Below are 72,089 nucleotides of genomic sequence, written 5' to 3' on the forward strand. Positions count from 1 at the left end.
TGAATTGCTTCTCATGGTGCTTCTTGGGTGTGATTTGTGCTGCTGGCCTCTATCAATAGGAAAGATCTGTACACTTGAGACCTAAGGATTCTAGGCTGGAGGGTTTCCAAGCAGCACAGAGCATAGAGAAGCAGAGTTGTACTGCTCGTGAATAAGTGTAGGAGCTGGGCAAGTGCCCCTGGGGCCTTGGGCCTGAGCCTTGGGCTTATTCCCTCTTCCCCACTGAGATATGGATGTGTCACTTGAATCAAGTGTCTATAGGAAGAAAGAACATCCTGGAGTGGCTGAATCTGTGAGAGCTCTGCTGTCTCATTGTGCTCACTGTGCCACTGCCCTGCTCAGTTCAGCCTAAATTCACAACAGCCAGCATTTATTGAACCTTTGCTGGATGGCAGACCCTAAAATTTCAGAGCAGGCCTGATGCAAATATAGAATATGTAAACATAGAATGTCATGAAGGGTTAAGAGAAGAGAAACTGAGCACAAAGGGAAAAAGAAATTCCTAAGGAGGTGGCCTTTGGCTGAGATGTATAGAGCCTATTTTGCCTGAATAGAAAGCAAAGTCGGTTTACACCTTTTCACAAACGACAACAGCAACAAAACAAGTAGAATCCCACTTGGGCCAAACCAAATGCTTTCTTTGATGTACCCAGAGATTTTAGAGGGCTGCAAAGAAAACACTAGGAAATGCATCTTAGTCATCTTGGAAGAAAAATGAGCAGCTAAGGCTTTAAAATAGAGGTTTTACTTGTTTACCGGCTTTGTGATAAACTATCTCCCCTCTATGCCCGTTTCCTAGTCTATAAAATAAGGACTCTCATACCTAACTCACAGCATTGTTGTGGGGATTGGATGAGATGATGAAGGTAATGTATCTACTATGATATCAAGGATGTGATAAACTCTGGAGAAATGGTAGCTTCTTTCTCCATCCCTGCCAGATGGAAGGTCAGAGCACAACAGGGCTGAGCTCATTCTTTTGTATTACCTCACAGCCCCTTTTAAAATTATAGGCCCAAAAAAGATTTTAGCACATCCTCCTAGACTCAGAAATGTCTGCTTTCTTCCTTCTTATCCATAGAAAAACTTGTGCAAGTGTTGACCCCTTGGGGAAAAAAGCAACTCTGTTAATTAAGCATAACCCTATTCTGTCTGAAGACTTTAATTACCTTCTGTGTAGATGTCTTGCCTTGAGAATTCTCCCGCTCCCCTGGGTAACCTGTCAGAGCCCAGTCTCCTTAGGGTGAAGATGCAGAAGGGCTGGGATCTTAAAATCCTTCCACAGAGGACAAACTCTGATCCCCACAGAAGGTTGTAAATAATAGCCTCATTTCTTTGCCGAGCTTTATGGCAATTCAAAGGGTAACAACCCAGAGGAAAGCCAAGTCTCTGAGGCATTTCCTGAAAAATCCAAATGCTCAAGTGTCGAGGAATTTTCCCACACAGCATCCAAGTCTAACCCGTTCTGCTCTTTGTCCTACCTCACACTTGAATACACTATAGTAGATACACAGAAAAATTTAATTCCCATAGATGTTTTATTTTCTTCCAGAGTTAATTGTCACTGGGAAAAACTGTCAAAAAGAAACAAAAAGTTTGAATTCAAGCTAACCCCATCTCAACGGTTCTTTTTGGGAAACTGGTAGTCAGTCATTTGGAGAGCTTAGAAGGGGAATCAGGTGACTGGGGTCCTAAATCTTGTTTCTACCTCTAGCATGACATATAGCCTTAATTAAATCATCTCCCTTCTCTGAGCCTCAGTTTCCACACATTGTAAACTCAGAGTTCTGGATTAGTCAACCTTTAGGTTTCTTCCTAATTACTAATCATCTCTCATGTACATTTGTAGTTTTGCTACCTGCCACCAAAGCAGGGAGAGTTTTGAAACTAGAAACCAATATTTCAAAAACCTTAGGAAAAAAGACCTGTAAAACACTGACATTTGTTGAAATTCAAGCACAAACACCAATCGTAATCAAATAACAAAGTCCAATTCAGGAAATATGTACTTGAGAACAATGAAAATATTATTTAGTTCTTTGACAAAAGTTAAACTAAATTTAACTCTTTTTTGCTAAATTTATTTTATTTATTTTACTATGTGTTGAGTATATTTTTTAAAGGAAGCAAGCACATTTTATTAAAAGACATTACTGTGCCAACTTATGAGTTAGGGGAAACAATGAATTTGTTCACTTACCTTTCTCTGTGTGTGTATATGTGTGTGCTAGATAAGGAATACGGATCTTTGGGGTCAATAGTTAGCAATGAGTATATTTATGACTTAATTTTTTTTAATGAATAAAAACTAGGAAATGTTTGAGTTGGTGTAGTGGACACTGTTGGTGCCCTATTGATATCTGTCTATCCACCAGCTGCTATGAGTGTTCACTGCTAATGGCTCATAGAAATTGCCCTCTGCAGAATGGGAGCTGGCTCTCCCAGGAGGTTATGCTCTCCTCACCCTCAGCCTGCAGCCCAAAATTGATTGATATGGGGTTAAAATATCTGGCACCTCACCTCAGGATGGGACCAACTCTGTAGTGTAATTTATGCTCCAGGCTCCTCTTAGCTCAGGCCAAGGCTAGACTTGACCAGAATCAACATCTTTACTTGATTCCTTGTCCTTCCCATCCTGCTTCCTCATCCCTTACATGCTTCTTTGGTGAGTACTCCATCAGGAAATCACTCACACCCAAATCCCTGTCTCAGGCTCTGTGTCTAAGGCACTTGATATATAAGACAAGAACGTGCTGTTATTATGAGTGACCAGTAATGAAAACTACATTTGAAGTCCTTCCATTCATTCATTTATTTCATCAGTACTTAGTGAATTACCTACTGTGAGTCAGACACTGTTTCAGATATTGGAGATACTTGCAATGAACCAGATAGATATTGCCTCCACAGTAAATAATAAATGCTACTTATTTGATAGTGAGGAGACATGTCATAATAAACAAAACAGAATAATCATATTAAACAAAAAATGACCAAGATATTTAGGATTATTATATTTAGGGTTTTTTAAACTGTGTTTCTGGGTCATGTGCCATGGTCATTAAATAAACATTTAAAATTGGAGTACATATTTTTTCTGTTGTATAAGCCTTTGACTCAATGACTCTATGTCAAGGAATTCACTGTGCAGATATACCTGTCCCTGTTCTTAAAGACATATAAAAGGCTGTTTATTATAACATTGTTTATAACAACAAAAGACAGGAAACAACTTAAACGTCCATCAATAGAAGATTGATTAAATCAATTCTGTTCCATCCATGCTAGGAAATACTATGCAGCCATTAAAAATAATGAGGTAGCAACCACTTTGCTGTACACCTGAAACTAACGTAAAATAATATAGATGTCAATTGTAATTAAAATAAACTTTTAAAATTATTTATTATTATTTATGCCTATAGCACCCGGTGTTCCTAGGTGTCTCCCATCCAAGTATTAACTGGGCCCAACCCTGCTTACCTTCTGAGATCAGACATCGGGCTTATTCAGAGTGGCATGGCCATAGACCGTGGACTATGGCTCCACTGGGGAACAAACCCAGGACTTTCTGAATGTAAAGCAGACGTGCTAACTGCCACACTGTGGAACCACGTCCAAAATTCTTTTAATTTTAAAGTGAGGGCGAATTTGGCAGAAATGAAAAAAAATGAGGTAGCTATATATTTGCTAATATAGAATGATTTCTAAGATGTATTTCTAAGTGAAAAAAGTAAAAGTATAAATGTTTGTAGTATTCTTCCATTTGTGAAGAAATGAATGCGAATACACAAAAACATGTACACATACACACATAACTTCTATACCATAGAATCTCTGGAAAGGCACACAAGAAACTGTTAATAGGGTTGTTTCGGTGAAGAAGTACTAGGTATCTGAATTTCCTTTTCATTCCAGATTTAATTTTATAAATATGTGCATGTATTATTTAATAAAACCACTTAGTTAAAAAGTATTATATATTTAGTATGGAAATTATGTAATATACAGAAAAATAAAAATCACTTATAATCTCACCTCTAAAATATACCATTGTTTATACTTTGGTGTATTTCCTTTCTGTTTTCTATTTGAAGACATAAAATTTTTCTTATAAATGAGATCATAATATATAGATTTTACATCTATTTATAGCATGTATAGATTTGTATTTTGATTTTTTGACTCAGTTTTATATCCTACGTATTTTCCCACATTAATGAATTTTATTCTAAAATATCATTTGTAATGGCTGTTTAGTTTTCCACTGTATAAACATACAATAATTTTTAAATCAGTTTCCTATTGATGGACATTGGGATTGCTTCATATATTTTGCTATTGTATAATGCTGCCAGACAGCTGTGAATATCTCTCTGTCCATGTGTCTCTAATCATTCTCTTAAAAAAGATTTCTAGATGTAGACTTACCAGTCAAAGAAAATGGATATTCTAAACATATAATAAGGAAATATTAAATTGCCCTCCCCATAGTTCGTATTCGGAACTGTAATTCGTATTTACAGTTCCGCCAACAGTACATATAAGTATTTATAAGCCCTTACCAGCACTGAGTAAGGTAGACCCTTGGCATTCTTGGGTTTATTATTCTTAAATGTCCACTCCCTTGGAGCTTCCCAGAAGGCTCATGACATATTTCCATGACAGGACTGGGAAACTTTGAGTATTGGCTGAGCAAGTCACTTAGAACCCAGTAAGTCTAGCTAAGGGCCCAGAGTCTGCGGTCAGTGAAGGAGCTCTGCAGCAGAGCCTTGCTGATTTCATCCTGAAGTGTGACCACTTCTCATCACTGCATTTATCCATCAGCACATTACTGGACAGCAGTGGTCATTGGCACCCATCATCATCACTAAATTTTTGCACATCCAGGCAAGCAGGCTAATGGTTTCCTTTGCCTCAGTAATGATGTAGTATCATAATATAGTATCAAGTTGATTTCTGTGGTAGCTTTATTTTCAGAGCTTTAACAGTTACTTTTGTCTAATATTTATAGATTTTATTAGGGGTTTTATGGGGTTACTTCAATGTCTAAATTCTTATTTACTGCATTTTCTAGAGGAAGTTATGCACTTCTGTAATATCTGGCAATCTAGAATCTTCAAATTCTGCAGATGTCAAGGGTCTTCTGTTATTTCAAATGAAATGGAATTTCAATACTTGATTGCTTTCAGTGTGCACAGAACCCATGACAGTAAGTGGTTCTAATGTCCTCATCTTATGTATGCTTCACACCACATGGTACACCAGTGACTTTATGAACAAGGTTCTAATTAGCCTGATAAGTGTACAATTCTACTATATGGGAGTTCCAAGTGCTAGTGCTGGCTCTTGTCCTAACTATATGGGAGTTCTCAGACAACTCACTTCTCTGGGTTTCAAGTTCCTCATCTTTAAAAGAAAAGATTATTCTCAAATAGCAATTCCCAACCTGGAATCCTAGAACCTCATTTAGAGTCTTGAAAGGTAGTAATGAGTATTCACAAGCTAATGTATTTTGAATATTTTATTGGAAACCTAATATTATATAGAAATCTACTAAGTTTGACAGGATAACATGGTTGTGATAATGCAGGAATCCTCACAACTCTTTGAGGTATATACTACAGTTACCATGAATTTACACATGAGAAAATAAAGGCACAGAGAGTTAAGGAATATGCTCAAGGTTGCACAGCGAGTTATGGTGAAGGAAAGATTCAAACCCAGGTAATCTGATTCCAGAATCAATAGCTACACTGCCTACTGCTAATGCTAATTACCTCATACTAACTAGAAGCTCTGGTTGGCAGTAATATGTCTTTAATGAGAATGAGAAAATGAAATATTAGTAATTAATAATTAAATACAATTTGTTTGGTATGTAAAATTTTTCTAGAACATCAGGTCTTCGGAAAAGAAGTACTTTCAAATGTTATCAAAAGAATAGAAATGTTTGACCAGCATTTGAATAGATAATACCCAAGTTCTCTTCTAGTTCTAATATTTTATGAGATTGAGGAGGAAATATGAATATTAAAGAAAAACACAATAGAGTATACAGATATATTTATAATCATATATGACATAATCAAATTATAATGTTGTACACCTGAAATTTATATAATGTTATTAACCAAAGTTACCTAAGTAAAAAAATAAAAAGAAACAACTTCATGAAACATCATTCAGAGTGGTGCATTTATTAGTAATCAAAACATTATTTCTTTGTTAAATGGGGCGAACAAGTTTAATTTAAAAAAATCGATAATCAGATGAGAGTCAGTGGACCTGACTATTAAGAAATCTTAAAGTCAAATGCAAAAGGGCCTTAGAAATTCAATTTCATGGTTGATTTTTAACACATTAATATTGTGCTTAAGAAAAATCACATAGAGTTTTTACATAGTGCCTGTTAAAACATCTGAACTACTTTATAAACATTCTCTTCATTCCCCATAGCAATTCTGCAAGTTTGGTGACCGAGGCAAATACAGTCAACTTGGATTATTTAATAGCAAGGAAGAAAAGAAAATGAGAAGAGGGCAGGGTTTGTCTTATTTACCTATATATCAGCCATTTCTAGCATAGAGCTGGTAAAATCTCAGTAAATATTCATTCAATGGATGAAAAATTCACCAAGGTGCTGCTGGACTCTGGCAAAATCTCTTTTCAGCTGCCTTTATCCACAGTGTAAGTTTAATATAATGTAATGCCAACCAATGCAATTAATCTTAAATAGCCATGTGTAGTAGTGCAATGTAATTGCTGTATGGTCAAACAACTTTTTAAAAACTCTGTTTTCATTCCTATTTTACTTTATCTTCTCTTCAGTTCTAATAATCCTTGCCCTGCTCAGAGTTTGCATTATATTTTGCACCACCTATAATGATTCAGATTCTTATCCCGACATTTTTGATAAAATGGAGAAACCTGATTTGAAGTCAAGTTGTGAATTAATGTTTTATTCAGAGGTAAGTGAATGACTTCTGGTAACCCTGACTGATTTTAATATTGGGAACGGCCCCACCCTCCAATTCATTGTGCAATAGGGAAGTGGTTTGCTGAGCAGGCCTATATACAAAAAGGCAAAAACTGTATTATCAAATGTGTGAGTCATATCCCTTGCTCCCCGCTCAAAAAGAATTGTATTTTCAACAAATGATGGAATACATAGGCCAGACACTGCTGGGGTTTCAGAGATGAATAAGATGCAGTTCCAGCAATCATATGACTGGGGCATGGCATGAGGGAGTGGGAGGGTAAAATAAAAAGAAAAAAAAAACACTCACAAATAACTATGATTCAAGGCAGAATGTGATCAGAGCACTCAGTTCCCACCAGAGAAAAAATTATTTCTAGAGGATCAAAAGATTTTATGAGAGAAATGTTGTTAGAATTGGAATTCCCCACTTTCTGTAAGCATTTATTGAGCTCTGTTCTTCATCAGACTCTGTGCCAGGCACTGGGGATTCGGAGATAAAAGTGGTACATCGGTGCTCATGGGAAAGCTCTCAGCCTAGCCACAGAAGAGAAACTTATAAAAAGAAAATTCTCAACCATCTTGGCAAATGTTCTTTCAGAAAAAAAAGAAGAAGAAAAAGCCTCTTGAGCACAAAGGATTAAGCAGCTAGTTCTGTCTGGGGACCAGTATGACGATATAACAAAAAAAGGAGTAAATGAGAGTTTGTAAGAGAACCAACATTTGACCATCAAGGCACTTACTATTTTCTCCACATTACGGCTGGAAAAACTACAGCTTAGCGTTTCAGGAAATTGAAAGTTGCCTAAAGTTGTACAGCTAGTAAGAAAAGAAACAGAGGGAATTGAACTCTGGATTCTGTTGGCTATCTCCAATTGCCCAAAAGAAAAGGGAAGACAGCTAAAAGAAAGGAATTTGTTCTAATAGCTTGATCACAAGCCAAAAAACAGGATAGCCAAGCTCTTTTGGGAGAAATAGCACACAGTACAGATTTTCCAGAGTATAGACTGCCTAATGGTTCAGAATAGAGCTGTATCAAAATATAAATATATAATCATTCCTTGAGATTGGATGTTTGATTGTTTCCAAAGTTTTTCCCTTGAAAGGAGCTAAAACAGCTAATACAGAAAAGGGGTATAGAAAGTGATGAGGAAGAGGAGGGTGGTTATTTAAATGTAGTGATCAACAAGACCTCCCTCTAAAGAGGTTGATGGGCATTTAAAATCAATGGGCTTTATTCTGAGTGTGGTAGGAAGCCAGAACATTTTGAAAATATAAATAAGAAAATTTATAATAACCCCCAAAACTTAAATGGGGCCATAACCATTGATAATATTTTGTTGTATTTCTTTCCAGTTTTCTCCTTTGTATATAAATAAGGTAAATAAATATAGTATTAATTTTTACTCTTTCAAACTTATGATCATATGGTACAGGGATTTGTACTTTATTTTTATAATTTTTTATTTTCATATAATTTCAAATGTTTCCTACAGAAAAGTTATAAGGATAGTACAAAGAACCCTCATATACCCTTTATCCAGATTCACCAATACATTTTGCCCCATCTATTTTATTCTTCTATGTATGTATATTTATATTTATGCATGTCATTTGGTATAAACCATTTGAGGGTAAATCAGATACATTAATGTGTATTTCCTAAAAATAAAGACATCAATTCTTTCATATAACCACAGTACAACTACCAAAATCAGGAAATTTAACATTGATTCAATTAACAGTCTATACTCTATATTCAAATTTCATCAGTTTTCCCATTAATGTCCTTTATAGATTGTTTTTCCTCAGTCTAAGATTAAATCTTAGGTGCATTTAATTCTCACGAAAATTAATCTCCTTTAATTTGAGACAATTCCTCACCTTTTTTGTGTGTGGTTTTTGACCTTGACAGTTTTGAAGAGTACAAGCCAGTTATTTTCTAACAATGTCTTTTGATTTGTCTGACAAGATTGAGGTTTTGCCTTTTTTGGCAGCATCGGCATCACAGTAATGTTATATCCTTCTTAGTGCATTTCACCATGAGATAAATGATATCAGCTTTTAACTTTGATTACTTTGTTAAAGTGGAGTTTGCCAGTTTTCTCCACTCTAAAGTCATGATTTTGCCCCTTAAAATTAAAAAGTAATTTATAAGGAGCTACTTTGAGACTATATAAATATTCCATCCCTCATTAAACCTTCACCCACTAGTTTTAGCATTCATCAATGATTTTTCTATCATCATTCCTTCCATATTTGTTAAGCATTCTACTGAAAGAACTTTCTTCCTTTCTCATTATTTATTTACACATTTATTGATACAAGCATGACCTCATAGATTTTAATTTTACTTAATGGGTTATAAGCCATTACAATCATTATTTATTTTGATGTACACATTGTCCCATATCTGGTCAGTGGGAGCTCTTCAAGTTGGCTTCCATGTTCTTTTACATTTCTGCTGTTGTTTAAGAAATATCTTACTTTCCAGTACAAGATGATCCAGATTCATCTTGTGCTTCTCTGACACAATCTTAGAATCTACTATTTCTCCAAGGAGTCTTAGTTCTTTATATTGGGAAGTGGCATTTAGAAACCAAGTTCTGGATGCTAGATATTCTCATTATACTACACAGTCATTTCTTCTAGACCCTCTCAGCAAACAGAGCTAGAAAATCTATCTATCTATAATTAGTTCTATATATATTTTATGTTTTTCTACATCCATCTATCTATACATAATATATGTTAAATATATATTTTTTAAAAAGCATGAATGCAAACTAATGCCTCTAATTCCAATCTAACACTTCAAAGTACACTCTCAACTTCCATATTCATATTTGTAACTCCCTTCTTTAACACTGAGAAGAAAAACTGGCTTTCATTATTTTCAACATATCTATTCACTTGCTTCGGCACAGAATACATAGAAACTAGTTTCAGAATTTCTAACTCATATGACCACGAAAAGCAAATCTATTGACTAGAGTTCAGTATTTGTTTATACTGCTGTTCTTTTTTTTTTTTAAGATACATTCAGTATGTGACATAAACAGTTAAATGCATAAATCTTGCATGCATAATGTGATGAGTTCTGACTCCTGTATCCTATTTTCAACCCAATATGAGCAATTTCTCATGTCATTAAAGGCTTTTTCAAAAACGTAATTTTTAAAAGCTGGTTATTATTCTATAGTATGGATGTACTATAATTGATTTTACCATTCCTTATAATTAGATAATTAGTTTTCAATGTTTTCTAGTAAAAGCGGTGCTGTCATGAAAATCTTATTAACACTATTTAAAAGAGAATGTAATATCACTATGTAAGCTATAGCTATGCTCTGTTCCTTTACTGAAAGAGAATTCTGTTGAATGGATTAAACTTTCAAGATTTTTAAGATATTCCAATTGTTATTCCTACAACTGAATTGGTTCTGGCCCAATATATTAATTTCCTAGGACTGCTGTATCAAATTACCGCAAACTAGGTAGCTAAAAACACTAGAAATTTATTCTTTTATAGTTCAGGAGGTCAGAAGTCCAAAAAGCAAGGTGTCAGCAAGGCTGGTTCCCTCTGGAGGCTCTGAGGAAGAAACCACCCCAAGCCTCTCTCCTAGTATCTTTATTATTCCTTGGTTTGTAGCTACATCACTCCAGTTTCTGACTCCATCATCCTTGACTAAACTGATCATTGACTAAATGATTTTAGATTTATATTTAAATTTTAGAAAGGAAATATCAAGTAATATATATAATATAATGCCCCAGTAAGGTCTGCAGAAGCACTCCATAATTAAATATGTTACTATTTCTTCAGTGAAGTGTATGCATATTCATACCAAGTGAGATAAATAAAGGTAACAGTTTCATGTCATTTCATGTCTAAACTTGATGCCAAATAAAAATAATTTTAAAATATTTTTCAGAGCTTTGGGGATTTCACAATTGCAGATTCTGTGGTCCCGAATGTGAGCCCATTTTCTGGTGCTAATGTTAAAAGTACAGGTCAAAAAGCCACCCAAGGTAGTAGTATAAAGCAAATGGTCCAATTACATCAACCTATGAATACAAGTTTGGTTACATCATTCATATCTGATAATCACCAGCTCCAAAGCCATTTCTGCTCCAGTAGGATTTTCAATACATTGGAAATCTCTCTATTCCTCAGCTACTTCTGGAAACTCCCAGGGTAGGCTGGGTCTTATATGTACCCACAGTGTCATTCTAGACACTTACTAGTGTAGCATCTGAGTCAGAAATTTTCAGCTGAGAATCGGCATGTAGAACCATCTCCTGTGAGATGACCTCCTGCTGTCCTAACCTGTGGCCATTCTGTGTTCCTGGAACCAAAGCCCATTCCCATTACCTTTATCTCCCATTTCCTTAGTGCCAGTCCCTGGCAACCAACAGTGCTTTTGTGAAATGAGAAGGAAAATATGACTCTTTCTTGTAATAAGCTCAGTTAGAGGTTGTGCCACAAATAGCTTCTAAAGCATCACAGAGTTTAATGAAAGAACTCTTCCAGTTTGTCCTCACAATCCTTTTTCTCTATAAGTTGTACTCATGGTTCACAGCAGATTGTTCAGTGTATTAGTTTCTGTTTGTTGCTATATCAAATAACCACAAACTTACTGGCTTAAAACAACACAAACTTATTATCTTACAGTTCGAGAAGTCAGAAGTTTGAAATGGGCCTTAGGAGCTAAAACCAAGGTGTCTACAGGGCTGTGTTCCTTCCTAGAGGCTCTAGGAAAGAATGTACCTTTGCCTTTTCACCTTCGAGTGTCTCCCCTCATTCCTTGGCCCATGGTTCTTTCCTCCATTTTCAAGGAACATCACTCCTATCTCTTCTTTCATCACATCTCCTCTCTGATTCTGACCTTCATGCCTCCTTTGATAAGAACCACTGTGATTTCATTGCCGCCGCGCCGCACAACCCCCCACCGCCCCGCCCCGCAATAATCTTCCCATATCAAGAGCCTTAACTTAGTCATATCTGCAAAGTACCTTTTGCCACACAAGGCAACATATTTGCAGGTGCTGAGAACTGACATGTGGACATCTTCAAGGTTATTAGTCTGCTGACTACATCTGCGCTTAGAACCATACTTCACGACCCATGCTAGCCCACTTTGCTTCCATAAACTATTCCTCAGCAGCTCATCATGTACCCTGCAATCAATCTCACCTTCAGTTAGTTTACCTCTCCACCCCTTACTATCTCCAGTTTATCAAAAATATGTAGTTGAATGTAGAAAGGAGAACAGCATAATTTCCCAGTCAAATCTATCCAAATTTTATTCAGATCATCTTAAAATTTCCTTTAATTCAGGTATGTTATCAGATTTAATGGAATGGAAGAAGACCCTTGGCTCTCTCAAACAACATAGAAAAAACACTTGTCAAACAATTTCAAATTTACAATCGACCCTCACAAAAACCTAATTAAATATATAGGGCAAGAGTTTTGTTCCCATTTTACAGTTAAGTAAACTGAGGCTCTGAAACATTAAGTCCTTTAATCGAAGTTATATGACTGGAAAGAAGTATCAATTTTATGAAATCGGAAAGAAGCCAAAGAAGGGGAAAAAGATAAATCAAAAAAGCCAAATTATGGAATTAATTATAAAATATAATAAAATGTGCATATAAGTGTGCTTATGTTTGTATTGTACATATAGCACAATCAGGACAGCCTTAGACAAATGAAAAATTAGAGAAGTGTAACCTCAGGGCCCTCTTGCTTCCTCTAATTTGTCTTTCTTCCTCCTCCTTGTCCCTCAGCCTTTTCCTAGCCCTAGTACATTGCCCTCATGCTGACCTTTGATTATTGAGAATCCTCCTAGAATAGCTCTGTCCAATAATAATATGATGCAAGCCTGCGCATATAATCTTAATTTCCCTGCCCTACATTTTAATAAGTAAAAAGAACTAGGTAAAAATAATTTTAATAATATATTTTATTTAACCCAATATACTCAAAATATTATCAATTCAATAAGTAATCAATATTAAATATTGTTAGTGAATATAACCATTTTCTTTTTGTTCTGTCTTCATTCAAAATCCAGTGTATATTTTATATTTACAGCGCATGACAGTTTGAACTAGTTGCATTTCATATGCTCAGTAGCCACATGTGGCTAACAGCTGCCATAGTGGAAATTGCAGTTCTAGGACTTAACATGTTCCAATTGTATCTCTTTTCTCTGTTTCAATCTGACTTTTGGTCTCATCTTCCCAGTTAAAACTCTAGTTCCCTTTTGACAAAGACATCTATTAGTAGCTCTAACAAAAGTAATTCAATACATGTGTGTCTGTAATCTTCTCTTTGGATAAAGGAATCTGTAACGTTTTCCATTTAGTGTTTTTGTCTCTCCTGGCTGGGCCCATTCCTGTGTTATGAGAAGCAGAATCTATAGAATGGGTAGAGATATCTGACTAAGAAGCTTAAAAAGAACTTAACAAGATATCATGTTGAATTACAGAAAATCTGGGATACAGTGGGATGAGGAGACATAGAATACTGTAGACATCGAAGACTTTATGCTAAATGAAACAAGCCAGTCACAGAAGAACAAATACTGCATGATTCCACTAATGTGAGTTATCTGAAGTACTCAAATTCACAGAAATAAAGAGTAGAATGGTGATTGGCAGGGCCAGGGGGAGGGGGAGATAAGGAGTTGCTGTTCAATGTGTATAAAATTTGAGTTATACAAGCTGCCAAAGTTCTAGAGATCTGCTGTACAACATCATGCTTACAGTTAACAATTATGTAGCGTACACTTAGCAATTGTTAAGAAGGTAGATCTCATATTATATGTATGAGTGTTTTTATCATAAGTAGGAGGAGAAGGAAGAGGAGAAAATGGAGCTAGGGCTAAAGGGGGAATATGGGAGTTTGGCATATGAAGGACTCCAAGTATAACAGAATTGGGGTGGAAGAGTTTTTTGAGAATGTAGCACAGGCTTAGGAACTGGAAACCCTTCAATATTCCATAACAGACTTAAATAAAAAATATTATGGTCTATTCAAGACTTAACATGGTATAATGGGGGGAAAAGTGCAGGCTATAAGCCAAGTTGTACAGGCTCTAAGTTCCTCTGCCTCTTACTAGCTGTGTGAATGTGGGCAAGTATTTGGGCCTCTGTTTCTTCAAATGAAACCTGGCGGTCATAACATCTACCACATAAGGATGTAAGAAGTATTTAATATGAATGACTTTACATATGTGAAAGCACCTATAAAAGATCTGACACATAATAGCTATTCAATATTTATAATTCCCTTTAAAATTAACCCACAGGAAACATGTTAGGGTTGCAAGATTCTAAATTTCAGAGATCATTCTAAAGCTTAAGAAAAAAGACTATATTAACTGCCTCTCAAAAATGGAAGCCAGAGATAGCTCAAGTGCTCTAAATTTCACAGTCTCACTCTATAATCCAATTCCCTAAAGCTTTTTAAAAGTTCCTTTGTGCAAATTAAAATTTGAGTACACCTGAAACTAATATAATATTATATGTCAACTGTACTTTAATAAAAATTTTAAAATAATAAAATTCTAATGAGTTACTATTTTTTCACCTATCGGATTTGCAGAAAGATCAAAGGGTTAATAACACGTGTAGCCAAGAGTGCAGAAAAATATGCACCTTCACATACACTGCTGTAGGTAGTACAAAACAGCATACCCTCTGGGTAGGATAATTTGACAAGATCTATCAAAATTTTAAGTGTACATATCTTCTTAACAAGCTTATTTCTAGTAATTTAGCTTACAGATATACTCCTACATGAAGAAATGGTATATATACTGTATAAGAATATTTATTGAAGCATTGTTTGTAATATCAAAAGCTTCTAAACAACATGTATGTCAGTCAAACTGAAACTACTCAAATATATGACACATCCAGACAATGAGTAATCTGCAACATTTAATAAGAATGAGACAACTTTGTGCATACCAAGGTGAAAAGATCTTCAAAATATATTGTTTAAAAATATAAAGTTGCTATGCATGAAAACTAAGCTACCATTTACAGGGTGGGGTGAGGAAATATATATGTATACATTTCAAAAGGCATGGACAATTTCTGAAAGCACATACTAGAAACAGGTCACCATGATATCTCTGTAGAGAAAAACTGGAAAGATAGCAAATGAGCAGGGTGTGGGGGACTTACTTTTTACTTACTGTACCTTTTGAATTTTTACCACGTGTGTGATTTTCCTATTCAAAAAAAATTACAAGAAAACATTTTTAGAAAAAGAAAACATAATATGGAACAATATATAATTTGGAGTGAGAGGGCTGGGTTCAAGCTGCTCTTTATTGCCAGGATGATCTCAAACAAGTAATTTTCCCTCTCTGAATGTTTGTTTCTTTGGGGAAATGAAGTTACAGTACAATATTGTTCAGAGGACACTTGAGGTATTAGATATAAGATTGCTTATAAGTAATAAAATGTTTCCATGTGTCTCTCTAGGTATAAAGCATGGAAAAAACCCAGTTGTCTCCACCTCAGGGCATTATTCAGACTGGAACTGAGTCTCATACTTTGGGTTGATGTCACAAAGGGTCTTAGAAGTTTAAAAGCAAAATATAGAGTATTGCAGTGGTTCCAAACATTGCAGCATATTGAAATCAAATAGAGAGCTTTGTGAGAAATTCTGTTCCCCACCCATTCAGATCAACAGGTCTGCAGTATGGCTGCTCCTGAAGGATGTGAGTGTGTATCCAGGTCTTGAAACCACTAGTAGGGTGGAAGAAGCCTTACACAGTCATGGAATGTAGGTTCACACCCAGTTCTTGCCCAGGCTGTGTGAATCTTGGGAAGATTAATTCACTTTTCTGGACTTAGGACTCTCATCAGTATAAGTAGTGAGTTAAATGTCCATATTCTTTTACCTGCTATAATCTCTAAAGAGCTTTATGGTACGAATGTCCTGGGATTCTTATTCCTCTCAGTTGATGCCACTTATGAAGATATCTCTCTCCAAGACAACTGGGGGACTGTCCTAGGAAGGGACAGAGACTGTGTGCTGGTGATGTAAACAGAACTCCTGAGATTCAGTCCTGAGAATGAGGGCAGCGTCAGGTGTCTGGAAATGCTGCTTTGCTGCACGATAGAGGCAACCATGAGCCATTTTGGCATTCACTAGATGGAACTTTGTATTTCAATTCGCCTTAATCTGATGCTGTTTAGAACTCTTAATAGCTGAGCAATCTTATTAAATGTTATGAATCAACCTTCCCTCTACATTTTTGGTTAATGATCTAATCTTTAAAACTCTGGCTCTGAAACCTAATTAGTTAGGGATACTATGCCATTGACTCATTCATTCATTCATTCACTTAATATATAAGTATTTGTTGAGCTCTTACAAATTTTCAGCTACCTGTGTTCATGCCCACACGAAATTATAAGTGTAAATACCATTCCCTACTCATCAAGTTAAATAATGCAGATATACAGATGGCCAACAGGTACATGAAAAGATGCTCAACATCACTAATCATCAAGGAAGTGCAAATCAAAACTGCAACAAGATATCACCTTATAGCTGTTAGAATGGCAATTATCAAAATGACAAGAAATAACAAGTGTTGTTGAGGTTGTAGAGAAAAGGGAACCCTTGTACACAGTTGGTGGGAATATAAATTGGTGCAGCCACTATGGAAAACAATATGGAGGTTCTTCAAAAAATTAAAAAATCGAACTACCATATAATCCAGCAATTCCACTTCTGTATATTTATCAAAAAATACCCTAAAACTCAAAAAGATACATCCTTCCTCATGTTCATTACAGCATTATTTACAATAGCCAAGATACAGAAACAACCTAAGCATCCATCGACAGATGAATGAAGAAAATGTGAGATACACACACACACACACACTGAAATACTATTCAGCCATAAAAAATGAAATCTTGCCATTTCTGACAATATGGATGGAGCTTTATGGTCATACGCTAAGTGAAATAATTCAGACAGAGAAAGACAAACGCTATATGATCTTATACATGAAATCTGAAAACCGAAATAACAAACCAAGCCCATGAATACAGAGAACAGATTGATGGTTGCCAGAGGTGGAGGAGGGGAGGGGCAGTGAAGGATGGGAAAAATGGGTGAAGGGGGTCAAAAGGTACAAACTTCCAGTTATAAAATAAATAAATCATAAAGATGTAATGTACTACATGGCAACTATAATTAATAATATTGTATTGCATATTTAAAAGTTGCTAAGAGAGGAGATCTTAAAAGTTCTTATTATAAGAAAAAATTGTAACTATGTATGGTGATAGATGTTAACTAGATGATTATTGTCATAATCATTTTGCAATTTATACATATGTCAAATCATTATGTTGTATACCTGAAACTAACATAATATTATATGTCAATTATACCTCAGTTAAAAAAATGTTTAAAGAAGTAAAGTAATGCTGATATTTATTTGGCCTCTTTGGGACAACTATTGCTTTTGACTGTAAAAAAAAAAAAAAGGATAGGGGGAGAATTAAAAAGAAGCCTACAGCTTCTGCAACTAAAATCAGGAGCTCAAATAATGTCCCTAAGCTCCCATCTCTCCTTCCACATCTCAGCTATGCTTCTCTTTGAATTTTACCTCCTTCCCCACTATAGCAGAAAGCTTCACAATGGCCTCCAGCACCTAGCACTTACATCATTTGTACAGCTTGTACCTTAGAGGAAGACTCTTCTGTCTTTCCTCATAGTTCCAAGAAAAAAAAAAGCTCCAGTTAGGTCACGTGCCTACCTCTGAAGCAATCATTGTGGCTAAGGAGATGGGATAGCCTGAGCCAGATATGGGGCTGGAGTAAGCTAAGCCTCACCTCAACGACATGGAGAGGAGGATCTAAAAAGCTGTGTGCCATCAATAGTCAGGCTGGGTGAGGAAGAGGAGGCAGATGAGGAATAGCAGCTTTGATAAAGAAAAAGTAGCTACACTGAGTCCACCAGGCTGGGTGTGTAGGAATTAAAAGGGAGCAGCACAGGACCTAAACATTGATCTCAGAGCTGAATAAAAAGATTGATATGGTTCCATAGCAGCCTTAAGCAACATACACTTTAAATTCAGCAATAGTCTCCCAGGACATCCCAGAGCAAAGCGGTGGGCCACTACGGGCAGCCGCAGGATTGCACCAAGCAGTCTTTCTTGAAGTTGACAGATAAAATTTCCTCTTTTGCTTCAGACCCAGAGTCCTAACGACTATTTACTTTCACCTAAACCATTGATTGCTGCTCGTAATTTTCCCCTTTTCAACGCACCTAAAGGAAATGATATACTTCTAACTGTAAAGTGGTTATTATATCAATGATTTCAGAGGGAGAAGATGGTGAGATTCTTCAGAAGAAAAAACCATGCCCCAGGCTGCCATGGCAAGGATAAAAGAATGCTAAGGGCAGAAAAGAAAGCCCCCTGCTACATCCAGTTAGGAAGGCATTCCTCCCTCTCCCCTACAGTGCAATAGGGAATCAATATTATTCTAAATATAGAATATTAACCCCGTGTGTCATCTCCTATGACACTACCTACCTACTCATGGCAATTGCCAACAAGGCAGCCACTCAAATATCTCAAATCTCAATATGACCAACGTATCCTGTGAGAACATTTGCAAACACAATGTTAAATTTCTTAACATTATGCCCACTCTCTGACCCAGTAAGTCCACTTCTAAAAAAATGAGAATAATCCATACAGAAAGAGCTTTATACACAAAGATTTTTATTAAGGATTTATATATAATGAAAAAATGACATAGACTAAATTCATTGGAAGGAAATGATAGCTGCTAATACCGACAGAACACGAGTCATACATCAGGCTCTGTTCTCATCACCTCATTTAATTTGTTTAATTCTCACAACAATCCAGTGAGATTGGTATTATACATATATAGTTTTATGATTAGGTATTATATATATATATAGTTTTATGATTATGATAGTTTTATGATTATTGGTATTATATATATAGTTTTATGATTAGGAATTCAAGGCACATTGTAGCAAATAAAAATTGCAGTTTTATGTCATGATTAAATGTAATAATTATGAACAGCTTGTAATAACAGAAAAATTATTAGATAACAATATTAAATGTAAAAATAAATAGATGGTATGATATCAATTACATAAAATATGCACTAAAAAGGACTTGAAAACATTAAAATGCTACCAACACTGTCTTTGGATGGTGAATTACCTGCTTCTTTGTAACTTTCTATATTCCCTAAACTGTCCATAATGATATGATCAATTTTTAATATTAGTAAAAAGAAAACAAATTGTATAAAAGTTAACTTTATGTACACTAAAGCATGACAGTAGATATCCCTGGGTGAGTGAAATTGTGAGTTTTATTCTTTGTTCATAGTTTGTTATTTTCTAGTAATAAATATTTATTGTTTTTTAGAAAAGAAAATAATAAAGGAAACATTTTAAAAATAAAAAGAAGAGAAAAATGTCACTTTAGACTCTATAATAACATATTCAAAGCATTTACCGTTTCCTTCCCCACCCCTTTTGCCACCCAATTCTTTATAACTTAAAATAATAGGCTATTATCAGTTTTTATCTCATAGAAAGTCATCCTTTGACACACTCTAAGCCGCAAACAGCAGGAAGTCACATTTACTGAACTGTGCATTTGCAAAATGTATGAAGTCAGGAGTCAGTGTGAGCAACAGTCTTGGTTTGCAGAAATGTTTTAACAGTGCATCATAAACGTGGGTGGAGTAACTGAAGATAAAGTCATTTTCAAGACTTGAAAGAGAAGACTTTCAATTTTCAGAAGCCAACAGTTGAACATTTAAAGGATTCCAAAAATAAGAATATTCCATAAACTCCCCCCATTCCCAGTGAGTGAGGTGCAGTTTCTGTTGCATATAAAAGGGCTGATCCTGGGGTCACACAATCCTGTTATTTATACCACCAAGAAATAGGTAGATTTTCCTCCTTCCTGCCCTCCTCAATATGACCACCTTAGTCTGAATCATGGTTAACTTGCTCCTGGATAATGGCTATGTCCTCCTAAATTGTCTCAACACTTCTACTCTTTCCTCTTTCCAACCTCTTCACAGAAAAGCCAAAGTGATTACTTAAAAACATAAATAAGACAATTTCACTTCCTGCTTAAGCTTTTGATGACTGTCCCAATCCATGGCAAATAAAATACATATTTCTGTCCTTAGTCTAGGAAATCCCATAGAATCAGAGCTGCCTTCTCTTTACCCTCATGCTGAACTACTCTGACCTCACCAGCTTCCCTGCAGCCACACTGTAGTCCTTTTAGTTCCTTGAGCATGCCAGGCTTTTTCCCACTACAGAGCCTTCAAATCAGCTGTGGCCTCTGCTGGAAGAACTCTGCCTTCTCTCTTCATGGTTTCAACTAAATGTCAGCTCCTTTGAAAGGCCTTTCTGATCATCCAATCTAAGCAGCAATCCTCCTCCTGACCCTGCCCCCATATTCTCTACCACTGCATACAATAATTTCCTTCATAACACTTGTCACAATTTGTAATTACAATCGTGTGCCACCTAATGACAGGAATACATTTTGAGAAATGCAACATTAGGTGATTTCATCATTGTGTGAACAACATAGCGTGTACTGACACAAACCTAGGTGGTGTGACCTATGACACACCTAGACTATATGGTATAGCCTATTGCTCCTAGGATAGAAATCTGTATAACATGTTACTGTCTAAAACAATACAAGATTAAATAAAGCACAAGAGAAAATGATGCAATCAAGAGATGTGGTAAACATGAGATGTATGAGGCTGCTGCCAGCATAACATGGCATATTACAGTAAACTTTTTTTAATAAGTAGAAAGAGTACACTCTAAAATAACAATAAAAAGTATAGTACAATACATAGATAAACCAGTGGCATAGTTGTTTATCATCAAGTATTATGTACTGTATATAATTGTATGTGCCATACTTTTATATGACTGGCAGTGCAGGTTTGTTTACACCAGCAGCACCACAAACACATGAGTAATGCATTGTGCTATGATGTTATGGTTGTTACCATGTCACTAGGCAATAAGAATGTTTTAGCTCCATTATAATCTTATGGGACCACCATCATATATGCGGTCCATTATTGACTGAAATGTTACACGGCACATGACTATATGCATTTCTATCTTTGTTTACTTGTTTACTGTCTGCCATTCAGAGTATAAGCACCATATCTGGTTTACTTACCATTGTACTAATTCCCAATGTGACTCAGAAAGAATGCTTGGCACTTGGTAGGTCCTCCTGGAAAACAAACAAACAAAACTTGTTGAATGAATGAACTCAGTTCTATCGCTTATTCATTATGTGTCCTTGCACAGTTTACCTAACCTCTCTAGGACTTGGTTTCTTCATCTGTACAATGAGAATACTAGTTACCTATCTACGGATAAACGCTTGTAAAATGTCTAACATAGTAACTGCATAGAGCAGGCTCTCCTGAAATTATAGCTCTATGATGAAGGTTATTTTGGACTGGGCAGTTAATAGAAAAATCCCATTTTCATCTTGGAAGCTGATAGGCAAAGTTTGTTCTTCTTATTGGCGATGTCATTAAAAAAAAACAAAACAAAAAACCCATAGCGCCAGGCACAGAACGGATGCTTGATAAATATCTGATCGGTAAATCAATTGTAAGCTAAAAACTTTAAAATGCCAATCTTTAAAAAGTTCGCCATATGCATTGTTTACAATTTTAAAAATCGAATACAATTTAAGTGTCAATCAATAGGAGAGTAGGTAAATAAGTATGGTACATCCACGCAATGAAATTGTGTCCCTACATAAATTAGGGTATAAGAACCATCGGTTTTAGATGGCTATAGATGAAATCACCCAAGCATAAGGAAAAGAGGAACCTTGACAATAAACAAGTGAATTTACTTTAAGAAAACAAGTATACTTTTGTACTGATGTGTCCAGATTGGCTGTGAACTACCTTCACATTCACAAAGGGAGCTTAGGTAAAATGAGCATTGTTCTAAGAATCAAGGGCTGGCTTCTCTCCTGCTGGCTTTGGCATTGAGTAGCTACTTGACTTTGCCTCTCTCGGCCTTATTTTGTAGATTATCACTAAGGCTCTGCTGATTCTAGCATCCTGAGAGTTTAACACTTCCTTTGCTATTCACGGCCTTTCTTGTCAACCATCATTTCCTAATTACAATAGTCCATTTAGCTTTCTGCCATTTCAGTTACCTGCAGTCAAAAGTGGTCCAAAAATATTAAGTGTAAAATTCCAGAAATAAACAATTCATAAGTTTTAAATTGTGTGCCATTCTGAGCAGCATAATGAAATCTTGAGAAGTCCCATTTCACCCTACCTGGGATGTGAATCATCCCTTTGTCCAGTATATCCACGCTGTATCTGCTCCCTACCCATCAGTCACTTAGCTGTCTCAGTTATCAGATCGACTGCATGGTATTGCAGTGCTTGTGTTCAAGTAACTCTTATTTTATTTAATAAAGGCCCCAAAGTGGAAGAGCAGTGATGCTGGCAATTCAAATCTTCCAAAGAGAAGCCATATCTGATGGTGGAGGAACCACTGGGGTCTATAAACGAGGCAAATGAGGCATTACTCTACCACCCTCACTCTTTCTAATCCAAAATTCATGTTTGCAATCTAGAGTATGAGCTCAAATAATGGTTTGTGTAATTTAGATACCCCAATTCAGAACTCTTAAACTTTCCAGGTTGAAACGCTACAGAATAGTAATTCACCAAATAACTGCCAATTTTTACCGGGGACATTACATGATAACCTATCAGCCCCAATGTAGTAACAATTATCAAGTATTAAAACCATGACCTGTAACTTGTAGTAGTATAGAATGGCGCAAAGAATGCAGCTTCAATGTCAACCAGGTTTGGGTTTAAAATCCAGCTCAAGTTTACAGCCACGCCACCCTGGACACACCTGATCTCGGAAGCTAAGCAGGGTCGAGCCTGGTTAGTACTTGGATGGGAGACCACCTAGGAAAGGAATACTTGGTGCTGTAGGCATAAAAATAAAATAAAATAAAATAAATAAATAAATAAACAGCTCAAGCCTTAGTTGCTATGAGATCTTAGAATAGTCCTTTAATACCATGAGCTTGTTTCCTGTACAATGAGAATTAGAAAGTCTCCCTCAAAGGGCTGTTGGGATTGTATTAAATGACATTTATAAGGCACCAGCTTTATTGCTTTTTGTGCAATTTCTTTTTCCTAATGAAAACTGGGCTCTGCTATGGTTACCATTTGTGGGAGTGCTGATGAAAGTTCAGAGTAATGGTGGCCGCACCCCTGCCACGAGCCAACTCCAGAGTCCAGTGCCTGAGAAGTCAGCATTTCCTGGTTCTAAATCTTAGTGTAGAACCATGTTTGGATCAAACTCTTGCTTCCCGAAGAGCCATTCCTCTTTTTAACATTTCTGAGCATTTACTCTATTCCAATCCCTAATCTGGTGGCTGGGATTAAAATAGGAGTAAGATACATTCCTTTAACGAAGTTATAGGCCAGTGAGGAACACTAAAACAACAACAAAAACAAGAAACAATACATACATACATACATGCACACACACAAACCCTCCAAAATGCAGCATGATAGATAGTATAAATGGGAGTATTAGGAGTACTCTGGGAGCATTAAATCTCACCTGAGTATTTGAGAAAGACCTCATGGAAGAAGGGACATTAAACTGCCTCTTTAAGGGTAAATAAGAATTCACTATAAAGAGAAGAGAATTCTAGGCATTGAAATAGTATTCTTCAGGCCACAAAAGTTCTCATGACTAAATTGGGTGGGGGGTAGCATAGATAGTGACATGTGGAATTCTGGGAAGTAAAACTGGAAAGGTGTGTGCCTTTTAAATGCTTATTCTGGGATTAGGGTATTTCCAGAACAGGAACAGAAAGAAGGAATTATGCCAGATGACTTCCGTAATCCGGGACAAATAAAAGGTCTGAATTTAAGCGCTGGCAGTGGGAATGAATTCAAGAATCATTTTAAGAGACAAAACAAAAAGGATTTATATTTGACTGTATTGTGTTTGCCTATTTGCTTCTTTTGCTGAACTAAGCTGTTTATTACATTCAGGGCCACATCTTAATCATCTTCGTCTCTCCTGCTATGGTACAATATCTAGCAGGGATATATAGTAAATAGTGAGTAAATGTCTACTAAATGAATGGTACAGGGTGAAGGAGAAAAAATTGTTGAGGATGGCTGCAGATTTTTAAGCTTGCATATTTGGATGGTTGTTTGAACAAAAAGAGTAAAATACAAGAAGAAGAATAGCTTGGGGTAGAGAAAAGACTTAAATTCAGTTTGGGATGTGCGTTGAGATAACTGTGGGGCAACTCACAGTTGAATATCTATGGTTGGGGCTCTGGATCTTTCTATGATACAGAAAATAGGTTTGAGAATTATAGATGAGGGAGATGCTCAGAGGAATGGGGCAGAGATCAGATCTCCTATGCATAGATGGAAATTTGAGTCTCTCTTAATAAACTTTCTAAGCTCTTCTCTTTTGTTACTACCCACTTGTGTTTTACCCCCTCCCCTCATCTGAGTACCAGCTTAACACTCCTTGGATGTCAACAGACTCAAATTCCTCATGTGGTCTCAGGGAAAACACCCCAGGTGGTTCTTCAAGGTTTCTATAAGTCCCTTTTCTTGCTCACGATCCAGTCATTATAAAGTCTAGATATAATAGAAAACATTCATCCCCTCCACCAGGCCTCTCTATCCTTTGATCTCCCAAAGTTTTCTAGCTTGATTTAAAAACTTACAACAGGTAACATAATAAAGAGAACAGAGAAACCCAGTTTCTCTGGAGTAGAAGATACAACTTGTCCAAAAGAATAAAATACAACTCTATATTCCTATATAAAGAGTCAGAAAAACTGATGTTTAATGGCAACAACAATAAAAGGGTAAAAGATCACCAACGGTCCACTACTCCACTCTCCCTAGAAAATCCACCTCCCACTTGAAGCTCTCTCAGAGATCGCCATTTTGATATAAAAATGAGATGCTTTAATCTTGTCAATTATAGGTTCCCATGTAAGTCTCTAGCTCGTAAAAATGATATGACCTTACATTTATTAGAGGCCATTTTATTTCAGCAAAAATCAAATTGCTTTAATAAATTTTTCCACTGCATCTCAAACCATCCCTTGCTGGCAAAGAGAAGGCATAGGTGGTTATCTCTAATTTTGTTGGACAAACCTAGCCAGAGTTATCAAACAGTGGTCTAAGGTCCCATATAAACAGCACAAAATTAATACTCAAACCCTAAGTCAGAGGCTGAACACCTGCTTCAGTACTTTGCCCACTAGGGCAGGCTGCCTTTTATTCTTGCAGTGTTCCTAAACAACTACCATCCCATAAAGGTCATCTTAAAAGAGTTCTTGATAAAAAGTTAGAAAGAAAAAAAAGAATCTTAAAGAAAGAGCATCTAAACACACCCATGATCAGGAAACCAAGGTCCAAAGAGTTTAAGTAATTTGCACAGTCATACCGATTTTGAGAAGCACAACATAGAACTTTTAATTCATTTTGCAAAAATTGTGGCTCTTAATACTTTTATAAAAATCATACTTAACTTTTATTAAGTATGTATGAAATTGCCAAACACTTATTCTAATCATTTCCATTTATTAATTTATTTAATTCCACGATTATACTCATTTTACTGATGAAGATACTGAATGTTAGAATAGGTTAAGTCTACAGCCATGCCACCCACCCTGAACAAGCCCGATCCCATCTGATCTCAGAGACTAAGCTGGGTCGGGCCTGGTTAGTACTTGGATGAGAGACCACCTAGGAAGACCAGGTGCTGTAGGTGTAAAAAAATAAAAAATAAAGGATTGTAAGCTGATAAGGTCCTTGTAATCTGTGAGGTCAACCAAGGGTTGCCTCGCAAAAGAAAAAAAAAAATAGGTTAAATAATTTGCTCAAAGCTACATATCAGGTTAAGTAAAAAGTCAGAATTTGAATCCAGGTCTGTATGATTAAGTTTGAGTTCTTTACCACTATGCAATGCTGCCCACAATGTCACAGAATTTCAGAATTCGAAAGAAACTTATTATCCGTCTCAATCCCCTACTGCATCCATGAATAATCCTTCCTTGTATCTCTGATACTTAATGATCCAACCTTCGCTTGAACACCCAGTGGTAGGAAATTTACCGTCCAAGAAGTACCTCATGTTATTTTAGGGCAGCTGAAACTCTCTGATCCTTCTACCTACTGGTGCAATTTCTGAGTAATAATGGCACACTGTCGCCAAAGGACTTTAGGAAAAAAAAGGAAGGAAAAAGATGGCAACTCCAAGGACAGCGAGTTTAATTTACCTGGTCAATATGCAAACAGATGAAACTTTTCTACTAATCTTATTTCTCTCTGATCTTATGGACATATTAATCCAACAACAATTCAAAGAAGGTATCCAATGGGTAAGGATATCTGAAATCCTCAGGACCAGGAAATAAATAACCAGTTTCTGTGCCAAGAACAAGTCACAAACCCTGAAGGAATATCTAGGAACACGTGGAGCTTTTCTCAGCAATGAATGCCTGTAACAACTTTTCTGTCACTTCCTGGGGAGAATTGGTGGCTAGTGCCTCCAAAAGCTCCCAAATTCACCAACTGTAGTGAATATTTTTTGAAAGCCATCTGGCTTAATTTGAAAGTTAACTGAAACCTGCCGATGGGAGTATGAAGGCTCTCTAGTGGCTCATAATTACAAGGTCCAACTAAAACCTCATATTTCATTTACCCCTTTTGCTCTGACTTTCTTTAGAGCCATTAATGTGCCCACGATGGGGCTTAGAACAACACTCAGAGTGTGTATAAATGTGTAATAGCACATAACAGACCTATAACACTGGGACTGGGAATTAAAATTAGTCTTTGAAAAGTTTTGTCTAGAATAGTAATTGCTAGTATGTTAAAGCTAAATGGATTGCTTAATGGTTGCAGAGTTTCTGTTTGGGGATAACAAAAAAAAATTAGAAATAGTTGGGATGGTTGTACAACATTGTGAATATAATTAATGTCATTGAATTTTATACTTAAATAGTTAAAAGTGGTTAAAATGACAAATTTTGTTTTTTTTAATATATATATTACCCCAACTAAAAAACATAACAATGGAATATACCAAAAACAATCGAATTGTACCCTTTAAGAGGCTGAATTAAATAGTATGTGAATTATATCTCTTCATTTTCTACAGAGACTTCTAGAAGTCCACTGCATCTTAATAAATCTTAGTGAATAAAATTGTAAAATATGACTAAGATTTTCTTGATCCCCAGACTGCTGGAAGATGTCTTAAACAGGAAATAGCTGAATAACTTCTCCTTAATAAGCTGGAAAAGCACTTGAACACCAAAACAAAGGAGAGAAACCGCAGTTCAAGAGAGGAAAACATGCCCACTTACACCATAAGTGACACTCTCCTTTGGGGGCCTTCACAAAAAAACCTTGAGGTGTTTGGTCTTCAAGCCTTTGTCAGATGTGTATCACTAGTCCCTAAATGGTGTTGACCAAAAAGAGGCCAAACACACCCCGTGAATAACTTGCACATCAATGGTTAGTCAGAAAAATAGCTTATGAGTCAAGTGAAGAGCTGAGAAAAACTCCCCAATACTTCAAGATTTAAAAAAAAAAAAATGATATAGTCACATAGGAAAATAAAATGGAAAGTTTAGCAAAAATTCCAATAATTCTCAACAGTAGTGTCCCAGTATACTTAGGTGTAGAAGTTGGCTGGAGATGCCTTATCGTTATGAAAAACTAAGATACCAGTGTTCGAAAATCATTTCTTTTTTAAAAAACATATTGTATGTAACCTACATAAAGCTAAATCACCTCATGACCCAGTCTCTACATAAAGTTGCATTCAACAATCTAGTACAAATATGACAGAATAAAAGTGTAGATTTAGTGGGGGTGAGGTAGATAAGGATAAAGGGAGTCAAATATATGGTGATGGAAAGAAATTTAACTTTGGTCAACATACTATGCAATATAGAAATGATGTGTTGTAGAATTGTACACTCAAAAATCTATATAATTTTATTAAACAATGTCGTCTCAATAAATTTAATTTAAAAGTGTATATTTATACCCATTTCCTCCTCAAACCGATATAAATTGATATTAAACTAATAAAAAGGTTTTTTAAAAAACTCCCAGGAATAAAGACAGTGGGAAAGATAAGGATGAATGAGACCACTGAATTTTTGGAAGATAAAAAGTAAATAGAAATGCTTTTCCTTAGTGACTTAGCAAAACAGGGAAAGTTGCAAACAAAGTTGCTGAGGAGGAGGATATTGATAACATGTGAACTGATTTTTCTAATAATTTTTTTCCCTCAAAAGCTTCAGTAGTAGGAAGCACCAGGCATTGCAGACAGGATTGGTTCTAACTCTGCTTTAAAAGGTTTTCTCACTACCACCCCTTTTTTTTAAGCCAGATAATTTTTTTTTTTAAAGATAACATATTTGAGTACATCAAAGAACACAGATCACAAGGCAACTGAGTAATACGAACAGCAAACAAACTCCTCCAGAAGAAATAAGACACCTAAACCACTTGCTTTTGGCAGAAAATGGAAAAAGTGGTAGTCTCACATAAGCAGGTAAACAGAAATCAATTAAAATGTAAATTAAGTGTTAAAGGGCAAGTGGGGGATAACATGCCTGCTCAGGATAGCTGGAAGTCCCAGACACAAAGGGAGTTAGTAATCACTCACAATCTCTTCATCGGCCTCTATCAGGTTGTATTGCTAATGGGCTCTTTCAATATGAAAACTTGTTCCTCAATTCTATAAATTTTTCTTCTATATTTTCCTTCTACCCATTTTGTCTGTTTGCTCACCCTGGATATCAGACTTTCTAGACTGATTCCCTAATTTTATCATTTTTCTATTTTCCATTTCTTTTCCTTCTTTGCCATCCGATACTCAAAAGACTTTTTTTTCTTTCAATTTTGTCTTTCGTGTTTTCTGTTGAATTTTCAATTTCAGCCTGCAGGAAATAGTTAACACAGCCTGATGTTTCTATCTCTAAGATAGCTCTTAAGACTTGGCCTCTGGTGTGTGACTCCATGCTACTAAGTGATAAGGCTGTTTTGTGTGCCTGGGGCACTGAATTCTGTTCTATCAGCCTGGCTAGATTGTTAGTGCAAACAATATGATTTAGGATGAACACCTGCTTTCTTTCTGCGAGTCTGGAACTTTAGTAATTGTGGCTGGTTGCATTGGCAGAGCGCTTAAAAGATCAGCAATACAAACTCTGAGTATTAAGAGGGCTTATCTGGGCAAAAACACTGCAGAGTTCCTACATTTTGCAGCTGAAGGCCAGAGTATGTTCTGTGCAACAACCCACGCTATCAAGAGGGAAAACTTTGGAAGCCTGCATAGGACTCCTCTAGACTTTGTCTAAAGTATCTTTTTCTTGCTGATCTTGCTGTGATCCTTTTGCTGTAATAAACAGTAGCCACGATTCGATTACGACTACCTCTGAGTCTGAGTCCTTCCAGAGAATCACTGAACGTGTAGGCAGTCATAGGAACCCACAAAACTTTCAGCTACCATATTCTTTTATCTCTGTGTGTTTTGTTTCATTCTTTGATTGTACCTCTTTTTTAAAAACACAGGACTCTTGCTCTTGTTTAAGGGATACAATATTTTCTCTTTCCTCTTGGAAAATTTTAATTCTCAACTTTCTAAGTATTGCTCCATAGATTGTCTTCTTTTTCTCTCTACTTGGTTTGGTTTCTTTTCTTTTTTTTTAATGTTGGAGGCTTTCCTTAAATATTTCATGATACTTGATTGTCCATTCATGGCTAATGATGGGGAACTAAAAAGCTGATGGAAGCTGTGTTTGCATGGCAAAGGCTTGTTAAATGTATGCTTGACTATTGGGCAAGCTGGCTTTCTTCACAGGGGGTGTCAGTATATATACTCCTTTCCCTGGAAACAGTTTCTCCAGAGGACCCCTTTAATTTTCTCCTTATGAAATACCTGCAGAGCTGCTGGATTTTTGTGAATAGATTAGGCAGTGGTTTTCAAACTTTAGTGCACATCTGGAGATATATACATGGGTCTCTGGCTCTGGGCCAGCAAGTATTTGGGGTTGGCCCAACCCATAGGTGTCTGCCTGCAAACTCCCAGCTCTGAAGTGTAGACCTCTGCTGCTTCCTCCAGGGTGGCCATTTCACCTCATTTTGGCACAGCCCCTCATCTCCTTCTCGTGGTCCTCGGGATTGTCTACTTTCGACTCTCTTCAAAGGATGTATGCCTCCTCTCTAGGGCTGCCTCTCATTAGTTATGGAACAGGATGCAGTTTCCTTTGCTTCCCTCATTCTCTGCTTCCCCAAAATAAGGCCAATTTTTCATAAGTATACTGCTAATCAAGTCAGGGAAACAGAAGAATGGCAAGTGTGAGACTAGGACAGAGGTTTCTGAACTCTTACAAATTGTGGAAATTGTTGCCCCTCATTTTTGGTTCTTAATTCTACTGGCCCCCCACTCCTACCTCCCTACCTCCTCCACTCCATACATGCTATACTGTAAAAATAAATAAAAATTTAAAAAAACCATTTTTTTATTATTATATAAGTAATGTAAGGTTTTAGTAGAAAAATTACATATAACATTCTCCATTCCCACCATATAAACACACTCAAATGGAAATTTAAGTCACCAAAAACCTTCCACTCACTATTATTAACATTTTGGTATATTTCTTTCCAGACTTTCTTTTATTCAAGAATGCTGACTTATCTACATATGTAATACGTATTTTCAAAACTGAGATTGTACTATACATGTTTTATAACTCCCCTTTTTATTAATAAATAATGGGCATCTGCCTAGGTAAATAAATACAATTCACAAGTCCATTTTAAATTACTTTAATTACATGGATTTACCATAATTCATTGAACTATTACCGCATTGATAGACACTTAGGTTGCTTTCAGTTATGTGCTGGTATATTGCAGGGGTTAGCATACTTCTATAAATGTGTACACATCTGTCTGAAGCTAATCTTAGGCATGGAAATCTAAGGAACTCTAAGACAAGGTTAACTTATTTATTCCCATCTCTTTTACTACATTATTGCTAGCACTACATATGAATATCCTTTTAAGTTTTTAATCACTTAATTGGCCAAAATTACATTTTATTTGTCTTTACATTTCTTTGATATTAAGTGCTTCCACATGTTTATTTGTCACTTGTTTTTCTTCTGTGACTTGTTCGTTCTTGCTCATTTTTCTATCAAGATGGTCAGCTTACTTTATTCCTTTGTAACAGTTCTTTGTAAACAAAATGCATCAACTTTTGGTCTGACACATATATTTTTAATTTTCCCCAGTTTATCATTTGCCTTTTTATATGCTTATGGTACTTCTGGACAGTTAGAAGATACAGACCTCCCAGTCAAATCTGTCCATATTTTCTGTTTTTGGTTTCTATCTATAGTGTGCATTTTTCAAAAAGGCCTTCACTCCCTCCCACGCCTGCCAAAAAATTTGCCAATATTCCCTTCTAGTACTTTTATCCTTTTGTTTGTTTACATTTAATTCTTTACTCCAACTGAATTTATTTTAGTATATAGTGTGTGTTCTCCAGAGAAACAGAATCAATAGGCTCCGTGTGCGTGTGTGTGTGTGTGTGTGTGTGTGTGAGAGAGAGAGAGCGGGGGGGTGGGGATGAGAGAGAAACAGAAACAGAGAAAGAGTTTAAGGAATTAACTCATGTGATTGTGGGGGCTGGCAGGTCAGAAATCTGCAGAGCAGGCTGGAATCTGGAGACCCAGGGAAGAGTTGATGTTGTAGCTGGTGTCCCAAGGCTGTCTGCTACCTTAATTCTCTCTTTCTTGGGAGACCTCAGTCTTTTTTCTCTTCAGGTCTTCAAGTGATTAAGTGAGGTCCACCCACATTACAAAGAATAATCTGCTTTACTCCAACTTTATTGATTTAAATCTTACTCTCATCTAAAAAATATCTTCACAGAGACGGCTAGACTGGTGGTTCATCAACTTGGCCCAGCCAAGTTGACACATAAAATTAACCATCATAGTGTGAGTCAGGGATCTAACTTTATCTTTGCCCTAACCTTTCTTAAAGTAGGGCCCATGAAGCCCTGATTCCTTCATATTCTCTTCCATTATTCTGAGGAGTCTAAAATCAGGTGTTCAACAAATTTCCCTCTCTCTTTGACCCAGCCTTCCTAGCTCTAGATCCTGCAGATATCTTTTTAGGCCCCAAGACTTCAGAAGATAAATAGAGAAGAGCAGTGGGTATGATCCACTGTCCTCTGGTCTCCAAAAGTGGGGAGCTTGAACCATAGCAGATAAAAGGCATGCCCCTTCCTGATACCTATGGGGATCTTTGCCCGTGATGCTTCCTCTTTAGAAATAGTCACAAACAGGTTAAGTTTCTACTTACCTTCATATTCTATAGAGCTCTCGAGTTCTTGTTTCTTGACTACAAAGCAGAATCCAGGAATTCCAAAGCTCCCTAGCCAGAGCATTGTGAGAACATGGAGGCCACAGTGAAAAGTTCTGCCTAATCATATAACATTATTATTATTAATAAGCACTAGCCATCAAGTATTTTGAGAGTTTCAGATGAAAGTTTTGCCAACAGGCCAGAGTGTCATATAATAAAGATTACAAACTTCTAAGTGTTTCACACTTGTTTGTGATTAAAACTGAAAAGTCTTTGTATGTACACTATTAATAAATTCAGATGCCTCTTGAAAGGAGACCAATTAGGTCCTTCCTTGTGACTCCGTGATTAATTGAAGATTACACCCTACTCTGTTGGCTCCAGAACCCCAGGTTTTTGCCCCCTGGCTTGGCAGGAATTTGTATATGAGGCCAGTCCTAGCTCTGAATGTGAAGTATCACCAGTGGAGCATCATCCCTTGCACTTTGGCGGGTCCCGAATGCCAACTCCCATTACATGGGGACCAAAATGGACTCAGAAACACTGGTAGCATGCCAGACTGCCCATCTTCCAGCCAGGCAACTCAGCCAACCTGAAACAAATGCTGCCTGGTCTAGCTATTTAGAACTGAATAATTGGCATAGACATAAATGCCTGCTGACTTGCATTTGGTGCCCCCATTTGAATTTTAATTATTTCATTATACCACAGTGCATCCTTTATAGAGGCTTAGATCTTCCCATAATCGTTAGACTCTTCCTAGAGCACCAGAAAGGTTGAATTATTCTTTGTGCCCCCTGATCTGGTGGTATTTAAATAAGGTGGTACTTACTTTCTGAGTCAACTGGAAGAAAAGAGATGAGTGAGGCTCAACTCCCTTTTCAAAAGTGCAGCCAACAGTTCTAAAAATGCCTCCTCCTTTCTAGGTGGTATAGATATGCCTTCTTGGGTCCCACAAGAGGGGAGCTTTGAAAAATTGGACTTTTGGTGTGTGCATCCAAGTGAATCAAGGCACTAATAATAGCCCTGGGAGGCTCTGTGAAATTGTGGCAATATGGTTTGTGCGTACTATGATAAAGGGTTCTGTTGCTGCTTCAGTGCATTTATAACCCCTTGTTGAGACAGCAGGTGACCAGAAGGTAAAGGAATCCTGTTTGGTGTATTTCTTTTTTTAATCTTTGGGAAAGCTGAGTCTAAGGAGCCAGGCTGCCTAGAAATGTTAATTGTGATCCTTAGCAGGCTGAGACTCGGTAACAGAGAGACAGAATAATAGGTTTTATACAAGCCATTTATTCATTCATTCATTTTTTCTTTTAACGACTATTGCACCTAGCATTCCAAGGTGGTCTCCATCCAAGTACTAACCAGGCCCGACCTTTTTAACGACTATTGCACCTAGCATTCCAAGGTGGCTCCATCCAAGTACTAACCAGGCCCGACCCTGCTTAGCTTCTGAGATCAGACGAGATCGAGCATGTTCAGGGTAGCATGGCCATAGACTCATTCATTCATTTTTATTCATTAATTCCTTTACTGAGTGCCTCTGATATGTACCAGGCTCTGGGTAGGATCCAGTCCCTGTTCTCAAGGAGCTGAAAGTGTTTGTATGAGGAGTGGCTGGTCGGGGTAGAGAACTGAGGGCAGAGGAGACAGACAAGTAAACAGGTTGTTAATACAGTGTGATAATTACTCAAACAGTGATGGGTACAAGAACCAAAATTCAGATGGGCAAGAATTTACTTGCCATGGGGGCAAAAGAGGGTGGGAAGAAAGGAACGGCTTTACAGAGGACAGAAAGGTTTATCTGAGTCTTGAATATCAGTAGGAACTTGTTAAAGAGGTGAAGTAGGCAGAAGAAAAAGGGGGTACTCAAGTCAGATACAGGAAAAGGTACAAAACAAAGGGGATGTAAAACAACATGGTGTATACAAGGCACTGTAGTTTGGTATGGCTAAAGATTGGAGGCATGGCGAAGTGGGCAGCAAAAATGAGAGTGGAGAGGTAGTCAGGGGCCAGATCTACAAGGACCTCCAGTATTATGGATATATTCCCGAGGCAATGTGTACAATAAGCTGTACCCTGAAACCTGGAGTCACTTGGCTGTCTACACTTATTCCTTCTTTAAGGCCTGTGGGCCAAGCAGATCCCAAAAGAGCCAAGACTATAGCACATTCATTGCTTGATATGATAAATATTCTAATAAAGTGTGGACAGGCACATGCCTAGGGCTAAAGCCCTGCAGCAGCCACTGGGGATCTGCTTCTTTATCACTAACCATCCACTGACCGGTACCCACTGTATACAGTTATGCAGCCATCACATGATAGCTACATCCAGCCCATCTTTCCATATCTTGCATTTAATGGTGTCACAAGTGACATGCCTTGCTGTCATCTGGATATTCTGTGCTCATTCCACTCCTGTTTAGCCATTCTAATGGCCTTAATCAGAAAAGGAAATTAGATTACTCTGGTATGATCAATTTTACTGCAACGCTACTGGCTTAATGGGACTGCTGCTTAATTTGTAAGCTCACATAAGCCATTAGTAGAATAATTTTTTATGGAATTTTGCCTAAGACTGGTGCCAAACTCATGAAGTCATAGTTGGTAGAGGTGGGGGAGAGGAAAAGTTAACTGTATTTCCTAAAAATTAGAACATTTGCCCATCATTAGTCCTCTAGTATAATTCCTATTTTCTTCAAGACTCTCAGATAATCAGCAGTGGTGCTGTGGTCTCCCCAGCAAATCTTCCAATAGCTTGTACAGAGATTTGTTCAGTCCAGTAGACAAGGACTCTTCTAGGACAGCTCTTACCCCACTTCACCCATCTCAGAGGCTTTGATATCTTTTATCAGTTAGTCTCAGTCTTTTTAGTAGGAATAGCCTTGTCCTTGACAGAGAATAAACAGCAGAATTGGAGTCACCCATTAATCTTTCTGGTTCTTGAACAGCCATTATATGTTCTTGGTGAATGTAAATTTCTTAAAAACTTTGGCTGGCTCAGAGCATTAACTCTCATATTCTACACATTTTGTTTCAGTGTTTAACATTCCCCAACATCCAAAGTGCACAGGACAACGGCTTCCAAAGAGATAACTGATGGTCTCTAAAACCAAACATTTGAACTCAGTCTGAGTCACACAAGGGATTTAGTGCTTCAGGAATTCTCTCAGAGGTAATATATCATGAGGAAATACACAGGAGCAAGAGTCTTGTAAATCAGCCTTGACAGGAATGAGCCTTTAAACTCATCCACTTCTGTACAATTCCATTTCAATATGTCTCTTTTGCATTACTTCAGTATAAAGATGGATTTAGGGTTGAGAAGACAGATTATCACTATGAACCTCAGTCTCTTAATTTATAAAATAAAGAATCTGATAAGGTGGCTTCTAAGTTCCTTACTAATTGGAAAGTTTTATAGCCCTAGAAAATTGAAGAAGAACTAAAATTCATAGAAAGCCTATTACAGGCTACGCATTGTGCTGGACTCTTAACACCTGTGACCTCATTTAATGTAGACAACAATCCTATGAGCTGGCCCTATTTGGCAGATAAGGAAGCTGAAGCTCACAGATATTAGATACTTTGCCCAAGGTAACACAATCATTAATCCTAAGTAAGGGACAGAGTAAGAATTCAAATACTAATCATCTACATCATTGATTCTCAGTTGAGGTGCTTTTGCCCCTCAGGGGACATTTGGCAGTATCTGAAGACTTTTTTTGATGGTCACACCTAGAAAATTGTTACTGGCACCTAATGGGTAAAGGCCAGAGATGCTTCTAAAATTTCATACAATGCACAGATAGCCCCCTACAAAGAATTATTTGGCCCAAAATGTCAATGTGCTAAGGGTGAGCAATCCTAATATAGATAAAGCCCAAGTGGTATGTAAATAATCTAAGTCATTTTTTGAATTCAGAAAATATTAGTCACTGCCACACACAAAGTTTTCTATCTAAAGACCCCCAGGAACAGAGGAGAATAAATATGTCCTTGAAAAGGATGTGGCCATTGTCCAAGTCTATTTTGTACTATATAGTCCATAATATGCCTACAATTATGTAACAGAATACAAAAATGTCAAAGGCTTTTCTCCCAAATCTTTGGGAGAAGACACATCATGCTTATCTTATGGTTTTACATATCCACTGACTCACGACTCATATGCCATGAGTGTGGAAATCCCATGTTGAAAAGCATGGTTTTAAGTGGTAAGAGGGAATAAATTATCTATTGGCCCTAACTAGCTACTTCTGAAGGTCTTTGACAGAAAAAATTATAGCTCTGAATGTAAAAGTGTGGCAAAAGAGAAAAGAAGTAAATGAGTGAAATATGAGGAAAGACCTCAAAATCATCTACTTTGGCCATTTCATTTTAGAAATAAGGAAGCCAACCCGAGAGAGATCAAGCGATTTGCCAAAAACACATAGCAAGAAATGGGCAGGCCCAAAGGTCACACAGCACTCAACACTAATTAAAAAATATATATTTCTTAAACAAATAAACGAATAAGCTCAGACCAGAAGCCGGGTCTCCTGATGCACAGTCCGCTGTGGCAGATTGTCTATTTCCTACTCAGCAGCCACTTCCATGCACTCCCTTCCTTGATACATAAGCCAGATTTTGTTCAGGTATTAGGCAGATAGCCAAGAGCTCAGGGAAGATCGGACTCACCCTTTCCAGGTGATAAATCATCTAAGCCAGTCACAGTAATCTCATTCCTATTTGTCGATGACTGGTTTAGGGGAGAACCATAACCTAGTTATGGCCAGTGACAAATGAAAACTAGACTTTTGGTGCTGAGCACGCTATAGTGTATATAGATATTGAATTACAGTGTTGTACATCTGAAACTTTTATATTGTTTGTAACCAATGTTACTTCAATACAAAAATTATTATTTTTCTAAAGTGAGTGATTTTATGTAAAGGAGGCCCCTTTTTGTTGTCATACCCAGCTTCCCCACTTTGAAAGCAGTCTTGTGAGGCCATGCTGCCTGCAGCTATCTAGAGCAGCCATTTTGTCAGCCTGAGGCCAAAAATTGAATACTCTCAGGACGCAGAATAAAGATATAAAACCTGGCTCTATGGTAATGTGCAGCTACTTATCCAGACTTGAAACAGTCTACCTGTCTTCTTGATAAATGACAGAACAAATATCTGTACATTTAAGACTCTGCTATTTGGAGTTTCTGTTGTTTGTAGCTGAAACCATCCTAACCAGTACAGCCTGATGCCTGGTTTCTTGTTCCTGGAGTGAGTTCAAGGATGTCTCCTTGCGTCATCTAGTCTTTAAATTTTCATTGTGGAGGTTGACCCCACTTTCCCTAGTGAGAGTTCATTATTTTCTACTCATTGGGGGTACAGTAGAGGAAATCGGGTACAGGATACAGTTTGGACTGGATGAACTATAATGCTGTACAAACAATGAGCTTCTCTAACACCAAGATAGTTTAGGGTAGTTATTAAAAGTATTAGATTTGGAGTCAAACTGCCAGGGTTCAAACAGCTGTTCTAAACCTTACTAGCTGTCTGATTTTGGGACATTTAAGCTTCCATTTCCTCACTGGTAAAATTGGGATAATTTATACAAGAACTAAACAAAGTATCTATGTAAAGCACTTAGGAGAGTGCCTGGTACAAAGTAAGGCTTACCGTATTTTGTAATAATGATTGCGCTGCCATTATGTAACCTCTGCTTTGAGGTAACTAGTTACCTACTTAACATGGAAGAAGATTTCTGTCATTTGCAGGGAGAAGTAGTATATCAGTCAGGGATTTTAGTTGCAAACAAAACCATTTGACCTAGTTTAAGCAGAAAAGAGATTTAGTAAAGGCTATTAGGAAATTCACAGAATGCCTGGGAGGGCTAAAGGTTATGTATCCAGGAATAACCCCCAAATGATGCCACAGAGCTGTCCCAGAGAGACATAACTGCTACACCACTGGGCAGAGACACCCAGCTCACCTCATCAACACACGCAGGGTCTGTAGGTCATCCCTAACACCTCTGCCTCTGACTCCTCCAGGAACTGCATCCAACTTGTGATCACCATCACCAAAGTGGATTTCATGGCACCCCTTCTTCATGTCACTAGCCTCCAAAAAAATCCTAGTATCTCTAATTAGTGAAGCCAGATCCTGACTGCAAAGGAGGCTAGGAAGGCAAGTTTCTGGCCTTTCACATGGGTTGGCATGGACCTAAAAGGTGAAGAACTCTCCAAAGTGTGTAGGTATGTAAATTAAGGATGTCTAGACTTTTAAAGAATAAAAGTTCATCCTGATGTTGTCAGGAAGAAAGGACAGGGAGATGTAAATTGAGAACTCCACCCTTTACTCAGTTACCCAAACAAGAAAATTAATTGCCACCTGGTCTCTTCTTCCCTCCCATATTAAGTTCTGCCAGTTGTTACTCTTGAACTCTGTCTAGTGTCTGATCCCTCTCTCCATCCCCTCTGCCCTGATTTAGGCCCTTGGAGTTTTCACCTGGAGTGCTGAAAAGCCACCTAAATGGTCTCCCCATCTATAGTCTGATTCCTCACATTGCTCCAAGAATGTTTGTAAAACACAAGTCTGATCATGTCTCTCTCCTACTTAAAAGGATTTAATAGTTCCCATTGCTCAGAGGATAGTATGCAAAGCTGTGTTACCATATCCTACCCACCTTTCTTCTCCTGCCACATCCCATATACCTTCTAGTATAGAAGGCACGCACCCTAGTCATAGGCAACTTAGCAGAACCATTGTGATGTTTTTTGTTCACATGGCTCACCTTTTGTTTCCTTTGCCTGGAGTTCTGCCCTGTACCTACCTATGAAATTCTCCTTTTCAGTTATGGCCAGGTTTAGCATCATCTCCTCTGTTCCCAGAGAGCATTGGGAACTCCTTTCTCTGTGCATTTGTAGCATTTTTGCATATAAGCTTCCTGGAACATCCATCTTGCAGTGTGCTTCTGGCTTGATTCCATGGATGTTCCTTCTCTAGATCATAAGCATCCTAGTTAAGGGCATGGGTGCTGTTTCAGCATTGACTGAGCTCTTACTGCCTGGCTGAATGGATGATGGTTGGAGTGCACAACCACACAGGTAGCAACTTAGATTTGATCTGGTTTCCTTCATAGAATATTCTAGGTTTTTGTAGGGTTTTTTTTTTATGGGGGGAGGGGTTAATTGTAATAAATTAATTTAATTAGCTAGGTTTGATGTTACTTGAATCAAATGGCTCATTAGAGATAGATGACTGATAGATCAATAGATAAATAAAATGATACCTTTCAGAATATTATAGTTTTAAGACAGTCTTCAAATTTGACTTCTCAAACTACTCCTTTTATATAAGCACAAAATCCATAACCTCAACATTTTAGAAAAACTATTGTGTTGATTGATACTTTTAATACTTCGCTTTGTCAGCAGCTGGACAAATGCCCATTACCAGGAAGCAACCTACCTAAAAAGCCCTGTAAACCATTTGATTAAGACTGTGTTCGCCTTAATGCTCAGGACTCACAGGAGCAGTGATTTTTGCCTGTTTTGTTCACAGCTATATCCCAAGTGCTTAGAATAGTGTCTGATATATAGTAGGCCCTCAATAAATATTTGCTGAATGAGTGAATGGATAAAGGCCTAGCATTCAAGATCAAGACTTTCTCCAAATTCACTGAACTTAACTTTATATCCACTGAAATTCAGAAATAGAATTTTCAGGTTTAGAAGGATCTAAAGAAAGGTTGCTTTAGTAATTCTACTGGTCAGGGGAAGTCTCTCTGAGGAGGGTACATATGAGCAGAGACCTGAATGATATGAGGGAGGGAACTATGAGTATCTGGAAGAGTGTCCAGCTCCTCACCCCATTCAATCTCAACTGCTGCTCTACTATCTAAATTATTAAGACATGAAAGTACTATTCTCACCTCCATAGCTCCCTTTGGAGATTAGCTTTAATTTCTAATATAATTCAAATATCAGAGGGAAATTGGTTCTGCTCCAATTAACTTGGTTTCAAAATCCTCACTCAAGTCTTCTCTGGGATTCCATAGCTCCTGCAAAGGCTCCCAACATTCCAAGGGTCTCGCCTGGATCTTACTTCCACACCTGTGGTCTCCAATTTGACCTTGATGTTTAACAAAGTCCTTTCTCCAATACTGCCCTTCACACACCACACACACACACACACACGCACGCACGCACGCACGCACGCACGCATTCACAAAATTAATCAACCTTACTGAAGATTGAAAGATTGCAGGAAAGGAAGTTGAAGTGGTTTGCCTCGCTTAGAAACAAGAAAACTTGACATTAAACATGTGGCCTCTCTATTTAAAATGATTTGGGATATTCCACTGTAGGGGGCTCTCTATTGGCCCTTCCCCCACGAAGTCCTTTATATCATCTTCCCAGCTTCTCTCAATCCTCTTCACCCCTCCTGACTCTGCTCTTAGGAGTAAAAGAACGCATTCTTCTCCCTGTCTCATGCAGAGCAGTTTGGTCAGCATCTTGTACTGCCTTGGTTCCTGCTCTCTGTACTTCACATTCCAGCCAGGCAGATTCTCAAGGCATTTCTGAAGACAGTGTCATCCAGGAAAAACTCATAGTACCAGCCATTTGATACATTTTTCACTTCATTATACTAGGTAATCAGAGTATCAGTTCCACTGTGGGAATAAACACAGAAGAGTCTGAGGCGGGGTACCCAAGCCATTCTTGGAGGAGGTGCTGAGAGGATGGCTTTGCAGAAGAGGTGATAACTAAAGGAAAATCAAGATTAAAAGTAAAGGGAGATGGCACATCCCATGGAGGTTGGCAAATTTAGCAATAGCATTTGTAGAACAGTATTTGCATATGGGGAGGTAAGCCTAGAGAAGTAAGCAGGGGCCAACCTAAGATGTTTAATTCCTCAGCTAAAGAGTTTTAATTGCATTCAGAAAGCAATGTGGAGCCAGTGAAATATTTTGAAGGATAACACAAATCGAGTTGAACTTCTTTCTTTTGTCCCTTTCCAGAATGAGTTGACTCTGGTTTCCTTTCCCCTAAAACTCCTCCCCATTCCCAAACACGCACACGCGCACGCGCGCACACACACACACACACACACACACACACTACTGCCACCACCACCTTTACCATAACACCAATTTCCAGCCCAATAACTGGAAGTGGAAGTGGACTTCCCACAAGAAACATGGCTATACCAACCACCATCACCTGGCCCTGGCCCTGTACTGGCTCAGGGAAGGGGTGACCCTGAGCTGCCCCTACTCAGAGAAGCTCTCAATGTGATGATGAGATAGTCTCATTCTGGAATCTGGAACCCTTCCACAAATATCCAACAGTATTCCCCACTCCATCCTGGAAAGCAGGCATCTGGAAAGACAGATGTTCCCAGGTGGCAGAGGGGGCTTCAGGGGAGCTCTGATGGGGAGAGGGAGCAAAGAGAGTCTCCCTGATGCTCTGATTATCTCCATTCCACTAGGAGCCTCAAGCCCTCTTCCCTCTGCCTTGCAATTAAGGCTCAGCCACTGGAGACAGTCGATGTGGTTGAACAAGCCCACAGGGTGACCGCTAGTAACCCGGTTGCATGTGATAGTGGCCTGCTGCCAGTTGGCTTCCTCCTGAAGGCTTCCAGCTGGTAGCAGCTCTGAAGTCAAACAAGCAGTGGCTCCAAGGCTGTCTCGAGAGGCTGGTAAGTCTAAGGTCTATGCACCAAACTGCTTTCTAAAACACACCTAGATAACAAACTAAGTCCAAGCAGGAGTTTCTAAAGGCTCCAGGGTTTCAGGCCAGCTGGTGTGTCTAGACTATAAAAAGCAGAACGTGTAAAGCTTACTCACCCCCAGCTGAAGCAAACAAAACAACACTTCACAAAGCAGTTTTCATTCCATCATGTCATTTTACCTGCCTAACAACCCAGAGAGTATTCTGCCAACTCTGCCCCTGGACATGCCATTCAGCCTCTTCATGCCTCTGTTACCATCTTTGTAAAGCGAGGAGAATAAAAACACATATGTCATTTTCTAGCTATGTGTCCTTGGCAATGTATTTAACTTAATTGTGCTTCAATTTTTCTCATTTGTTAAATGGGGTTAAAAACAGAACAAACCTCATGGGATAGTTGGGAAAATTAAATAAGTTAATTCATTTAACAAATTAAATAAGTTAAAACAATGGCTGACTACATAGATAGTACTCAGTAAATGCTAGCAACTATTATTTTTGTTAGTATTAATCATAGGATTGTATGAGGATTGATAAAATAATAGCAGCTGGTATTTGTTGCATATTAACCATGTTTCTGGCACGGGGCTCAGTCTTTTATAAACATTACCTTGCAGATAATGTTGAGTTAGTACCTAACATGTAGAGAGCCCTCAATAAATGGTAGCCACTATCATAATTCATCCTCTCCCCCATTCTACAGAGGAAGAAACTGCTCAGAATTTTAATGACTTTCCCGGGGCTACAAAGCCAAAAAAATAAGAGCACTTTGACTTGAATCCAGGTCTTCTGGGAAACAGATCTCCATAATCCTACAACCCTCACCTCCTCCTAGTCTGGTCCTCAACATTTGCTCTGTAGCTAAAACTGGTTTCACTTCAAGAAAGCTGCCAGAGGACACATCTGCTGCTCAGTTGGAAGGGACTGGGCTGTTCTGCATACAGTTGCCATCAGCACCTGCATTGGGAAGGCTGAGCTTGCCTCCTGGTGGCTTTTCCCTTTCAGCAGCCAGGAGCCAGGCTCCAGCAGGCAGACATGTGCAAGTGAATGAGATGGAGTCATGGACATTCTCAGGAAGCAGACTTGACCCCAGCACCAGCTCTGCCCTTCTACTCAAATGTCCCTCTGCTGAGATCCTGTGGTAGTGTTCACCAGAAAAGAGCACTGAGTCCTCCCTAAATTGAGCAAAATCAGTCCATAACCAGCAGCAGCCAAGTGAAGGATGACAAGTGTTTGCCTCTGTGTTACATCTGAAAGGCAATGTTTCACTGAAGACATGACTTCTGGATTGTGGGCAAGTCACTTCCCCTCTCTAGGCCACAGTTTCCTCATCTGAATTATTGAAATACTAAGATCCATCTAGTAGGGTTGCTCTAAGGACCAAATGAGAAAATGAGTGTAAGAGCACAGGGCCCGGCAACCGGTAACACAATCAGGAGAGTCAGCACACAGTACGCACTGGACAAATGCTCACTGAACAGCTGAAATATGACAGTCCAGAGCATCGAAGGGGCACACAGTAAAGGGAGCATGAGCACTGTGGGTGAAGAATATGGGGATGTGAGACCTTGACCTCCACTGAAGAATAAAAGCATGTGCTCAATGCAGGTGGCACTTTCCTCGTGTTTTACAAAACCCCGCTTACCACACGCTACGTGGCAGAAGACACAAAATGGCAGTCATGGGGAGATGTCAAGTCAGGTGACAAGGAAGCTCTTTACATTTGATTATTCATGTCATGAACTGTTTCATGGCAGGAACGGGCATGCACTGAGAAGGACCTAGAAGCAGTAGTATGCTGGGGCTGCCATGAATCTATTCACAAGAGCCAACTGTTAAGTTTTCAGAACTTTTGTAAACTAGTTGCTAAACATAATTGGTTGTTACATTATTAAAATTATACAAACTCACACTAAGTAAAATACATTAAAAGCAATGATAATAAATATTCAAAATTCGCCACTTCTTAATTATTTTACTATATTTTACTACCATCTATGCTCTTGAGGTTATTTACATGAGTGATACCTGCATAAAGGAAATAACTAATCATAGTGTGCTACTGCACATAGCTCTTCCCGAGTCCATGTTCAGTTATACTACACTTTAACTTGAAATCAGCCATAGAGTATTTACACCACAGAAATGGACAAACCTACAAATCATGATCCCTTCCCTGCCCTGAAGAGCCAGTTGTTAGACATTTACCAGCATATCACTACACAGAGCCTCCCCATTGCTCCAATGCTTGCAAGTCATACTGTATTTAAAGCTTAGGTTGTGTTTTCTCTGTTAACTAAATCTCTTTCCACAACTTTGTATTAAGAGTGCTTACAAAGCATTTCATGAGGCTAATAGTCCCAGGAGTACTGAAAGAGACCATTTCTGCAATGACTCTTATGATATAGGGGACTTCATGAAGTATGCTGCTGGAATGGGTTTGCAGGAAGACATCAGAAAAAGAAGATAAACTTAGAGCTTTTTCTTGTTCTCCTTAACCTTCTTCAGAATATTCTTGCAAGTGTTCAGTTCAATAAAGTTATCTCATACTCACCACAGTCAAGGTATTAGGCTGGGGGAGAAGAAGGAGTATGCATAGTCCATCCTCTCCTCAGGAAACTCACAGCATCGTAAAGGGAGCATTCCCTCTCACCATCACATTGAGGCCTATGCTGACCTCCTTATTTTAAATTACAGCTCCTTCCCAGCCCTGCTACCAGCACTCCTAATCCTCCTTACTCTTCCCCTCTGCTGCCCCCAACACTGTCACCTCCTGATTTACTATATGATTTACTTATTTTTTATGACCCGATTTAGAGTCTTTCTTCTCCCTCCACAATGTATGCCCACAAGGGCAAGGATTTCTGTTTGGTTTGTTTTAGTGCCTCACACATAGTAGGCCATCGGGAAATATGTGTTTTTAATATTTATACCTAATATACTAAAAACACACTGAGTCAAATTCTAATTTCTGCTCTACCACTTACTATGTGACCCTGGGCAAGTCACTGTACCTCTCTGAGTTTCAGGTCCTCATATGTAAACTACAGGGTTTGCACAAGGCTACCTCTAAATTGGACAATGAAAACTCAAAATTCAATGAGTCTCTATTAGACATGCAAGTCAAGGCACATCTGCCACATCCATACCCACCTTCATAGAAAACTGTTTTTCTGCAACCCCCAGCTCCAGGCAGCCATGCTCTGAATTCCACCATGCAACCATCTGGCTTCCTTCAGATGCTTAACTACTCCCTCCTGCCATAACAGCATTAGTACCTGACCCTAAGGCAGACAGAGGCTTATTATCTGGCACAGGGGAGAGATAATCCCAGATAGGGAAAACTGGACCTACCTAATTCTATTCTTAAGAATTTAAATTGAGAAATATAGAGAGAACCAGGCAGAATATCGAAACTTAAATGTCACAAGTTCGAGGGAAGCTGAAGAGGCCACAATATGCCATAAATGAGCCAAGTTAGAAGTCGGCAAAAACCATGAAGTAGAGGAAAGACAGAGTATACAGAAAGGAAGTCCGTTTTCATCAAGAATAGAAGTTGGCAGACATAGAGAAGGAGACCCAGGGAGCACTATGTGTGTCATTTCTTGGGAAGCACTTTAGAGAAGATGCTTAAAGTCTGCTGCTGAGTTCCTTAGAGGTACTGGTCTACTCTCCTCCTCCAATGCCTGCCAGTTTGGCCCTATTTAGCCTGCTGTACTTGAATTTCCATTAGATTGTCTCCCTGTTGTCCTACAGACCTTTCTTGAACTAGCCTGACTGAGTCTCTGTGTGTTGCAACCAAAAGAACCCAATTCAGAGATTGAGGCAAGCTCCACAGATAAGCCATGCGTGACTGAGTCATATGTTCTAGGGACTCATGTCAGTGGCTTATATGATTCTATACTTGTTGACCTCTCAACGGGGTGTTGCTCACAAATGAGGTGGCCTTATTTAATACAATTTCCTTACAAGATCAGAACAAAAATAAGATGGTTTGGGAATGCACAAGGAGGAAAAAAATGAATGTTTATTTAACTCTCACTGCCTGCCAGGTACTGTACAAAGTGTAGTCATTTAATCTTTGCTGTAACTCTATAAGTTAGATACCATGCTCATTTTGAAGTAAAAAGAATGGAGCTTTCAAGAAAGCGATTTTTTTGTTCATTTCTTCTTTTCCTTTGGAGAAATGTTGCAATTTCACTGTGATACTTTGAGTTACAGTTTTGATCTCAAGCTCCAATATGAAATAAAAAATATGGGGAACTCCTCAACAATATTCTTCCCTTTTCTAGTCTCTGGGAGTCCAGGAGAGACCAAAAGCTGTCAATTAAATTGGCCTGATGAATCCAAGCAGAGCTGAAAAGTTCCACAGACATTGGCGAGTACAGAGACCTATTACCCAGGGCCCATTTGAAGCCTAGACCCAAGGAGAATTATTAGATGCTGAGGCTGTAAGACATACAAAGTGACTTAATCAAACAGAATGCTAATTCTCAATGAACTGTCACTCTATTCTGCATCAGATGAATAACTCTTCGACATTAAAATGCCTGTGACTTCTTTATGCCTTGCCTGCCCACATACCACCAATATAAGCCAGGATAGCAGTTTGAGGAAAAAATTAAATGAATGTTCATTGTCATTCTGGAGACGAGATGACTTGATTTTCAGTGGTAACGTCACCAGTTCTCATCCACCTCTCATTTTTCTCTCTATGCCTACTCAGCGACCTAACACTGAATCTATTGATGTCTCTGCCTGTGGGGTCAGCCTCCCAAATCAATTCTTACTTCTGACAGGAGCAGGAGGGATTATCAGTATGTGTTCCATCCCTCGATCCTATGAGTTTAGGAATTAATCAAACTCCTAGATGCAAGATCTGATGTCCTAGCCTCAAAACTACTACTAGGTTCCCAAGATCCCATCAACCAGAGATCTGTGTGATTTAGGAATAATAACGTAGGCTTTGAAGTTAGAGAGACTTAGAGTTAAATTCCAGCGCTGCTGCTTGACCTTGTACAACGACAGTGTATTAGTCAGGATAGAATAGGCAACAGTGCTAGGAGCTCAGCAACCTAAAATAAGAAAATTTATTTCTCATTACATTACATGTCTAACATAGGTTAGTGGAAAGCAGTACTCCATGGAGTCACTCAAGGACCCAAGTGGAAGGAAGTTCTATCTTGTAATGTCACCAACACAACACATGGTCTTCAAGATACTAAGACAATGGATGGAAAGTTAAAGGGTTTAAGTTTTTCACCATCTCATCCTTGAAATGATACAATGACACTCTGTTTGTGGTCCTTTGGCTAGAACTAGTCACATGGTCCTGACTACCTGCAAGGGATCAGAAAGCAAACCCTTCTACATGCCCAGGAAGTGGAGAGAACTGGATATGTCTGAATAATTCTACAACAGTATCACAGTATGTGGCACTACTGTGAGATTACTTTATTCAAGGTTCCTGTAGGTCCAACAGACCAAGGATCCATTAAGCTAAGAGAAGACCCCATAGGTTGTATAACCAAACATCAGAGGACTCCTCTGCTTCTCCCTCACCCTCAATGCCATCCACAGTGGACTGACTCAGTTCATCAGCCTGAGCTTATTTCCAAGGCCCTTCTTCCAGGTTGGTCTTGCCGTACAGTTCTATCTGATTTTGTGGCCCCTACCTTTAAACTTGAACCCTGACCTGAGAAGAAACCTTTAGGGCTGGAGGCTTTATGTCTCATCCAGCTCTTGCCAGGTCTCCTTAGACCAGTCAATCAATTTTTTTAGCAGTGGAGTCATCTTGGATCTTCAAGTTTCTTGGGAGGGCCAAGGAATCAAATAATCCACAGTCACAATAAATTTACTACTAAATATACAATCATTTAACTGTTCTAAGGAAGTGGTCAGATATGCAGAAAAGGATTACATAGAAAGATGCTTATGTAAGCATTGTTTTATAATAACAAAACTTTGGGAATAACCTAAATATCCAGCAAACGGGAATGTTTACAAATATGATTCATCCACTGATGGATGGACTGGTTCTGCCTGTTGAGTTCATGAGGGTAAAAAGAGAAAACAAACTCAGATTATTTATTTTGATGGAGTTAACTAGGAGCTTCTCTGTCACTGTGGGTCACAATGTGACCTGCTCCCCTTTTATTTACTCTGTAATTATACTTTTCCAAGTGGATTTTATTGGCTTATTTTGGATCCATTCTATACGGAGGATCTCTATTGGGCAGCCTATACATAGTTGGGTAGCCTTTGCCAGTGCATTAGTTCTCAGTCCAATCATCTGTGTTTAGGGGAGCAGCTAGCTCTCCTCCCAAGTAGAGAAGGTTGTTCTGGCTTCTAATTATCCCACTTAAGTGGACTATTATATAGTCTTTTAAAATGACATTTACCAAAGGTTTTTTAAAATATGGGGGAAATATGCAGGAAATACTATAAAGTTTAAAAATATTACAAAACTGATTCTATAGTTTAACATGTTATAATATGGGTGAACCTTAAAGACATTAATGCTAAGTGAAAGAAGTCAGTCACAAAAAGACTAACAATGTACCATTTTACTCATATGAGGGGCCTAGAATAGTCAAAATCAGAGACAGAAAGTAGAATCGTGTTTGCCAAGGGCTGGGGGAGCAGGTAATGAGGATTTATTGTTTAATGGGTCAGGAGTTTTAATTTTACAAGATGATAAAAGTTCTGGAGATGGATGGTGGTAATGGATGCACAACGCAAATGTACATAATGCCACTAAACTGCACACTTAAAGTGGTTAAAATGATAAATTTCATTTTATATACATATATATTTTTTTTTTACCAGAATTTTAAAAATTGAACCTATAATATCATCTCAAACGTATGAGTGTGTATGTGTGTGTGTAGGCCTAGTGTTCTGCTTTTGGTAATGGGGAAAAGTACTACTGTTTCTTCCTAGATGTTCTTCCTTTAGCTTAGTGCAAGGATCAGCAAACTATGCCCCTCCAGCTAAATCCAGCCTCCCATATGTTTTTGTGAATAAATTTTTATCAGAACACAATCTTGACCATCAATTACATATTATCTATGGCTGCCTTTGTGTTACAATACCAGACTTGAGTAGTTGTAACAGAGACAATATTGTCCAGAAAACCTAAAATATTTACTGTCTGACTCTATATAAAAAGTTTGGTGACTCCTGCTTTAGTGCTTTGAGAGCACACTTGGAGGCCAAAAGAATGATCAAAACCTTAGTGTGGGTTCTAAGTCCTATATTTTGAACCAGAGTCTACAGGCCTACAGATTCCAGAATTGGCACCTCTTCTCTATTTAATTGTTCTCTAACTTCTCAACAGGGTCAGAGCCTTCATTCTAGACTCTCGGGTTGCCTCATGAGGCTACCCCATACCTTACAGGTAAAGGAGACAAAGGGAAAAGAGGCTCTCGTGGTGAATTTGATTCATTCCCTTCCTGGAGCTACATTGCCTGAGATGGTCCTTAGTCACCCAAAACTAGGAAGCGGGAGAAAGGACATCATGTTATATTTGCAAACACAGATATAGTTTAGAAATCAGGAAGGATGTGTACCAATAAATTCACTGTGATGTCTCTGAGTTATGAGATTATAGATAATTGTAAAATTTTGCTATAAATTTTTATATTTTATGATTTGTTATGATGAACATGCATGACTTTTATAATCAGAAAAAAATGTTATTTTCATATTTTAAAAATTATTAGAAGAAATAATCAGGAGCATAGCAGGTTGAAACCCAGGGAGAATCACATGGGAGACATTTCAGCAGGGTCAGAAATCTGGGTAACAATTAGCCAATCTCAGTTTTTGTTTTCTTGAACTAAGCTCTTCTGAGAAAGAGCTGAAATCTGTCAAGCCAAATATTTTCATGGCATGGTCAGCCACATGGGCTATAAATTTCATTTGTCCTGGCATTCTCTGGTCCTCTGAGAACTTCTGTGCTCGCCAGGTCTTTAAAGGCAGCTTCTAAGCTGCCACATATTTTTTTTCTCCATTTGGCCACAGGTTTTCTTTTCAAAAGCCACAGACACCAGTTCTGCGGAGCCAAAAAAGTCAGACAGACCTGGGTTGGACATGGCCTCTGCTACTTAACTGAATTTGGACAGTTACTAAACCTCTCATGTATAAAACGCATGTAATCCTACCTTTTGGGGAAGAAGAAATTACCCACTCTTCTGCCCACTTACCTCCATCCTTTCTCAAGAGGACCGAACATTAATATGAATTGTAGGCAGTGACTGGGTGGGTTCAAAAATCATGTCGACTGGTGGCTTTCCTCTCCTGCTCCTCCTTCTCTGGGGTAAGAGTTGTCAGAATTCAGTCATTCCTCACCACCTTCACTGCTCCCATTGCTGCCAGCCCAACATTTCCCTAGCATCCATTTTCAATACAACAGCTAGAGTGATCCTTTAAAAATATTGGTCAGGTCAGGTTACTCCCCTGCTCAAAATGTTTCAGTGGTTCCCTACTTCACACAGAAGATAAACCAAAGTCCAGTTCCAGAGTTTTAACTTTCCAGAGTTTTAACTCCATTTCCAGAGAACCAGCTGTCTAGGGTCACTCCTGATACCAATTGTCTTAGTCTGGGTTCCCTGTGGCAAGCGCTGTCAGAGAGCGAGAGTGAGGAACTGGAGGGAAAGAAACAGAGAAAGGAATAGCCAAAGTGTTATTGAGTTGGTCACCACTTTGAGCAACAAGAGCTTAATCCTACCTGAACCTTCTAAGGAGGCATAGAGAATGTGACACAAAAGAGAAAAGTTTCCCAAGAGAGAAATGGGGGACAATGGGGCATTTATCTATCAGCCTCCATTCGCCATTGTCTAGGACTGACCTACAAGGTGTTAAGGACTTTATACCTCCAGGCTACACATGTGTGAGTTCCGCCAGGCAGATTTCCAAGTGGAATGGGGAGGTGGAGGAGGGGCAGGGAGAGGCAGAAAGTAAGGGATACTCAGCGCAGTTGAGGTCAGATGCTGTAAGGTTACACATGTGAAAAGCTGGTTGCTGTAACGATAGACTAAAAAAGTGGTCCAAGTCTGCAAACTTTTTCTGTAAAGGGCCAGATTGTAAGTATTTTAAGTTTTTCGTGGTCTCTGCCACATATTCTTTTTCATCATTTTACAATCCTTTAAAAAATGTAAAAAACAAAAACAAAAACAAAAACAAAAATATTCTTAGTTTTTGTGCCTTATGAAGACAGGCCATAGGCAGATTTGACCAGCAGGCTGCATTTTGCCACCCCTGGACAAGAGGATATGAGGCTTCTCCTGATAGAGGCCTTCCCTAACTACCTTATTTATGAGTGCACCTACTCCTTACCCACTCCCAATCTCCCTTTTTGCCTGATTTTTTTCTTTAGTATTTATCACTTTCTAAAATGTTATATAACTTACATATTTATTTAGCATATCGTCTGTATGCATTAATAGAAAGTAACCTACATGCCTTCTGGGTTTTTCATATGGTTTATTCACTGCGGTATTCCAGCATGAGTGCCTGACCCACAGTAAATTCTCAATACATTTTTGTTAAATAAATTAAAATAACACAATAGCGTGCTTTGTTTAGCACTTTACAAATGATAAGAGTCTTTGACATGCATTTTTATTTCCATTTTTGTTTAATTTTCACAATCGTCCTTTTAGGTAGGCAAAGCAGCTACTATTATCCTTATTTCACAAATAAGAGAGGTCAAGCAATGAAGTCAACATTGGAAGAGGAAAAAAAATCAGGGACTCTAGATCACATAGACCTAGCTTTGAATCCTGGCTCTAACAATGTGTGAACTTGAGTAAGTTGTGTAACCTCCCTGCAGTCAGTTCCTTATTAGTGAAATGGAGGTAGTAATACTTGTCTTACAAGTCTGTGTGAAGATTAAATAAAATAACGTATTTGGGGAAATAGTAGTATAATTTAGTACAGAGGTTTAAAAATGACAGCACTTGGTCAAGATTGTTGAGAAGGGCTTTGAGCACAGTACTTACATCTTTATGTGCCATTCCACAAGAAGGCGAGGAAAACCACTAGTCTCTAAATTCTAGCTCTATTCATAGAAAGAAAAGGTACGAACACATCTCGACTGTCCACAAGCACCGTTTACACCACCTATACTACTGCCCTCAGGCTGAGTTTTGTTTGGTTAGTTTGATTTTGTTTACAACTATGTTAAAAGGCAGTTTCTTTAGGCAGGAGTTCAGCTTGGTTGCAATGTAAGCTGTTTCTTGCCAGTTGTCTTACTCTAGCTTGATGCATGTATTAAACCTGCCTGGCCCCTGCAGAAATTTGGAGTTCTATACCCTAGGCTTAGTGTTAAAGAGTTTCTGGCAGCAGCCAGACCAAGACTTGAATCTTGATACCACCACTTATTTAATCCTTCTGAGCTTCAGTTGCTTCATTTATACGAAACAGGGGTATTTCTGCCTCCTTAATGCCATGTGCCCTAAAATAGAACTTAAGCCTACAGTTCGCCGTACTCCCAGTCTAGTCCCTTTCCTATTTTTTCAAAGGGCCCCCAGCCTGCAGATATGTGAAAGAAATGAAGAGCCACTTTTGTTTGTTCTCAAGGCTGTAGCCTGGTCTAAAACAGAAACCTCAGCATTCCGAAGAGCTGCCTCCAATTCTTGCTGCTGCCGCCACTGGTACTTGAATAACCACCTCTGCAGTTTACTGTAATTAGTCCCCAGAGATGGCCGCCCAGTGATCCATCACTCTAGATATTCACTCTCTTCCCTTATATCTGGGCAGGCCTAGAACTTTTGACTAATAGATGTGGCCAAAGTGATGCTGAATGTCTTCCAAGGCTAAGTTATAAGAAATCATGCGGTTTCCATCTGGCCCCCTTGGAAAACACATTCTGGGAGAAGTCAATCTTCATATTAAAATTCTAACTACTCTGAGACAACCATACTGTGAGGAAGTCCAACCTACTCATGTGAATATGCCCTGTGGAAGAAAATCAAGCCTCTGATAGCTCCAGATTTGCTCCTATTCAATAGTCAGAACCAACTTCCCAGACAGAGAATGAGAAGCTATTTTGATGTCCAACTTACTCAAGCCCTCAGATGACTTAGCTCCAACCGCCAACTGACTGCCACTGCATGACAAACTACAAGTGAGAACTTTCCTACTGAGCCCAGAACAATGAGCGGTAATAAAATGGCTATTATTTTAAGCTACTCTGTTTTGAGGAGATTTGATATGCAACAATAGATAATGAGTATAAGATTGTACATACTATTGTTTGTTGGCTGACACATCTGAAGCCACATGGCTGGGACCAAGCTTCTGCTTCCAGTTGCTTCTTTCATCACCGATGGAAAATCCTGCTCAGATGACAAGAGAGGATGACTCTTTTCTCTGAATTATACTTGGACAAGGTTGCCCCTCGACAAAATTGCCTTGTGCTTCCAGGGTTATAAATCCTTTGAACCATTCCTCCAGCCATTTCCCCAGGACATAGGCTTGTTAACAGGATGGCTAGATTGGAACAGGTTCTGGAATCCACTGCCAAACTGTATCGAGCAGGGTCAAAACAGAAAATATATGGTGCTTTCAAATTAGAAAAATTTGACATCGTAATAAAGGACTTTTTACAAGGATTGGGTATAGAGGGCCCAGGAGGAATATTTGAGTAACCCTAGACTAGTAAACCCAGTAGACTGTTACTACCTCTATGCACATAAGAATGAGAGGAAGGGGCAGTTAATGAATAGAGTCATGCAGAGAGAGAAGGCCACTTTGAGAGGAACTGCGTCCTCCAGTCTAGAAATGTAGCCAGCCCTAGGTAACATTTCAAGGATTGAGCCAGAGGAATAAATATAAAGACCTCCTCCCCATCCCCTCCCTCTTATTTCCTGCTGGAGCTTCTCCTTGGCCAAAATCAAGCAGAAACTAGAAGGCAACTAAGTCCATTGATGTATTTATTAGTCCATAATAAATACAGGTCAGCATCTTGGGCTGAGATAAGGGTGGAAAGGGGCAAATGGAAGATATCTGGTGCACAGACCTGGAATTATCATCAACTACCATCCTCAGTTCAACAGGCCAACTCTTTCTCTCCTGATGAAGATTTTACCCTAGGAGTCGTCAATGTTTCTCCCAGCCAATCAGAGGCAACATAACGGCTTTCGATAATTTTGGCTCTTAGATAAGAAGGATTCTAAATCCTTTCCCACCCCAAAGGGCCCTGGGTTTCTTATACAGTTTGTCCACCCCCTTCTCCAGAAATTTTAAACCTTCTATCATTTCTCTCTCCCCGATATCCTCTCCAAAAAACTTTAAGCACAGAACATATCTGGAAGGCTATCCAAGAAACTAATTACCGTAGTTATAATAGGTTTGGGGTAGAAAAGGACATCTAATTGTCACTTCTGTTCTGTTTAAAAGAAAAACGTTTTTGCCATGACCATGAATTACTTACAATTAAAGTAAAATGAGAATAATAATACCCATCTTATAGAAGAGAATTAAATGGGATAATATTCACTGCTGAGCACATAGTAAGTACATAGTAAATAACATTTTCTTCTCCTCCTCATCTTTAAATGACTTGCCCAAAGTCACAGTAAGGGTTCAGATTTGACTTCAGCATTATAGATTGAAATTCGGTGTGCTTGCCACTATGTCACATTCTCTTTAATCATGTAAACAAAAATAATTTCTTCCAACAAATTCAGGAAAAAAATGTAACAGCCAAAACCTGCTACTAACCTTTGTGTACCTACAGACTGCAGGTCCCCCGAGCCAGACAAGAAACAAATTCACTAAAATCATATTGCTTCTACAATTTAAAAAATCAAAGAAACCTTTCCTGTGTACTTCAAAGTCATAAGCTTTTCACTTTATCATTCTGAGTCTCAATTCACTTCTTATTTCACAAGGCTAGAGTGAAGTCCAAAAACAGGATGTACAGGAAAGCACATTAAAACCTGCAACCTCTTATTTAAGCTCTTCGATTGAGAATCTATCCTGTGTTACAGGGGTAATGTTGGAAATTATATTTTTAGCTTTAAACAAGCCAGATATAAGAAAAGCTAAAATTATAAGACACCTAAATCAGGGCATACTTCTTTACAAGTAGGTTTCACTTTGCAGAAAGATAGGTTTTTCTGATTGCTTTTCAAAAATTTGAATTATCCACAAATTTTCAGGAGTACACATTTTGCTCAAAGTGAGGTTATAGTTCTAGCACAGAGGCCATGGAAATGGGCTTAGCTCTGGAAACTTCAAGAATAGGTTCAAGGGAAAGCAGATCACTACTGAAATTCCTATGGTCCTAAGGGACAGAGCAAGCAGGCAAGACCAGATGGTCAAAGAGAAATGCCAGGGTCAGGGAAGTGCCACCTCCTCTAGAAGTAGTACAAGAGTGACGCCTTGTTCAGCAAACCTGATATTCCAAGCCTTCTTACCCCTTTTCTCAAAAAACTCCCTCTTGGTCTTCTGGAAGTTCTTTCTAATAGAATGTCTTTCAATTTAAAGAAAAAAGCTAATGAACATAAATAATTTAGTTTATGGATAAGCAAATTTCCTTTGCTTATTACTTTACTAGAAACCATTCATTCTGCATAGATCTACTTTCGTGGCCATTGACACTTTCCTGATCAATGCTGTTGCTGGAGGTTTGTTCAGTGTCCCACCACCCTCACAGATGCTGCTCTCAAGATTCTCAAAGGTTGTTATAGAGTAGGGAGACAGGGAGCCCAGCTCTTTCAGCATTGAAGAGACAATGTATTAGTTTTCTTAAAGGTAGTCCTTTATAGTATGACGACCCCTCTATTCATATTTCCTGAAGCAGCTGAGTCATTGGAGAGGAACCACCTGATATTATACACAGAAATACCTCTCCCCAGTGACGCCAAGCCAGGCTCCAGCTTGGGGCTCAGATCCCCCTTCTTTCTCTCAGCTTAATTGCAATATCTTATCCAAAGGAGTGGGGTGGCCTTAGTTTCCATTCCCTGTTTAGAAGCTTTTATTAATTTATTCATTAACTAAATACACACACACACACACACACACACACAAAGAGAGAGAGAGAAAGAACGTGAGAGCCCCTGTGCTTCAATCTAACAGGGAAGATAGACTATTAATTAACTATAATATAAAATGATAATAGTTATAAATGGGAAATATAGGAAATGAATGACAGAAGCTCATAGAAGGGCCATCAACTCTAAAGCGTGGGAAAAAGCTTCCTACAGGAAATGTCTTTTAAGCTGAGTGCCAAAGAATAAGAGGGTTATTTAGGCGAGAGAGAGAGACGTGTGTGTGTGTGTGTGTGTGTGTGTGTGTGTGTGTGTGTGTGTGTGTGTGTGTGTGTGTGTGTGTTTTGAAGGTTAGGAAACAAGACTGTCGCAAGAACAGAAAGTCTCCATGTGTGAGGACAAAGTCAAGAAAGTACAGATTTTTAAAAATCAGAAGGGTTGAGTATGTCTGGAATATAGCAGGTAGAGGTAGAGATGGACAAGATGAGAGATGAACTAACTGGACAGGTAAGCAAAAACCAGACAAAAATATGGAGACAGTAAAAAGATCAGTGGTTACCAGGGGTTGAGGGTTAACAGGAAGGATGAAAAGGTAGAACATCGAAGATTTTTAGGGCAATGAAAATACCCTGTATAATACCATAACTTGGATACATGTGATTACACATTTTTCCAAACCCATACATGAAGAGAAAACTGTAATGTAAACTGTGTACTTTGGGTGATTATGATGTGTCGATGTAGATTCATCAATTGTAACAAATGTATCCCTCTGCTGAGGGATGTTGATAATGGGGGAGGCTGTGAATGTGCAGAGTCCAGGAGTAGGTGAGAAGTCTCTGAACCTTTCCCTCAAATTTACTGCAAACCTAAAACTGCTCTAAAAAAGTAAAGCCCTAATTAAATAAATAAAGTTGTCCCACAGCTCAATGATGCTTGGTTTGTTTTGCAGTTTTCTTTTCTCTGAGCATTTTATTTTGGATAGTTTGCTATGTCGTCACGTTCACTTGGGGTTATGTAATGTCTAATCTATTTAATCTATAATCAAGGGTTATGTAGTGTCTAACCTATTTCCATCCACTTAATTATATTTTTTTATTTCAACTATTAACGTTTTCATCTCAAAAGTTCCATTTGGTGTTTTTTATATCTTCAATATCTCTACTTAATATCATAAATTTTTACTCTAGCTTCTTTAACATATGGAATACAGTTATAATAACTGTTTCAATATTCTTGTCTACTAATTCTATCATCTATGTCATTTCTGGGTCAGCTTTTTTTGGTTGATTTTTCTTTCCATTATGGGTAATATTTTCCTGCTTCTTTGCATGTTTGGCATATTTTGATTGCATTCCAGACCATTGTGAATTTTACTTTGTTGAACAATGGATATCTTTACAGTCCTATAAGCATCCTTGAGCTTTGTTCTGGGGTGTCATTAAATTACTTGGGAGCAGTTTGATCCTCTTGGGTTTTCCTTCTAATCTTTGTTGAGCTGGACTAATGAAATGTTTATCCTAGGGCTAATTTTTCTCCATTACTGTGGCAAACCATTCTTAATATTCTATTTGAAGCCTATAAATTATGGTGTTTTCTATTCTGGCGGATAGGAACAAAAACTAGTACAGTCAATCAGTCCCAGTCAAAATTTTGGCTCTACAACTGGCTAACTATAAAATTTTAAACAAATCACTTAATATATTTGAGTCTCAGTTTCTTAGTCTATAATGTCAGGGAGCAAAATAAATTACAGATTAAACCTCTTATCAAGGGCTATTAGTAAAGTCCATTTTTTTCCTCTTTATTAATTTCCTTCCTAAAAGTTACATTGTTAACCTAGTTGTGAAGGTCTCTCCTTTTTATGGACATATCTTAAATATTTCTTCTTCACCCTTAACCTACTCTTCTAGCATTATGTTTTACTATCTCTTTCATTTATTCATGCACAGTGAGTATTTATATTACTCACACTGGGTTGATAGCTTAGGGTACTCAAAGAGCAATAAGACATAGTTCTACCCTCAGAAAGCCTACAGTTCAGAAAGTATCTCCAGTAGTCTGGCCATTCTGAAGTCCTTTCTCTCTGTCAAGCTCTCAGGAAGGTAAGATCAGGTGCTTGAAGCATTTTGAGAAGTGGAAAAGACTGGCAGATGAACTAGAGTTCAGAGCTGCCTGAGTAATTAACTGCATAATGTCGATAAAGTAAACAATGAATGGTGTCCAACAGTGAGGTTAGGAAACATCATCCATGTGTACGTTCATGGAACAGCAAGGTCACAGGATTTATACTAAGGAGCAGGCAGCCTAATGGGTGGTCAATAAACCAGAACAGGAGAAACCAAAGCTCCAGGGCCATGGCTTTAGAGTATCGGGGGAGCCCAAGGATCACCATGGAAACTTTCACATATTAAATGGGTGAAGTAAGCTACCTGCTTCTTATTCAGACTGGCTTGGACAGTCTGAGTCTTTAAATACAGTGATGAATGAGCCAGCTGTCAGGAACTGAGAATAAGACAGAAGCTTATACGCTACGTTTCTATTCATGCTCCCCCTGGAATTCCTGTCCGTATCTTCCCCATATTTGTAACCCAGCTCATAGCACTCTGTAACAGAAGTCTCACAGAACATGATTTACTTTTCCTCTGAACCTTTAATCATTATGCCCCGTACCTCTCAGAGAACATATCACATTCTGCTTTTCATTTGTAGACATGATTTTGCTTCAGTCTATATTATAAGCATCTTAGGAACAGTAATTACTTTTTATGGGTTCCAACCCCATATTTGCATAGAGCTTCATAATGCTGAACAATTCCTTTAGCCTCTCTGAGCCTGGTTCCTCATCTGTAAAATAAGCACAACAAAACTTGCCCACCCAGTACCTCCTGGGGTTATTGTGAAGTGCCATCAAAGTCAAGCTTACTAATGTACGTTATAAAAGGTGATGTGTTAGGCAAATGTGACTATAGATGGGGACATTGAGGTACTAAATACTTAAAAATTTCTTTAGTAGGTCTCTGAACAAATAATGGCAGAATTAAAGTGAGGCTTCCCATCCCACTTTCATCTCTATTCCCAAAAGAAAGTTAAGAGCATGGTCTCTGGAGCCAGATGGCTTGGGTTCTATGTTGGCCCTACTCCTTGTGAGCTTTGGAAAAGTTACTGAACTTTTCTGCAGGCATGATTTCTTATTCACTTTTATATCTCCCAGGTACACAACTAGCATCCAGTGTCAAAGGAGCAGGGCAGTGTCTAAGGAAATGTCTAACTGGCCATGACATGAGCATATCACATAATCTTTCTGGATAACTAGTTCTTCATCTACACCTTAAGGTCTTGGATTACATAAGCTCTTTCTAAATTCTCTTATATAATACTTTAAAGTCATCTAATAAATTAATCTTAAAGTTCTATTTTATACTTTATAGTAGAGAGCACTATTTTGGTTAAAAATAAAATCATTAACGAGTACAAGTATATTTGAAGAGTAAAAATCTTCTAGTCCTCTTACTAGTTTATAGCTACTGTGGCAAAGCATTTAAGCTTCCTGAGGCTCAATTTCCTCCTCAGTAGCTACATCATAGAATTGTTGTAAGGATTAAATATTTAAAGCAACTAGCACAATGGAGCGCAATGGTAGCTAGCAATGCCAAACAATAATTACAACTTAGCTTTAAAAATTAAATTTTTTAAATGGATTTTTAAAAGCTTGAAATCAGTCCTCATGGACCAATATGTTGAAATACCAGTCATTCATGTTTACATTATCGGCCACTAAGATTTTACCACCCAATGGGAATCTACTCTTCAATTTGTCACTCTTTCTTCTGGAATAACTTTCCCTCCTTCTCCACCTTATGAACTCCTCATCATCCTCTAATACCAAAATCAAATGTCACTTCCTCCAGGGTCTTCTCTACCTCTTCCAGGCAAATACAAGCTCCCCAGTGCCTCACACTTCTGTGACAACAGTCATCATGTGTCATTTCAAATACCACATATCTTTGTGGGTATATATCCAATATTCGATCATGAATGCCTTTTCAAGGACAAGGATGAACACAGGATCTGGCACATGGTAAGTGCTCAATATACTTTTTATTGTTTGAATAAATGAATGAAAACAGAAATAATTCTGCTTTTAGTTGCTATTTAGTAAATTCATTCATTATTTATAATAAGAAGAAAGAGCAAGTTAAAGGCCTTGTGTAATTCTACAGGCTCAGGTGCAAGCTAAAAAAAAAACCTAATCAGAGTTTTTTAGAAAGTCAATCTCAGATACGAATTGGAAAGAGTTTAGTGATGGTTACTCACTGTCTTGTGACCAGAAAAAAAAATCCTAAAATAGAAGAATTACAGCTCTACATGTTGTTTTATTGAAAAAAATGAGAAAAGCTTCCAAACTCTTGGGAATCACATGGCTCCTCTTTTCAAGTCAAGGCAAACGAGAATAAGAACAAACCTAGGGTTAGTAGACTATCAGTGCCACCCCAAGCAGGCTTAAAGTTTCAAACAAGTTTGATGGAAAACCATGATTTGGCCTATTTTTTAAGAAAATTATAACTCTGTTGCTCAATTATGACTGTTTGAAAACTTAAGCTAAATCACAAACATTTGTATTCTGGGATCCATTTTCCCAAATGTGAGGAGTTCAGAAATTTGAACAGAGCAGGTTTATAGCCATCACTAATTACCATGGGAACCTTGAGTAAGTTACTTTATCTTTCTGGGTATTAATCTTGTTCATTGCAAAATGAGAGCATTGGAATGAATGATTTGCAAAGTCCTTTATGATGCTCAGCAAAGTCACAGAAAAGAGAAAACATAGGGTATCATTTGGAATAAACAAAATCAGCATCCACCAATATGGTATATTTTGAGAGTCAAGAAGGAAGAGCCTCTATCCAAAAATATCTTTGTTCCAGAAGGACCAAAACCCACAAGTTAAGTGGTAGGAAAGTAGTAGAGGACATAGAGTCTTTGGAATCGGCCAGACCTGGGCTCCAATCCCAACTCTGACACCAGCTTTCTGTCAGTGCATGTTACTTAACCTCTCTGAGCCTCTGTTTTCTTATCTGACGAATGGTAATGTTCAGTCTACACTCTATTATCCAGGGTGGATCAATGGTGGTCAAAGAGCTCTGAGAGTGGCAAGCCTCTCTAGACTGCAGGGTTAGTAATTAGGAAGCAAATGATGAGTTCAGATTATCAGTCTCTACTACAACAAGAAGCAGGATGAGAGAGGACCAGCTACCTTCTGAGATTCTCATTTACCCCCTGGGAAAATGAACCCCTCCCAGATCCAGCCAACATTATAAATATAGTTAATATTGTCCAGATAATGGAGAGTTGACTATAATTTTCTGAACTTGCCATTCCAACACTATCTGCCAATATTCCCACTGAATTGAGAGTTGACTATAATAATATGTTAAGAGGTGATTTTATGAATTATTTTTCTTTTGTTCAGAGGATGCCACAGAAATCCTCTTTAATGATTTTTAGAGCATAATATATTAGGGCTCGATCAGCACTTTTAAAGTTAAAAGGAATCTGAAGGTCAAGGCATTCATATAAGTGGAAGACCCAGCCTGCCCCCAAGCATCTAGGGAAATATGCTGGGTGGAAATAAAAGGAAATGCAGCCATGTCATCCCTCCCACATATGGTTTTGGATAGGATAAAATAAGGTGGTTTCTACAGTGCATCTAAAGTGATGCCTAGACCTGTGAGCAACTTATAAAATGGTAGTTACTACTATTAACCATAGCTGATCTGTGTGGCAACAAAGTTTAGAAGTATTTTGCTACGCCACACTGTCTCCCTACCAACACAGTAGTAGCTGGACTTTTGGGATCATATCTCACTATGAATTTTTTTAAAAAAGGTTTAACATACATACTCTAATACATGTGTATTTATTTATATAATATACACATGCTACTTTACATGGTAAAACTTACAGAAGATAAACATTTAAAAATCCAGAAAAGTATTTAAAAACCTTTAAACATCTTCATTTTATTAATTTCTAGAACAAAAAGAACTGTAAGCAATGTGTTTAAATATGCTTTGTTATTATTTCTAGAATCTTTGTTTAATGTTTTGTGTCACAGAAGTTTGAAGGCCCGCATCTAAGTTCAGTTTATATCAACACTTAATTGTAAGCGTTGTCATAGCTGGATAAAGAACTTCACATGGAAGTTCCAAATGGTACCAAATGGAAGTCTCTTACTGACTGCACTTACTAAACCATAATACTTATTTTCCAACCCTAGCCATCATTTATACAGAGGTTTTTGTTTAAGTTTGGCTAACAAATTTTCATCATTCTCGATGTCAAAAGACTACTCCTACAAACAAATTAGAAGGGATTGCATATTTATATTTTTAACAAATAGATTCAAAACCCGCTAAAACTCTTTGGGAGATTATTAAACATACTGGAAAATTCACGTTTACTAAGTATGCAGTTGACAAACATATATAATTTCTACAACTAAACAATATACCAATAGAAATATTCCCCAAGAGCCATTTTCAAAAGTGCCCTCTGGGTTTCTTTTCAAAAGCAGTTGTTTCTCGTTATTAAAAGTCCTTTTACCTTGAAGAGAAAAGTTATTTAATCTATGCTTATTTTTCTTTTAATTTATCTGCTAGGTTGCACATTACTAACAACCACTTACATTCACATAAAAGGTCTATAAATTGGAGATTTGTTTTTAACTACAACAACCTTTTTAAGTGCTTTGACACAATAACAGTGAACCTCTATGTTCATGGCTATAATAAAGCAGGGGTCAGCAAATTATAGCCCTCAAATCAGATCCAGCCCACCCCTATTTTATAAATAAAGCTTTATTGGAACACAGTTATACTCATTCATTTACACATTGTCTATAGCTGCTTTCACCCTACAATGGCATAGTTGTGACAGAGACCATATGGCCTACAAAGCCTAAAACACTATCTTCCTCTTTATAGAAAAAAAACTTGCCAAGCCCCACTATAGATCATTAAACCTTTACTATTAAAGGTTCGAGTTCATAAGATTCACCACACTTATATTCCTGGAATTGTAAATACTATGGCTTTGAATTCCTTGCTGCAGTAGCGGCCCGTGAACAATGCAGCTGGTTCTTTCTCTCTAGACTTGTGATTCTTTCCCTCTAGGCTTCCCTCTTCTTTTATTAAAGAAGTCATTAATATATTTATAATTAATATATTCCTTCCAGAATATCTTTTCCTCAGTGGGGAGGGAGAGAGAGAGGGAGAAAGAGAGGAAGGGTGAGGGAGAGAGAGAATAGATTTTTAAAATCTGTTCATTATTGAAATAGAATCTAGCAAATATCATAAACTAAGACAAGTTAGAAATATCTATACTTTTATCCATCCACATCAGAAACTTCCCACACTGTCAAATATATCTTAACGCCCATTTCTTTAGATCTTCAGCAATGCTTTCAATGCAGCTTCCAATATTTGCTGACAAAAGAACACATTTTTGCTTATTATTTCAAACAATTTTTACCATGGCAGAAGAAAAAGTATTTCCTTAATAGTATGTACCTTTTTAACTTCTACTTGTAAGCAAACCCACAGTTAGTGAAATTATGTTAAGTGAATTTGAGCATTGCCTCACTGTAAGAAAGCTGACCTTCATATTCTGGATACTTCATTTCTAAATGTTGTCATGATAATCGTGACAACTCTGTGGATAAAACTCAAGCACAAAGCACACTTTGGGTCAATGCCTATTGTTAACAATATTAGGTTTAAATGCATAGTTCAAAGAGGCTCCATTAAAATTGCTAATTTTTTGGACTACTTCCTGTCAAATTTGACTAGACCATAGTTTTCTCTCAAGATGGCTGACAAATAACTCATAACAGAGGCAGAAATGTTTACTTGTCCATTGTCATTGTCTCCTGTGTTCTCATTATAGATATTATCTTCGATTCACAATTTCTCTAGCAATATTTTTAAGCCTTTTATTTTGTGAGTTAGTTACTTTAGTTAAAATTGCATAATATACTATTCTTGGAATGTATGTAGGCCCATGTAATTTCTTACCGTATGCTGAAAGCCAACATCTATGAAAAAACAACTAGGTCAAGTCTCTCGCCTTGTTGTGGAAGCCTCACAGCACCTTGTGAACTACACTTGACATATGACCTATGTGAAGGTATCAATGTCAATCTATATATTATATATTAGTAACACTTAATATTTCTTAGTTTTTAGGTAAAGATATATAGAAGTCCTGATATTTTTTTCATGCCCCAGTATACTTCTTGTGTACTCTACTTTGGAGACCACTATACTATACAATGATTCTGCCACTTTAAAAAGTAAAATACTCAGAACAAGAGAAGTGAGAGTTATTCTGTTAATACTGAACACCTACACTGTACAAAAACAAAACAAAACCATACAAAACAGTATTTCAGGTGCTATGTGAGTTTTATGAAGATGAATCAAAATAAATCAGACATGGATTCTGCCTTCAACTCCTGTCATTCATTCGTTCATTCATCTACTCAGCAAACATTTACTGGATGTCTTCCATTTTAGGGATGGAGCTAGGCACTAGGATTTGGGAGCATGATGACTTTCACTGAAGACATTGCAAACCATTCAGCCAACTTGAATTAGCTTAAAGAGACTGGTCATTAACATGGAAATTTTTCTTTCTTTCTTTTTTCTTCCTTCTTTCCCTCCTTCCCTCCCTCCCTCCCTCCTTCCCTTCCTCCCTCCCTTCCTTCCTTCCTTCCTTCCTTCCTTCCCGGAATTCATTTTCTCTTTCTAGTAGTCCAATTTCCTTTGAGTAACTACCTCTCCCCCATTGTGAGACACTGAACCAAGCTAAAACTATAGGATGAAAAACATCATGAATAAGGAGAAGTGTATGCTCTGCAAAGGGAAGGCCAAAGTGGACAGAAGCAGAAAAAAAAGACCAAAGGATCTCACAAAAAGAACAGCTGCATTTCCTTACTCTCTATTTCCCCTTTCCAGACCCTCTAAGGCCCAGCTATACTTCATTTCTTCTCCATTAACATCTGTAACATTACCTCACTGTCCAAGGCATGATGTGTTGTTACCATGTAATAAACATACCATTTTACAGGCGCTAATGTGAATGTTTCTCTTCCTTGCAACCAAACAGTCCCTGAGAATCATTTGGTCCCAAGAAAAGGAGATGCCAACAACAAACACTAGGTGGAATTTAAGAATGATAACTGTAGAAGAACAATGACACTCTTCTTCCCATCACCAATCTCCACCCTAGATGAGGAGCAAAGGATCTGAGAGACACAGTGGGGAATCAGCTACTGAAACTTTTACCTTGAGTCTCTTAAGCAAAGAATCATTAGAAAGAGGAAAGAAAAAACTCAGTTCCAGGTATTCTGACTTGAAATAGACTTGAAATAAGATCCACTTATTTCTCTCCCAGTTGGGGATGCTAGAGTGGAAACTCCTCCCCACCATTTCTCAGAGGTCACCTTTAGTCTAATAATTTTAGTAGGAACAGTACATAAGGGATAGTTAGCCAGTGGTAGAAACAGACTTATAGTATAAGCTTGTAAACTGAAAGGAAAGCTTTTGAGAATGTCTGGTGTAAAATGATCAAGGTTTCATGAAGAGTGAACACTTGATCTTCACAAGTCCTAGTTATAGGTAATGTAAGGTTTTCAATCCTGTGAAAACAGCACAAACAGCTGGCAAGGTTTCTGATCCAATATGATTCCAGTGCACAAAGGCAAGGTACATCACAGAAATTCTTTCAATTCACTTGTCCAGATTTTTCAGGTGGTAGCCCCACTCTTGAAGCACATTTCTTACTCTGAGTCAATGGCCCTTCTTACTTTCTCACCACATTCCTTTCATCCTCTTGGACCTAAAGGCCATTCCCTATTTCCCCCACTTCCCTCACTAAAATCTTTAATGATTAGATTCAGGATCAGCAGAAAGAACTTTTATGGCCAATGAAAAATCAAAGTAGAATAAGAAAGGCAAAAAAACAATAACGAATAGCACCCCTTGTGCATCAAAAGCATGAAAGCACTTTTGAAACAAGTCTTCAAAATACTATTGCCTAAATCTCTATTTCCTATTTGGGGTAAGATATCCACTACACAAAAATGAGTTGAATAATTTCTTCTAATTCAAAATATTAAAGACAAGAAAATCTGGGTTTCTGTTTCAATACAAATTGAACATTAAACAAATAAATTTATGTAATCTTATTGCAAAGCCCTTTCTTTTTGCTTTAAGTTCCACTAACATAAATGCTTTCATTGAAAAAGACTGGAGTTCTAAGTATTAGAATGCGAATTCATCTCAGAGAAATCAGAGAAACTGAAAAAGCTTGACCTCTGGGCCCTGCGCAAGTATTTCACTTGAGTAAGATTCCCACTAGTAGTAAGAACCTGAAGTTGTCATATTGTGTGTCTAAGAAACTCATACTTTTGCCAGAGAGGTAATCTGTAATATCTCTGTTCAACAGGAGATAATATTTATCATAGAAAAATTACCACTGCATATTGTATTCCCTTTTTTCTCTGCTCTAAATTGAAGTTTTTCATTATGGGTAATACATTCCTCAATTAGACATGGGCTGCTGAAACAAGAGAAGTTGCATTCAAAACTGCAGGAGAAGGAAGATTCCCAGAGATTTGGACTTGGAGCTAAATCAGCTGGTAAAGACTACAAATTGTTTTGCTTTAGGAAGGGAGTGAGTATATTTTAGGGACCAGTATGATGGTTGTGTTATATGGGCCCAGAATATTCTTGGAATACTATTTATGAGAGGAGAGTTTGCATTAAACTGGGCAGTCAGGGGTAGATTGTAGTGGACTGTGGCAACTTATTTTACCTCCCTGGAAGCGTTCACATATTCCTTCTGTTAAGAGATTACATTACCCTGGCCATGTACTGGGCAAATGATCCAAGTCTGGCCAATTCTCCTGACAATAGCAATGATTCGAGGTACAGCATGTGACACAAGCAAAACCAATTAGAATCCTTCATCAAGATTGAAACAGAGACTCTGGGAGAAAGGTATTTTTTTCTTTTTTCCAAGTTTTCTAAGCTAGGACTACCAGCAGCCATGTCTATATGGAAAAGTAGGAGAGAATGACGCCAACATACAAAGAGGAGCAAACACAAGTAGGGATAATAATGAGATCAAGAGAAAGAATTCTTGGTTGTATGGAGGCCTTAGTCTTAGACTGTGAGGTCCTGATTCTTGCAGTTCTTCCTTCAGTTCTGTGAACTACTCCATCCTACTCTGTGATCCAGTAAACCATCACCATCACCACCCACCCCCCTGCATCTGTGGATGCTACTTTAAAATTAATTTCCAACACTTTAAAGAGTCTTGACTAATAAATGTCCATAACTATTTGGTACTCAGAAAAATAAACAAAAGTTTAGGGGTTTTTTTTTTTTGTTATTGTTTTAAACTAATACATGCCTAAGGTAAAGATTCAAACGGTACACAATTATAAAATAAGTCTTCTCCCTACCAACCCCCTAGAACTCCTCTGCAGAGGCAAAAACTGCTACCAATTTCTTGTGCATCCTTCTAGGAATTTTATTGAATTAACTTTTTAGTACTCTAAAAGGATAAGGAGACAATTAAGTGAGATGTATTGTTCCCAAATATAGCTTAATAAAGCAGAGATGTATCAATATTATGTCTGTTTTTCCCCTTTTTCTGATTATAATGGGTTTAAATTTGCAGTTGTAAGACTGTCTTATGATGAACTTTTACATTTCATATTTTTAAGTAAAATCCCAACAGGGAAATACTTGTTAATGAGTTTTGTTTTGTCATCATGTAAGGTTTTTACAACATACCTTAAAACACCCAACATCTTGAAACAATTAACAAACTCACTGAATTTCATAGAAAGTTGCTTTGTTTTTTAAGTCCTATAAGCAGAGAGGGATTTATTTTTAACTCCATATCTATGCTGCCTAGTTCGAGATTTTCCTCCTGCAAAATAGTCAAGAGATTATACAATCTATGCTGTCACTGTGGTTTCATTTTTTGTCTTTAAATTTGAGAGGAGAGAGAAATCACTGGAAGACCATATTTAAATGGCAGTGCTGATTCAACTATATTTTAGAAGTAGGTACACAATGCGTAAATGTATGACCAAAAAATAGATGCTGTACAACATTGTGACTGTACTAAATGCTATTGAATTGTTCACTTTAAAATGGTTAATTTTCTATTATGTAAATTTTACCTCAATAATTTTTTTTAAGTTTATTGGGGTAACATTGGTTAATACAATTATATAATTTTCAGGTGTACTTTATCATTTGACATCTGTATATTCTATTGTGTGTTTACCACTCAAAGTCCAGTTTCCTTCAACTACCATATATTTAATCCCTTTTACCCATTTCACCCTCCCCTAAACCCTACATTTGACCCCCTTTACTCTGTCTACCTCCCCCTTCCTCCCCCACCCCACGAATAACCATTAGTCTATAGTCCATGTCCATGAGTCTCTGTTTGTTGGTCCTGCTCATTTGTTGCTTTTAGGTTTATATTATCTCAAGTCCATCCATGTTGTCGCAAATGGCAGTATTTCATCTCTTCTTATGACTGAGTAATATTCCATTGTATATATGTACCACAGCTGCTTTAGCCAATCATCTATCATAGAACACTTTGGTTGTTTCCATGTCCTTGCCACTGTGAATAATGCTGCTATGTACATCAGTGTGTAAATATCTTTTTGGATATGTCACTTCAATAATTTTTTAAGACAATGTTTAATAAAGTTCTATATTTTGCAAAGCAAACCAAAATTAAAAGATTTTTTAATGTTACCATCTCTAACAAAAATGAGAATTAACCATTGTTGAGAACCTACTCTCGGCAAGACCTCGAGCTAAGAGCTTTCCAATAAACAGTCTGTCGACCTCTGTACAAAGCAATAATATTTAATTATGGTGATTCCAATAAGTTTTATGCTTTCTTTTTTCCCTAAAGAGTGAAGTCCTGACCCTGATCTATTGCAAATTGTAACATGGTTCTTCTATATTTCTCTTCACTTTGCATCCCCTTGCCTGTTTTTCTAGATAGGAACATTAATGTATTTGAGCCAACGTCTATCACTCTTTTTAAAATATGCTACTGCAACTTATTGCTATTATAAGAAAGCTGTAGTTCAGTCTTTTAAAACAATTATGTTAAAAGAGTCCACAAAAGGTGATTGCCAAGGTGTATTTTCCCAGACTGTGTAAAAGATCTAGCCCAGTGAATTGTGACACCTCTCAAAAGGAACCTGGATCTTTAAAACTGCAATATATCTGACATGAGTTAGACCAACTATATTAGTTTTCTAGGAGGCAATATTTGGAATCTGACTGAATGTGGGCAAGAACATTAGTAATACTAGAGAAGATAAATCAATAAAATACACTACAATCATTGATCCTTAGTTTATCCAATTAGTTTTAAACTCTCTTCCACAACAAACCTCTTAAAGAGCACCAAATGATTTTTAGCTTGGGTATGTGTAGGTCACTATGGGCATCTCACAGCCATGCAGACTAGGCAGAGAGAACAAAGCAAAATCCTGATTCTGGATGTACACGGACAGATCTTTAGCAGAAGGAATAGGCCCAACTACAAAGGCAAATACCAGACTGGCAGCCAGATGGGTGAGGCACAATGGCCAAAAGACATAGCAAACCCAAGCACAATTGAAGCAACAAGTTTAATCAAATGAGTGAAGCACAATGAAGAAGAACCCAAACAACCTGTCTGCCCTCCTCAGTCAGGCAGGCAGACAGGTGGGAGGTTATCTGTAAACAAGCTGACCCCATGGGCAGCAAGAGACTGGTATACAGATCCAGGCTCCTGTCCCAGGGAAAAGAGTTGGCAAGTGGCACATAGGATGTCAGGGCCCTGTCCCAGGTTAAGTACAGAGCCAATGTCCAATCCTAAAAGGTGATAATGCCTTTGAGCAGGAGAACTAGAGATCAGGAATTAATCAGATCTGTGGCTTGGATCAACTGTGGACAGAGAAGAAGAGAGGTGTCACTTGAGAAAACATGTAACTAGACCATCAAACCCTAGGTTCAGGTGAATGACTAGCCTCCGAGTCCTACCAATGCACTGAAGTGGTTGATCTACTTCTTACTTAAATTGGTTTAGACTCAGAAATGGGGGAGCAGGAAGAGAGGGCAAGAGGAAATGAAATGCATCAATAAACTTGAAAAGAAGCAGCTGGGCTACATAAAGACGTGAAAATTAAGGCAGGAGGCCAACAGGTTTAAGTTATTCTTCTTGATATGCATCATGCCCACCCTCTGATAGAGGTGCTAATGGGAAAGAATTGCTACAATTGAATTACCCACTTGGAAATCTAAGGGGTGACATTAAGAAATAGTCATTCATTCCACCAACATTTATTGAGTACCTAATATATTCATAGCTCTTGCTTTGGAGCATGCAAAGATCCCAAAGACATGATGACAGCCCTCAAGCATCCTACAGTAGAGCAAGCATGATAAGAGACCCACCAAAATAGTACTCTGTGATAAGTCCTAGCTCGATGCTGTGGAGCATAGATGAAAAATGAAAACCAGCAGTCCCCCCACCCCTCACACCAAATAAAAGCAGAAAAGTCTTGTAAGCTTCTGGGAATAGACCGTGGCCATTTCTGCCTGAACGGCACAATTCTAGCCGTTGCTCTATCAGAGATTTCAGTCGCCTCTGGGTGGTGCCAGCTACACCTAATTCCAGGTTTGAAGTCACAGCCATTTTGATTTTATCTACGTCTTCCTCATCTACCTAAGTCTTGGGCATTGTCATCCTATAACAGAAAGCCTAGGATTCTGTATAATAGAACTGAATTCCTGACTCTGTCACCTACTAAGCAGCCACAATCCACATTTCCTAACCCTCCTGAACTTCAGTTTTACTCCCTACAAAGTGTGAAGAAAGACAAAGGGCTATTTCAAGGATTAAGTAAAACAATGTATGTTTTACTTAAAGTTTTGTAAACTGAAAAGAACTAGAAAAACATTTATCACTTTAATGAGATCCCAACTTGAGCCTAAAGTGGTTTCAGCTCTGCCTACGTGTGTTTGATGAACTGGTATGTGGAGCAACCAGGAGTCACTCCAAGTGAGGATGAGGAAGTGGTTTTGCTCACATGCCAAGAAAAGAGACAAAGACGGACGAGTAGTACGTGGTAAGCTTCAGACATCTATACTCTGCCTGGCTCCACAGCTGAAAGTCAGAACTCAGCAGAGAGAGGGGCTCCGTGTAAAAGCTGAGGAAGCTATTTTGAGAAGGAGACATCATTGCTGTCAGTTTAGGATCTGATGACAAACTAAGATGCAAAATGGGATATGGGGGTGGGAAGGAAGGTAGGGTGGGGTGGCATGCTCTTGGCAGAACTTGAATGAATTATTTACTCTCTCCTTAAGGAGTCAGGGGGTGATCTTCCCAGTGCAGAGAGGACTCCAGAGCATTCAATTAGACACCCAAAGAGTCCACACATGAGGGGAAAGTGTTCTTGGTGTAGACACTGGCCTATAAGGCACACACTGCACCTTACCCCCAAGCTGTCAGGTGATCAGAGATATTGCCAATATGGTGTGAGAAGAAGAACAAGTAGAGTACTTGTGAGTGGCTGTGAAATGCTCCAGGGAAATGAAGTCTCAGGGGCACAAGTCAACAAAATATAGGTCACTGTCCCTAATATGACCCTAACAGTGATACAGGTTGGTGAGGCCTAGGGAAATTCAAGTCACATGATATTAAGTCAGGCTGAGTGTCTGATGCAATATAAGTTCATGGGATAGTGT

The 72,089-nt window shown here is 38.0% G+C and overlaps 2 pseudogenes; one reads left to right on the plus strand and one right to left on the minus strand.

Annotated features, from left to right (window-relative positions):
• The first annotated feature begins 25,775 nt into the window (after positions 1-25,775).
• Positions 25,776-25,898, plus strand: LOC112473175 (annotated as a pseudogene).
• Positions 25,899-33,907: 8,009 nt separating this feature from the next.
• On the minus strand, positions 33,908-34,024 carry LOC112473183 (annotated as a pseudogene).
• Between the last annotated feature and the right edge of the window lie 38,065 nt (positions 34,025-72,089).

The sequence above is a fragment of the Pteropus alecto genome, unplaced genomic scaffold, assembly GCF_000325575.1.
Source record: "Pteropus alecto unplaced genomic scaffold, ASM32557v1 scaffold111, whole genome shotgun sequence".
Lineage (NCBI taxonomy): Eukaryota > Metazoa > Chordata > Mammalia > Chiroptera > Pteropodidae > Pteropus > Pteropus alecto.